Source organism: Callorhinus ursinus, unplaced genomic scaffold, assembly GCF_003265705.2.
Source record: "Callorhinus ursinus isolate GAN/ISIS: 27379988/994484 unplaced genomic scaffold, GSC_fseal_2.0 scaffold2, whole genome shotgun sequence".
Classification (NCBI taxonomy): Eukaryota; Metazoa; Chordata; class Mammalia; order Carnivora; family Otariidae; genus Callorhinus; species Callorhinus ursinus.
In genome coordinates, this window is record NW_027397064.1 from 27,927,931 (window position 1) to 27,990,355 (window position 62,425).

Here is a 62,425-nt window from a genome sequence, read left to right on the forward strand (position 1 = left end):
TTCTGCAACTTCACCATATCCAATTTAGAGGCAAAGAAGCAATTATCTATCTTTCCTTTGTAACAGACTCAACTCTAAATGTTCTAATTTTATATAATGAAACATAGTATTTTTTAACACAATGCTAAATCAATATTTAAGAAAAGCCCAACATTGAATCAATCAAAATCTCAAACCTTGACTTCACAGACATCACTCAAAAAAAGAATTGATGTGAATCTTTAAAACTTATGTTGTTAGACACAGTTTCTCAACTCCTTCTGTTAGCTTTGTGTTGAAATTTCTTAGATGGCCACAGAATATTTGCTAAGCCAGCAAGGAATTGTCATCCCCCACATTTGTGGGATCTTACCAAATGCTGGCATTATAAAAATATCTGATTCTTTGCTCATGGGCACGTCACAGTTTATATTTTAAAAACCAGGGGCGCCCGGGTGGCTCAGTTGGCTAAGCATCTGCCTTCAGCTCAGGTCATGATCCCACACTCCTGGGATCGAGTCCCGCATCAGCAGGGAGCCTGCTTCTCCCTCTCCCTCTGCCTCCTCCCCCCACTCATGCTCTGTCTCTCTCTCTCTCTCTCTCTCTCTCTCTCAAATAAATAAAATCTTTTAAAAAAATAAAAAATAAAAACCAGCTTCGGGGCTCCTGGGTGGCTCAGTCAGTTGAGCGAGCATCCGACTCTTGATCTCAGCTCAGGTCTCGATCTCAGGGTCGTGAGTTCAAGACCCTTGTGGTGCTCCACGCTGGGCATGGAGCTTACTTAAAAAACAACAACCACCAAACAAAATCAGCTTCCACCTGAAATAATCAGTGTCTCTTCAGCAAAAGCACTAGGCGATAATTATATCCCATTTGCATCTGCAGATTCATTCATTATTAACAACTTTCTGATTTTACATTATTGATCAGCATCTTTCTGGAGCCAGGAAGTTTATTTAATGACACACTAAATCAAGAGCCTAAAGATGTCTATGGGCAATTCTTGATAAGTGGTGACACATGGTGTCATGGAAACACTGAACTGAACAACCCAAAGGCCTGGTATGCTTGTCCCTCTGGGGCCCAGATCCCCGCTTCGGGACTAAGTACTCTCTGCCTCCGCTGTATGCAGGAGAGTGCCCGCAGCTAAAAGGTTATGCTTCCTCCTGCATACATTCCACATATCTCTGAAAGTCCATCCCAGCTTTACACTTTCCTGGCTAAGGCTCCCCTGTGAGTCAGATGCATCATTGTTCCACATTTCTCTGCCCTGCCTTCCTCACTCCCAAGAGCAAGCTCTAATGAATCACCCATTGGCAACAGAAATTTCAGCTCAGAGTCTGTTTCCATGGAAACCAGACCTGCATCACCTATTCTCTCAACTAGCTCTGTAACCATAGTAAAGCCACTTAACCACACCTCCCCCCCTGTAATTGAAGTCTTACTGAGCTCGGGGCCACTGAAAATCCCCCGTGCCACACAGAACAAGCTTCTTCGATGGCAGAGATCTGCCCTCAGGACTCACCTGCTGCGACCAAGTTCATACATTTTACAACCCGTCCCTTTATATTCCATCCCCTTGAGATGGCAAGGAGGAGAAAATCTGTATCACGACCAAGCACTTCTTTAAGGTTCATCAGACCCAAAGGAGGCTCTGGCCTTTATCTGGACAGAAAATGTCCTGAGATGCGGGGTAGTTTAGGGTGATCAAGCTATCGGGACTTCCCCAGGCCCAGCGCTAACAGTCCCACATCCCAGGAAACCCCTCAGTTCCAGGCAAACCTAGACAGGTGGTCACCGTAACATATGTCGTCTGCCTCGTGGGACTGCACAATTAGTCATCATCCTGGTGACTGGCTGCCTGACCTGTACTCGAGGCCGAATATAAGTCTCCATCCACAAGACCAGGGCATATCTAGTGCCATGCCTTTTCTTTTTCACGTCCCTTCTATTTTAATCTCTGTAACACTTACCATAACTGTCATTAGTTATGCAATTATTTGTCCCTCATTTTTGTCTCCTCAACTAGATTGCAAGTGCCAAATGAACTTGTTTGCCTTGCTCATGGTTGTATCCTTAGTGCTTGGCAGAGAGCCTAGCACACAAGAAATGACCAATAAATATTTGCTGACTAAATAAATGAAGCGGGAATGAGGGAGATGTGTTACACCTAAGACCCAATCAAAAGGTGAAAAACTAACAAAAGGATAAAGTGCAGTACAGTTGGAATGAAAATAAACAAATAGGGAGTGTAGGGCCATATGCATGCATTCAACCTCGTACCACGTTTCCATTTTCCCGTATCATATCATTATATTGCTGAACTATTGTTAGGCATTTGGTTAATGCCAACACTCAGCTTTGACATATATTCATAATTTTCCATCCGATTAAGTACACCAAAATACAACAGGCCCTCAATTAAAAAAATAAAAGCGTTGCCGGAATGAATGAGCTGTATCACCATTTTGAGGGTCACTATTTCAGACAAGTACCCTGACAAGGAGATTTTAAATTCTTAGGATCAGAGTCTTTTATTTAGAAGAAAGTCTAGCAATTTTTGGTCAAACCTTCCAATTTCTCTCTCAAGGCAACTGTATATCACATCTTGATTCCCTTAAGGTAGTATTATCTGTGAATATCTGGCTACTACTAGAATAAAGCATATCCTTTCATATCATTTAAAGACATACTGAAATTCTTTTTATATCTCCTCATGACCATAATAAATATCTTTATGTGAAACTGCCCACCCACATAACAGCTTTTTGATCTTGTGGATGCTTAAACTGAAACTGGCCTAAATTAAAACATATGCTTAAAAAAATACAGGAACTTCTGTGAAGTTAGTTGCCAGTAAATGTTATCCATTCTGAACAGGAATTCACCAAAACAGAACTCATTTGAAATGCCATGCTTTTAGATTCTGGTATAATGATATTATTAAATTTGGGACATCAAAATGGATTTGGCAAACATGAGATACCAAAATTGATATTGCCCCTGTTCTTTATTCTTATAAGAGACTTTTGTTTTTTAAATCAAAGCCGGTTATTTATTTATTTATTTATTTATTTATTTTTGAGAGAGAGAGAAGCACCCTCGAGCAGGGGAAGGGTGGAGGGAGAGAGAGAATCTTAAGCAGGCTGCACACTCAGGGCTGAGCGCAATGCAGGGCTCAATCTCACGACGCTGAGATCAGGACCTGCGCCAAAATCAAGAGTCAGATGCTTAACCGACTGAGCCACCCAGGCGCCCCTTTTATAAGAGACTTTATATCCTTGGACCATATGGAACCTATAGAAGCTGAAGAGCTTCACTTGCCAGGCTGAAAGATTATCTTTATCTCATCAATCTATTTCATACCAACTATGAAGTACTTATAAAAATTTTATCCACGATTTCACTGCTGTAGCTTATAATATAAACCATATGAACCACGTGATAGAAATAAATAAGCAAATGAGCCAGATGATAAATAGATAGTTGGTGGATAGTTTAGATAGTTTAAACTAAATAGATAGTTTAAACAGGTGAAAACTCCTTTGTATCTGGCCAAACTTCAGTACAAAATTGTGACGTTTATGGTCCTCTCACCTCTATTGTCAGTCTCCCCGGCTAACACGACGAGCACCTCCAGCCCCTACGAGTGGCTCAGGGAAGAAAGCTATGCTAAGGCAGCAGTAACATGACCCGTGGACCACTGGAGATCCAGGAGACCCTTTCAGGGGCTGAGGAGATAGAAAATCAATTTCACAATATTATTAAGACATTATCTGAGGATTTTGACTCACCTTGCCAACATGTCTATTGCTAGCATAAAACAGTAGCGAAGGAGACCATTGGCACCAAAGTATAGATCATGATAGTGGCACCAACCTGTGCTAGCGGCCATTATATTCTTTACCAAAATGCACTTACTGAAAAAAAATAAACACAAAAACAGTTTCACTTAAGAATGCTCTTGATGAATCAGTAAAAATTATTATTTTTTTATTTTTTTATTTTTATTAAATCTGGATAGTTGAGGGGTGCCTGGGTGGCTCAGTCGGTTAAGCATCTGCCTTCAGCTCAGCCCCTGCGTAGGGCTCCCTACTTAGCCCGGGAGCCTGCTTCTCCCTCTGCCCCTCTCCCTGCTCATGCTCTCCCCCTCTCTCTCTCTCTCTCTCTCTCTCTCTGTCAAATCAATAAATACAATCTTTAAAAAAAAAAAAAGCATGCCACTGAGATATTTTTTTAAATAAATAAATAAATCTGGATGGTTGAGAACATGTCTTTTAAATATTCTGTAAGATGAAATGAGAAGTACACATAAAGAACTATAGTATACTGAGAACAAACTGGTGGTTGCTGGAGGGTGGGGGTTGTAAATGAGCAAAGAAGTAGGTGAAGAGAATTAAGAGGTACAAAATTCCAGATATAAAATAAATAAGTCATGGGGATGAAAAGTACAACATAGGGAATATAGTCAGTAATACTGTAATAACTTTGCATGGTGACAGATGGGAACTAGAGTTGCCAACGTGAGCATTACACAATGTATAGAATTGTTGAGTCACTAGACAACATAGTGACTGAAATTAACACTGTATGTCAACTATACTTCAATAAGATTTTTTCATTATAAAAATATTTTAATAATAAAATCCACACTCTCTCAAAAAAAAAAGGACTGTATATTAAAGTAAAATAGTTGCCTCCAGGAAGAGCATTTATTAGCAGTTGATTTGCAAACTGGACTGGCTGCTTTTTTATGTGATACCATTTTATTTGAAAGAACAACTGACAGGCAAAGTATGCTTATTCAGACTTGGATATTTGGCAGACATTTTACTGAAAATAAAGTGAGCCTTTAACTTCAAGGAAAACAACTGACAATATTGTTGCCAATGATGAAATGCAAGCTTTCAAGTGAAAATTAGAATTTTAGAAATCTGTATCCAACACCATGAGCTTAACAGCTTACCAATATTTAAAGACTTTTCTGATGAAACTGGTAGTAATATAAACAAATGTGATTTTTCAATATGGTATAATGAAATGTGTCAACATTTGGGAGATCTGCATAACTCAGTGAAATGGTATTTTCCACACCAATGCATGGTGTTACAAAATCACGCATGGGTAAAAGATCTACTCAAAGTGCAAGACAGATCAATGGATTTTAATGTAACAAACCATAAAAAGATTGTTGGTATGGTTTTAGATTCCACACTGCAACTATCCTTTAAGAAACTACCTCTTGTCATGTTTTGGTATAATTTCAAAGACGAATATTCACAATTACAGGACAATGCTATTAAAATAGTCCTCTTTGTTCCAATTTATATCTCTGTGAGAACCAATTTTCTTCATAATTCAACCAAAGCCACAGATTGAATGCAGACGGAGACATGAAAATCCAAGTGTCTTCTATTAAACCAAACACTAAGAAGATTTTAAAAATCATAAAACAATGCCACTCTTGTCACTATTTTTTTGTGAGGGGAAATATAGTTATATTTCATTAAAAACGTGTTGTTTATGTTAGCATGTAGTCAAATCGTTTTGCTATTTTTAATTGAATTTATATGCAAATATTTTTAAATTCTCTTAGTTTTAATTTCTAATGCAGTAAATCTCAATAGATATAACCTATGTAAAAAAAAAAAAAAAAGCTCCTTGTGATCCTCAATAATTTTTAAGACTATAAAGAGGTCCTGAGTCCAAAAAGTTTGAAAATCACTGCTCAAGATACTACAGTCCTTTTTTTTGCTTAAGCTGGAGTCGGCTTGTTGTCACTGGCAACTGAAGTCAGAACTGATATTGAGGAAAAGGCAGTTTCAAGACGGGCACCACATCAATACAGACATGAAGCATCACCCTCAGTATTCAGAACAAAGAACAAGAATCCAGTCCATACAGGACACAGGAGCCGGAGGTGACTGAAAATGTAAGCCTTTCTCACTCCCTCTACTTAAGGATCTGTAGAAATATTGAGGATTCTCAGATCCGGAATAGGGATTTACTCAAAATATTAAGAAGGATGATTTAAACTGACAACTGGGTAACAGAAGTTTTGTGTGTGTTTTTTTTTAATTTTTTTAAAGACTTCATTTATTTAGTTGAGAGAGAGAGTGAGAAGGAGTCGGGGGGGGGGGCAGGCAGAGGGAGAGAAAAGCAGGCTCCAGATCATGACCTGAGCAGAAGACAAATACTTAGCTGACTGAGTCACCCAGGTGACCCTGGATAACATAAGTTCTAATAGAAAAAATTCTGCTATAGAAATTTTATTTCAAGAAATAGGGCGCCTGGGTGGCTCAGTTGGTTAAGCGACTGCCTTCGGCTCAGGTCGTGATCCTGGAGTCCCGGGATCGAGTCCCACATCGGGCTCCCTGTTCAGCGGGGAGTCTGCTTCTCCCTCTGATCCTCTTCCCTCTCGTGCTTTCTATCTCTCATTCTCTCTCTCTCTCTCAAATAAATAAATAAAATCTTTAAAAAAAAAAAGAAATAGTGCCCACATGTCCATCACTGATGAATAGGTAAACAAAATGTGGTACATCCAGAGAATGGAATGTTGGGGCACCTGCGTGCCTCAGTCTGTTAAGTGTCTGCCTTTGGCATAGGTCATGATCCTAGGGTACTGGGATAGAGCCCCAAGTTGAGCTCCCTGCTCAGCAGGGAGTCTGCTTCTCCTTCTCCCTCTGCCCCCCACCCCACTCATGTGCTCGCTCGCTCTCTCAAATACATAAATAAAATCTTTAAAAAAAAAGAATAGAATATTATTTATTTGGCCATAAAAAGGAATGAGGTACTGATTCATGCTATAACATGGATGAACCTTGAAAGCATTATGTTAAGTGAGAGAAGGCAGACCAAAAGGTCACATTTGTATGATTCCACTGATATGCAAGTTTAAGAAGAGGTATATCCACAGAGATATAAAGTAGATTAATGATTGTCAGGGACCAGGGGAAGGGGAAATGGGGAGTTGCTGCTAACAGGTATGGGTTCCTTTTGGGGGTGATGAAACATTCTGGAATTAGTGGTAAAGCTTGCACAACTTTGTGACTATTCTAGAAAATCAATTATACATTTTTAAAGGGAGAATTTTATGTCATGTGAATTATATCTCAATTTTAAAAAAACATTAGAATAGAATAGAAATTATAAACCTGGTGTATTAGTTTGCTATGGCTGCTATTAACAACCAAACACAAACTTGTGACTTAAAACAACAGAAATTTATTTTCTCACAGTTCTGGAGACCAAAAGTCTGAAATCAAGGTGTCAGGAGGGCTGCACTCCCTCTGGAACTTCTGGGAAAGAATCTGTTCCTCCTTTTTTCCAGATTTGGGGGTTGCTGGCATTCCTTGGCCACATTACTCCTACCTCTGCCTCTGTCTTCACACTGCTTTCCGCATGCGTGTGTGCGTGTGTGTGAGCGTGCCCGTGTGTGGTCTCCCTCTGCCTCTTTTAATAAGGACACGTATGGTGGCATTTAGGATGCACCCTGATAATCTTATCTCAAGATCCTTACCTCAATCATATCTGCAAAGACTCTTTTTTACAAATCAGGCATTTTGCAAGTTCCAGGGATTAGGAGGTAGACATATCTTTGAGAATCATTATTAACCTACCACACCTGGTTTATATGTAAATAACTGATGTGGGATGGCAGCCAAAGATGAGCACCACCTGGATCTGTCTTTGAGAAAGAACTTGCCAATCAGCATGAGGAGGGTCATTAGCTGACAGCCTCCAGCCACAGCACCTCCGGGATGGGCCATACTCTCCCTAGCAGCCCCAAGCTGAAAACTGAGTGTGGCAGGTGTACGAGGGGTTGGTAATGTGCACAACATAGAACCTCTCTACCAGCTGTCTTTACGCCGGAACTCTTCATGGAGTTGGCTGAGATTTAGCTCTTCATACTTAATTCATCTTCCTTCTTTCTCTCCTTTCCTGCCTATTCCTATTTTCTCTCCTTTTTATATTTCACAGGGTTACTCCCATGAATCTGTTGCACTGCCAACTTGGGCTTAATACCATCTTCCCAGAGGATCCAAACTCAGTTAATACTAAGAGTGGTCCAAGACAGCCCATAACGAGATGGACTTTCGCGGCTAGGATACTCACTGCCCAGTGATGACCTGGTGCCCCAGCGGCATTGATAATATAAGATGGCACAAGATGGCAGCCTATTCACTAAACTTTGACCAGTGGTAACTCAGGAAAGGGTTCTGGTGGAGACTGCTCCGGCAAGTGCCATGACACAGGAGCTTGGGAGTGAATGATGCATAAAAGGACAATGGAATTGTCGGGTTATTATGAAGGGATATGAAGAGATAATGAAAAATGGAAGGCAGTTGACATTTAAAAACTAAGCCCGAGAGCCAAAGGACCCCTCTGACAGCTTACAAAGAGACTCATCTCCTGCAGTAAGAGAACAGACACCACTGTGGAACAAATTCAGGATAGGCAAACTTCAAGGTCTATTGAATACTCAGCTAAGGCAAGTCTGTTATGCTAAGTTTGGGGCTCTGGCTAGAAAATATGGACTGCTGAAACATTGAATGGGGATGTATCCCCTAAAAGACTTGAGCTCTGTGGACTCCCCTGAAACTGCAGACTGCAGAAGCTACCTACCCCTCCCTATTGAGAGTTAATGTCTCCTCCGTGAGACCCTATTCGGAGTTGGCATTGCCCCTCGGCAGAAAGACACTGCAGAGACCTCTCCTCTGCAAGACAACTGGTCACCCCTCTTCCTCACTAGGCTGCCAGATCAATAACTAGGGCAAAATCCCAGGATAACACAATCGAGCGTATGCTGGAAGTAACAAGGGAAGAAGAGATTACACCCTTAATTAGCTGCAAGGATTAGCTAGGATGTGCTAGTAGACACCATAGGATTGGATTTTGAGTGTGCTTGACCAACTCCTGTATAAGCAAGCGCTCACTGACTTAGTGAGTCTCTCAGAACACAAGAGTTAACACTCTGGTAAGGACCCTAAGGGATGGGACAAACTCACTGGTAGGGTGGCTTTAAAATTCTGAAGAAAGCAATGGCCCGTGCTAAGTGAATTTGAAATGCATGAGTTGCCATGGCAGGCGGTGGAGAAAATAATTCAAAGGCTCGGGGAATTGGACATGCTGGGATGCATATATTATGTGGGGCCAAAAGACCACTCAGAGGATCATATTCCACAGGAGGACCGAAGGCCGTCAGAAATGCTGCGGTGAGAGGGACAGTGACATCACTAAAAATCCCATGCCGGTCCTCCTCTGCAGATAACTGCTGACTGCGGGACAGGCAGGCACAGCGAGTGGCTCCTTCATAGCAACGGTGAGAAGGAGGCCCCGAAATGGTAGAGGCCGGTCGTGGCACACAACTGCCCGGGCGAAGCCCCTTTAAGTTAGGAAATGTACACCAGGGAGGAAGCTGAAGCAGGACCAGAGCTTGTGTGAGCTGCATGAGGAGGTAGTCCAGGCTCCCATGTACCTTCCCTAGTTGCACCAATGTTGCTCCTTTGGTTTATGCCTCCTGGTGATATGGAGGGCCTCACATGAGCAGCTGAAGCAAGAGGAGGGAGCCTGCCCTTCGTTTGAAAATGGATTGGCTCTGGATGTGAGTGAAAGCTGAAAATAAATGGAGGCTGCATTACAGTCCCCTTCAGGGGTGACTTTGAAAGACAGTGGTGAGAGAAAAATCTTTACGATGGCTGGAACTTCGACGGTACACCTGATCATTGACCTTGTGCGCAAGGAGAAAGGATCCAAAGTAGGAATATAGAGAGAGAATCATGGACAGTAATGGACGGCCTGGTAGGCTGTCCAGGGGCCTAGAAGAAAAATTCTGGAAGATTGGAGCAAGGAGTTCTGGAGTAGAGGCAGGTGGATGGATATATGAGAAGGGGCACAAAGTGTAAAGATCTTTATATTGCATGTTAACACCTATCAGGAAGCATCCAGGGGCTCCTGGGTGGCTCAGTTGGTTAAGCATCTGCCTTTGGCTCAGGTCATGGTCCCAGGGTCCTGGGATGGAGCCCCACATCGGGCTCTCTGCTCAGCGGGGAGCCTGCTTCTCCCTCTGCCTCTGCCTGCCGCTCCCCCTGCTTGTGTTCTCTCTCTCTTTTTCAAATAAATAAATAAAATCTTTTAAAAAAAATAAAATAAAATGTTGTCTTTCCCAATTATACCTTTCCTGCCAAAACCATGATCTGGGGGTACCTGGGTGGCTCAGTCGGTTGAGTGTCTACCTTCGGCTCAGGTCATGATCCCAGGGCTCTGGGATTGAGCCCCACATCCGGCTCCCTGCTCAACGGGGAGCCTGATCCTCCCTCTCGCTTGTACTCTTGCTCTCTTTCAAATAAATAAATAAAATTAAAAAAAAAAAAACCACCACGATCTGAAGGCTTAGTGTGACGCACCTGCAGCCATGAAATCACACACAACTAAACATCCAAACGACTTCACAGCAAAGGAAGTACAGTAGTGGGCCCACGACCGTGAGATCAATGGTTGTATCATATACAAATCCTATCCAAAAAGCAACCAGCCTGCAACAGCAGTGAAATGGCCCACCAAGGTGCAAGCTTAAAGGCAATACTCTGTAATACACCCCAGAGAAGCAGGCCCCCCGATGTGTGTGGAGAAGTGCACCAGCATGGCTCAGGAGAGGACCATGGTAACCATGAAGCTGCATCTCTTGGATCTCCCTTAGGAAGAGCTTGCAGGTCCAAAGTCAGGACTGCAGTTAGCGGACAGCCCCTCTCTGCATCCCCTTCGGGGTCCGAATGAGCTGAGCCCATGAGTCTCCTGGCAGCCCCCTGCCAATGATTGAGCCATTGCTACACTGCGTGGAACTCCTCTCTGGGTCATTTTTATATTGGCGCTCCCTTTGGAGGCAGGGGACAGGGGCCGAGACTTTATCCCCCCGCACCACAGTCCCGGGCTCTGCCCACCCAACCCTCTTTCTTTCCCTCTCTCCTTTCGGAGGTGTCAGACATACATTGTATCTGAAGACGTTCTGTGCATAATCTTGCTTCCCTGCTCCTCCCGTTTCAGTTTCACTGGGATTTTTAACTGATAGTGATGTTTCACAGTGAGTCTCTTGCATTTGTAACTCCATCCCAGTGTTTCTTCCTGGAGGGCCTGAGCTGACACATACGATAATCACATTTTTCTTACCAGTCAGTACAATAAAATTAACTTACATTTCCTGTCTCACCAATGGCCCCCTACTTAACACCGTGCAGTTCAAGCACTTACTAATGACCTCAATTTGTGTTGTTAGCTACAGCTCCTATAAAAAGCCCTGAGTCATTAATGTAGTCATTCAACAATTATTTATTTAATACCTACTCTGTGCTAGGTACAAGCACTAGAAATATAATAAACCGGGGGGGGGGGGGGGAGAAGTCCTTCTCTTCATGGAACTTACATTCTTTTTTTAAAAGATTTTATTTATTTATTTGAGAGAGAGAGAGAGCGCGTGCGGGAGCATGAACAGGGGGGAGGGGCAGAGAAGAGGAAGAAGAAGACTCCCGGCTGAGCAAGGAGCCCGACTCAGGGCTCAGTCCCAGGATCCTAAGATCATGACCTAAGCCAAAGTCAGACACTTAACTGACTGAGCCACCCAGGTGCCCCTGGATCTTACATTCGAATGGAGCAGACAGACAATAAAAAAAGACAGATCACCAGAAAAATGCATATCTATTGTATATTGGTTTTTTTCCTCAATGAAATTGCCTTTCACATATGACAGAGCTTTTTATTATGGACCAAGATAAGAGAGAGCCATATGAAAAATCTCCGCTGCATTTTTTTTTGGTTAAAAAAAACTATAAATCCAATTTGGCCTATATTAGAAAAAGTACTTATTAAAAATGCACATAGGCTTTGTTGCAACTTCCACTTTTAAGAATTTATCCCAGGTAAATTATCATAGATATTCAAAAAGCTTTATTCATAGGAATATTAGTTGTAGGTTTCTTTATACTTGCAAAAATAAACTGAAAACAACCTAATATATGACAATCTAGAACCATTTACATAAACATTTGGCTATCCATGCAATGCAATACTGCACAGCCTTAAGAAGGATGTCATAGAAAACATGGCAAGGGAAGATGTTCACAACATATGTAGTCGGAGGGGGGGAAGCTAGTTACAAAACAATACTCCATACATGAATTAGAGGATCATCCCATAAAATGTGTACCTGGGAGAACATACACCAAAATACCAACTGTGTTATTTCTGGACTATGGGATTATGAATCATTTTAATTTTCCCAGTTTGCTTATTCATAGCTTCAAAATTTTCTACAATAAACAGATAAATTTATCTAATCTGCTACCTTAAATTTCTTACACTTGCGTTTTCATTTCTGTTTTTCGTAAAGAAAAGTCAGTCAACATCTCTGACTTGGATATCCATAAGTAAATCTTACAAATGACTTTCAGGTTGTTAGCTGATGTTCTAGAACTAAATATTTTTAATGGCCACAACCATCCCCCTCATGGTGCTCTGAGAAAGGAGTTAGAGGACATTGTACTCTCCAGTAACTAGCCTGAAGGAAAACTCGTGCCCAAACACCGATGTCCTCAGAAGCCTCTGCCCCGGATGCACGCATGCAGGAGAGGCACATCAGAAAAGCTGCTGAGGACCATAATGTTCCTTCAACATTTATTGATCGATTATAATTGGTCTTCTGTCTCTGTGTCTCAGTTTTCTCTCATTTAAGAGGTCTTTTCCTCTCCCCCACCTCTCCTAAGTTAAGAAAAAACACGCCTATGAACACACACACACACACACACACACACACACAGCATTACGCAATATCAAGTTATTAGAGAGGATTTTTTAATGAAATTCAAGGAAGGAAGGAAAAAAAACCTTCTTCTGCATAATAAGAAGTCAAAAGCTCTGTGGGAATCGAAAAGAGATTAACCCTTCCAGAATCCCAATGCTAGGTGTTTGAATTTGAATATATGTTTTATAAATAATTAAAGCTATTAATTATATATACATATGTATATAATATATACATATGTATATTTTTTTCAAGGCCAGTCATAAGAAAAAAAAAGTAGGCTGCCACTCCAAGTGTGTATGTCTCGGTAAATTTTCCCCTTTCCAGTTCTTAGCGTCTCTTTCTACTTAACTTTCAAAATTAAAAAAAAAAAAAAAGACAATGACTCAGACCCAACCCCACAAAGTCTTAAAAATTAAAAGGAATCTAGGAGAAACCACCAGAATCTGGACTTCAAAGCCTCTGGGCTAAGTTCCACAGAGGAGGGAAGGCATAGTCAGGTGAGGAAGGGGTACCCCACGGGTCTGGGTTGGGAGGACTCTCACTCTGGGATCAGGGCCCTGCAAAGCACACAGCAGCGAGGAAGACCAAGGCCAAGACCAGCGGACAGATTCAACTGGTAAAAACACACTAGCCCTTTTTAGTGGTAGGAGGTTTATAATTTAGACAGACAGCAAAAGAGCAGCCAAAACTCCAGCTCCCCGTCATCCTTGTCCCCCACAACAAAGAGGATGACCCCCAAATAATAGGAGACAGAAGCTCGCAGCAACACACCGTGGGGTGTCCCGTTGCTGCAGAGCTAATTCTAGACTGCAGCTAGGTGGTTGTAGTCTGCAGCTATATTCCAAAGGGCCATGGTAGAAAACTCCATACCTCACAGTACCCTAAGGCAATGAGCAGCTCAGGGGTGATGGCCTTGGGCCAGCTCATCACAGATCTCCTGTCCTCTGGCGTTGTGGGAGAATAATAAGGCGTTCTGCCAAGACTCCGATTAGCTGTAGCTCGGACTTTTGCAGACATAACCTATGTGGGTGTGTGTAAGGTCTCCAGAGCGCCAAGGTCTCCAGGGGAATCCTTCCCCTGCAGGCCCCACCTAAATTCTATCACTGTGAATCATATGTAAAGACTCAAATAAACATCTGGAATTCTGTGGATGCTTATTTGCAAAGGGTAGGAGGAAACCAAACACCCAACCAACCATACTCAGTAGGGAGAACCGGGGAGGTCCAGAATTTCCTGGCTTCGAGATCATCTGATTGTTAGCCTGCAAATAGTACGCCAACCAAACCAATTTTACTAATGGTCTCTACCACCTCCAAGATAAGAAAATTAATCCGGACTGTAGAGGTAATGATACCCATGCTGGAGTGATTACTGTAAAGACTAATTTGGATAATATATATAAAAAGTGAGCACAGTGCATAGTATGTAGCAGATGCTCATCAAATGATAGCTCCTTTCATTCATTAGTTTGCTTATAATTTATTTTTTAAACTTTTTTTTAAAGATTTTATTTATTTATTTGAGAGAGAGAGCACGAGCAAGGAGGAGGAACAGAGGGAGATGGAGAAGCAGGCTCCGCACTGAGCAGGGAGCCCAACGCTGGGGCTCGATCCCAGGTCCCTGGGTTCAGGACCTGAGGCAAAGGCAGACGCTTGACCGCCTGAGCCACCCAGGCTCCCCTGCTTGTAATTTATTTATTCAACATATACTTTTTAAAAACTTAACTATCAGCCAGATATTAAGTCAGATACTGGATAGATACTAGGACTAAAGTAAACAAGGTCTGATTCTCATGAAGTCTCCAAGCTGGTGGGAAGACAGGCACACAATAAATACATATTCACAAATTATGTATGCTAAATGCTAAGCAGGAAAGCCAGGTATTACACCAGACCTACTGAGAGACACAAAAATGTAATGTACATGGGGCGCCTGGGTGGCTCAGTCCTTAAGCATCTGCCTTCGGCTCAGGTCATGGTCCCAGGGTCCTGGGATCCAGCCCCCATCGGGCTCCCTGCTCCGCGGGAGGCCTGCTTCTCCCTCCCCCACTCCCCCTGCTTGTGTTCCCTCTCTCGCCGTGTCTCTCTCTGTCAAATAAATAAATAAAATCTTAAAAGTGTAATGTACACGATAAACACTACATCTTGAAGGAGCCTACATCATAAGGAGGACATGATATCTGTGTTTTTTATAGAAAAATTTTACTGAAAAGACTTTTCAACCCCAGAACTTCTGTTTTTTTTTCCCAGCTTCTCTTTATTGATACTCTCTCTTTGCTAAAGCGTTGTTCTCACACTTTAATTCTTTAGATATGGTTTCCTTTAGTTATTTACATTTATGTATGTATAATATTAATATTTATAAGTATTCATCTTTATATTTATCTTATAAATATTAAGTCCAAAATTCAGACCCCTCAGGAATAGTTTTCTAAGAGTGTTGTTTTGTTTTGTTTTTTCCTGGGCATGGGCCATGCTTTCCTGTTTTTTTGCAACTATATAAAAATTTTTTATTGAAAAGTGGACATTTTTAGGGGTGCCTGGCTGGCTCAGTGAGGGGGTTATGTGACTCTTGCTCTCGGGGTTGTGAGTTCAAGCCCCATTTGGGTGGAGAGATTACTTAAATAATTCTTTTTTTTAAAAGTAGACATTTTAGAAAAATGTGACAACTCTGAAAATCAGACTTCCCCCACCCCAGTGCCTGTTGTTGCTGTTGTTTTATTGTTGTTGGGGCTGTTGTTTGTTACACTAGTGGTCTTTCTGTAGAGACTAATTTTACTATAATTCTTTATTCTCTAGAGTGTGCAGCCACTGAATTCTCTGTTCAGTTAGCTTAGTGGCCAGCTAATGATTGGCCAGAGATTTCCTGAAATGCCTTGAACCAATAAGAATTGCAACCTTTTGTGAGAAGCTCTGTGGGTAGGTATGTTGGGGGCATGACCTCGACTCTCAGGCTGTTTATAATTCTGCCTTATCTGTCAGCTCCTTGCGCAGGGCCTCCAGCCAGCTCCAGCCAGCCAGAGGTGAGAGACTGGGGGCCCTCTCGGGTCTTTTCCAGGCATGCACACAGTCTTGCATGTTTGCAGAGCCTTTTAGAACCCCAGGAATATATCAGAGCTTTTCAAGTCCTCCTAAGGACATTTTTTAAGTTTGGGCCAGGCTCTGGTTTGCCCCAGCTGGTATCATAGCTGTGGTGGGAAACAATGGTCGCTCCTTGTTTTCGACAAGGGCCCTGAGGAAGGAGCTTTTCTGCAGATTATACTCGAATCAGGACAAAGAAAAAAAGAAAAGAAAAGAAAAGAAAACCACTCTCCTCATGGGTTTTCTTCCAGGGAGCTGCAGGATGGGCAGGTCAAATAGAGTCGGTGTTCTGGAGATAGGACTTTCTGAGAAGCTCCATACACACTCCGGCCCCTCCAGGAGCTGCAAGGCTGCGGGTTTACATGACGACAGTGGAGCTGGGGAAAGGGTAATGCGAGCAGGACAGGTTCGAATGCCACAAAGCCCACTGTTCCCTACTGAGATTCAGCAGTTTTTCCTGAATAAACATTCCTCAGAGTATTGCAAGCCTTCGATTTATTTCCCGAGTTCTGGAAAAGTTGATTTTGACATATTTTCTCAGTATTTCCCTTGTTTTTATGGAAGGGAAGGCTGTATAGAGGTCTTCATTCCATCATTCCAGAGACCCCGGCATCTTTCAGAATACATTAGGCATAAGATGAAGAAGTTCAAGACTAGGTTAGTGGCCCCAGGAGAGGAGATGGGAGAAGCTGTAAGTAAATATTGAATACAACTTTGTACTAGGAGATGGTGGCCAAGAAAGAAGTGAGGAGACAGAGATGATCCCGAGCCCACCGGGCGATTCTCCATGACCCGCCCCACAGGCTCATCGTGGTCATTCAGAGGCTGGGGTGATGCACAGGCAGAGAGAACCCTGCTTGACCACTGGGCCCTCTTTCCTTACCCGGGACGAGTGCTCAGTGCCTCTAGTTACCATCAAGCCCTTGCCTCTCAAGCAAATATTTCCTGAACCATTTCCACACGGTTTTATTGTGGTTCAGAAGGAAAAGAGAATTACCTTGACCTGCATGCTAAGCCCTAAGTACTATATAATATAAACTTTTCTGGATGTCTGAGAGAAAGGTCACATATTGAAAATGCAATCACAAGCTTTTCTGTGGGACAGGGGTTGAGGAAGAATATCAGGCTTCATTGTTATTCCTTAGAGTAATTTAACTCACTGAATCTGTACCAAAAGTACTTTAAGGACTTAGCCTGTTAAACAAAAGATCTGTTGCCACAATATACCTGCACATAACTAAAAGGAATTTTTGCCCATAGTCTCACCGATGGCAAACGAAATTAGCTGCTTCATGACTGAAACGGACGTAGAACATACCTATTCCAGAGAGTTTTAATTTACGTAACTTAAGCCACATCATTTGGAAAGAGTATAATCAACATTATCGGAGAAGAAGCTTGTCATCCTTGATTAACACCTAAAATGAAGTGGCCATTTTTCTTCAAAATAATCCTCATCAACATCTTTCATTTAACAGGAACTTCATACATTTTCTCTCTGAAAGAAATTATCTCCAAATAGAGGCATGTTTATCGGAATTAGGGTAAGTGCCCTGCAGGGACACATCCGTGGCTTCCTCTGTGTGGGCTTTGTGCTTTTGTTGAAAAGCCTTCAGAGATGGTTGCTTTGAAATACAGTTAGTTGCCCCTTATCTGCAGGGCATACATTCCAACACCGCTCACGGATGCCTGAAACCAGGGATAGTACTGGACTCTATATATACTGTTTTTTCCTATACATATACACTGATGATAAAGTTTAATTTATAAATTAGGACAGTGGGTGGCTCAGTCGGTCAAGCATCTGCCTTCAGCTCGGGTCATGACCCCAGGGTCCTGGGATCGAGCCCCGCATCGGGCTCCCCGCTCAGCAGGGAGCCTGCTTCTCCCTCTCCCTCTGCCCCTCCCCCCACTTGTGTTCTCTCTCTCTCTCCTCTGCTCTCTCTCTCAAATAAATAAATAAATAGATCTTTCTAAAAAGTGGCAAGAATACACCAAATGATTACAGCAGTTCACCCTCATCCGCAGGTTCAGTTCCCCGCGGTCAACCTTGGTCTGGAAGCCGATGACCGCCTGCTGGCAAATCACCAGAAGGTCAATTGTAGCCTAACTCAACTTCGTTAGCCTCCGCCATTCACCACACTTCATCTCGTCACATGGGTGTTTTATCATCTCACATCAGTGCAAGAAGGGTGAGAACATTAACAGTAAGATATTTTACAAGAGACCACATTCACATAACTTTTATCACAGTGTATTGTTAGAATTGTTCTATTTTATTACTAGTTACTGTTGTTAATTTTTTTCAATTTTTGTTTATTTATTAGAGAGAGAGAGCGAGCACAAGAAGGCAGAATGGCAGACAGAGGGAACAGCTGAGCCACCCAGGCACCCCTCTTGCCACTTTTCCTTAAAAACTTTCTCCCTCAGAAAGAGGAAGGCAAGAGAGGAAGGAATACGGCTAAAATTGATGATTAAAGGAAATAAAAAATTATAAAAAATTTCAATTCCTTTTTTGTAAAAAAGAAAGTGACTTGAAAGAAATATAACACTATGTTAGTAATCTAGATGAAAGCAACATGAATGTTTATTAAATATTCTTGCTTTCTCCTTTATTTTATAAATCTCTCAATATAAACAATAATATAGATGGTATACAGATGTGCCAAATTCACCCAGAAGGGACAGCTGAAGGGGGGCAACACCAAGCTAGGCCAGTTGCCAAGTAGCAGGGATGCAGAAATGAAAGGCGCATTCCTGCCCTCAAAGTGTTGTGGTGGAGCGTTAGACCGAGAAAAGATAGGTTCACGGTTCTGTGACAGAGGTGAGTCAGGAAAGGCCGCCTGGAGGAGGTGAGACCAGAGCTGCCATTAAGAATCAGAGCTGGCAAATGTCCACAATAGCCAAACTGTGGAAAGAGCCGAGATGCCCTTCAACAGACAAACGGATAAAGATGTGGCCCATATATACAATGGAGTATTACGCAGCCATCAGAAAGGATGAATGCCCAACTTTTACACCAACATGGATGGGACTGGAGATTATGCTAAGGGAAATAAGTCAAACAGAGTAAGTCAATTATCATATGGTTGCACTTATTTGTGGAACATATGGACTAACATGGAGGACATTAGGAGAAGGAAGGGAAACATGAAGGGGGGGAATCGGAGGGAGAGACGAACCATGAGAGACTATGGACTCCGAGAAACAAACTGAGGGGTTTTTTTTTTTTCATTTGTTTATTTGACAGAGAGAGACACAGCAAGAGAGGGAACACAAACAGGGGGAGTGGGAGAGGGAGAAGCAGGCTTCCCGCTGAGCAGGGAGCCCGATGTGGGGCTCGATCCCAGGACCCTGGGATCATGACCTGAGCTGAAGGCAGACGCTTAACGACTGAGCCACCCAGGCACCCCAAACTGAGGGTTCTAGAGGGGAGGAGGCTGGGGGGATGGGTTAGCCTGGTGATGGGTATCAAGGAGGGCACGTACTGCACGGAGCACTGGGTGTTACACGAAAACAATGGATCGTGGATCACTGCATCAAAAACTAATGACGTAATGTATGGTGACTAACATAACATAATAAAATAAAATTTAAAAAAAAGACAAAAACAAACAAGCAAAAAGAATCAGGGCTGGCAGGATACTGCTTTTGGCATGGAAAAAAACTGATGAGGGGATAAATTAAATGTGACCTCTCCATACAATGAAATATTACTTGGCAATGAAAAGAAATGAAGTACCAAACCATGCTACAACATTATGCAAGGTGAAAGAAGCCAGTCACAAATAGGCCACATATTATATGATCCTGTTTTTACAAAATGGCCAGAAGAGGCAAATCCATAGAGACAGAAAGTAGATTAGTGACTGCCAGGAGGTTGGGATAAAGGGAGAGGCTGAGGGAGTGGAGGGCAACTGTTAACAAGCATGGGGTTTCTTTTTGGTTTCAAATGCGATTTATTGACTGCTGGTGTGCATGGGGTTTGATGAAAATGTTCTAAAATGGATTGTGGTGGTGGCTACACAACTCTGTGAATACACTAAAAACCATTGACTTGTACTCTAAATGGGTAAATTCTATGGCATATGAATGCTATTTCAATAAAATGGTCATATAAAATACAATAAAAAGAAATTTTAAAAATGTTTTAAATGTTAAGTCATTTAGGGGCGCCTGGGTGGCTCAGTTGGTTAAGCCTCAGCCTTCCACTCAGGTCATGATCCCGGGGTCTTGGGATCCAGCCCTGCGTCAGGCTCCCTGCTCAGTGGGGGGCCTGCTTCTCCCTCTCCCTCTTCCCCTCCCCATCCCACTCGTACTCTCTAATAAATAAATAAAATTTAAAAAAATGTTAGGGACGCCTGGGTGGCTCAGTCGTTAAGCGTCTGCCTTCGGCTCAGGTCATGGTCCCAGGGTCCTGGGATCGAGCCCCGCATCGGGCTCCCTGCTCAGCGGGGAGCCTGCTTCTCCCGCTCCCACTCTCCCTGCTTGTGTTCGTCTCTCGCTGTGTCTCTGTCAAATAAATAAAATCTTTAAAAAAAATGTGAGGTCATTTAATCAGGTGATCCAAACATATTAAAAATGGCCGAGCTATCATCAATTTTTTTTTAAAGATGTATTTACTTTAGAGAGAGAGTGGTGGAGGAGAGAATCTCAAGCCGACTCCATGCTGAGCGAGGAGCCAGTCATGGGGCTCCATCTCACAACCCTGAGATCGTTACCTGAGCCGGAACCAAGAGTCAGACCCTTTACCATCTGCACCACCCAAGCGCCCACTATCATCAACTTTTAAAAGGACCACTTGGTTATAAATAATATAATAAATATAAATAAATAAATATAAATAAAATTTAGCTTTGTTTTTATTCTGCCACCTTTTTTTACCCCCCCAACACACACACACCACCCCTCCACTCTGCCACTTAAAACTATCCTTATGTTCTGCCACCTCACACGATCATTCAGCACAGTTGAAGAAAGTCCTAGCTCCAAATGCTACCTGGCAGTCGCTACTGATTATGCTGGGCAATTTGGGGTTACTGTTTGTTCTCAAAAGACTGTCACACATTGTCATGCAACTTTTCATATTGGACTTGAGATTCTCTGTAGGAAAAAAAGAACTTTGTAGTTCTGCTAGGTTATAGATATGTGAAGTGGTATACCCAGAATGAAAACCTGAAAATTATGACTTACAAGGATCAAGTGGCTTCTCTGACTCTAGAGAGCCATCAATGCCCCCCAAATATTCACTTAAATATATTCTAGATGTAAGGACACTGTGTGAAGCTATAGTAATAATGTTACGAGGCTACCACCATTTGGTACAGTGAAATAATCATGGTAGATCAAGTGGCCATTCATCTCATAAAATAACTTCAGCTCAACAGATATAATATCATGTATTCATTATCTGTGATCACTATTAACAACTCTCCAAAAAAATTAACAAACCCTGTTTTTCCAGTTCAAAAGAGCTGACAATAGCTCAACTCAAAACCTAAACAGCTGATGAATATATCGACTTGTCCTTATAAGGGAAGTCTTTTCTGTGCCCAAATAACTAAGGGAGTCTATGTAACGATTCATCTTGATGCATCAAACCAACACAGGAGAGACTATTCATAATAATGCAAACACAGGAAAGCAATCTTTCCAGATAATGATGAGCAATGCCTTGCAAATGGTCTCAGTGCAGAAAGTTGAGAAATTTTTCCATGCCAGATAGCAGTATCCTGTGTTACCTATATAGGTTTATTAGCGATCTTTTGAAAAGTGTTAAGAATTATGCTGCAGGTTCTCTAACTTACCACTACTGAAATTCTCTTCCATTCATAACCGTTAATGAAAGTGAGTAACTAGAGGCTTGTGTGCTTGATGCTTGGATCCGTGGCACCCACCAGAGGACTTAGCATAGGACCAGAGGTGCTGACGTTATGGAGAGTAGTATTTGTTAAGTGTACACATAAGCTCCTGTCTTATGTATGAGTTGGATGATAAATAACAAAATTTTCTGTCCCAACTGTCTCAAAATTCAGCTGTGAAAAAACTAACTGTTGATATCTCAACTTACCCACAACTACCCCATTTCCAATTATTAAAAGTTCTTCCACTAAGATAAAGTCAAAGACTGGATATTTTCAATCACCACTTTTATTCAAACTGACATCACATGGCTGCAGTTATGATACATTGAAAAGTCCACAGAATTTCTGCCCCCCCCCCGCAAAGCATTAACTATAAAGAAACACCAGACAAACTCAAACTGAGGGACATTCCACAAAGAAACTGGTTTGTACACTTCAAAATGTCAAGTTATTAAATACAAAGAAAGGCTGAGGAACTGCTCCAATCAGAAGGAAACTGAACAGTCATGACAGTGTGTGATCCTGGGTCAAATCCTGGACCTCTGGAGGAAATTTTAGAACAATCTGAAAAATCCAAATGAGGTCTGTGGAGTAGAGTTATACCATATCAAGGCTGATTTCTTGATTTTGATGGTGTGTACTGGAGTTATGGAGAAGCGTAATTGTAAAGAACGTTCACCATGACCAGCACCATCACCAACACTGCCTGGCTCTCCAGCCCGTGGAGAGGAGGAGAATGGCTGACTTGGATGTGATTCTCAGTTCAGCTACCTTCAAGCAATCCACTGTGAAAACATTGAGAAAACACAGGATAATGTGTTGACAGTGAAAATGAGAATTCACAAAGCACAGTGAAAAGAATGCCAAGATGGGCAGTAAAGGGAGTAAGAATCAAAGACAGAGGGAGTATAAAGCATTCAAGTATGGGATAAGGGCACTTAAAAAGGCAGATATCCAGTTGGTCTTGGAATTGGGGTAATAATCAAGGGTAACAGGTATGAGAGTCATAAAGGAACAGCTAGCCTCAAGCCTAACAGCTTTTTATCATATTTATCAGGAGACCAGCATTCTGTTACCAGCTTCATTAAAAACTAATTATAAATACTATTCAGCAATAAAGAAAAGAACAAAATACCGATAACATGCCACAACATGAATGACCCTCAAACACATTATAGTAAATGAAAGAAGCCAGACACAAACACCACATATTGTATGATGCCATTTACATGAAATGTCCAGAAAAGGCTAAACTATACAGACAGTAGATTAGTGGTGTCCTGGCACTGGGGATTGACTGTAATCCCCATCTGAATACAGTAAATAACAACTCATTTGTAATCCCAAAATTGAGGCATAGAGCTATTTAGTGACAATCACAGTACCTAACTCATAGGGCTCTTTGAAGATCAAATGAGATAATACAGGTTAAAAGCTCAGAACAATGCCCGGCACTTAGTAAGTAAGGGCTCAAGATGGACACGCACGCACACGCGCGCACACGCGCACACACACACACACACACACACACACGTCCAGCTTAAAAACTTAGAAAATAAAATGCATGTAAAAAAACAACATGCATATAATAAATTATAAATGTAAATAAAGTATAAGTTCATACTTATTTAAAGATTCAGCAACAAATTATAGTTCATCCTAGACCTATTCCTTAATCAAGGTAAACAGTTTAAACTATGTTGGGAGAACTTTTTAAATATACATATAAAGTATAAGAAGAACAAAGGAAACTTACTATATCATTTCCCTAATATTGTGGGTCTAAATAAAGTTTAAGGAAATGTTGAGACTCTTCCTCAGCCTCTCATCTTCTCAAGTTGACATTTTGATGTGTTAATTCCCTAATTACATGATTTTTCAGTATGTTCCACATTTTATTTCTATACATAAAAGTCCTTTAGTGAATATGGACATCCATCACATATTTTTACTTTAGTAATTTTTTAATCACAGAGAGTAGGCTGTTGTTACATCTCAGCAATATAATCCTGGACCAAAAAAACCCAGAAATCAATACTATTGAGGCCCAAGGCCCCAACCTCAGTGACATATGTATACTTTTCCATGTTTTCTTGTCCTTTGTAACATACACTATGATACTGGAGGCCCTGAAGTTCTCTCTTCCCAGCAGGTGTCAAATAATGATGTAGCTTCTGCCTCCTGAACTCAGTCCTGTTCACTGACTCTTTCAAATACAGGTATACAAAGTGAAAAGTTGCTAACCCGCTACTCCACCAGAGAAATAAATAGTTGTTTAATTTTAATCCTTTGAAATAAGTACTCCATGAACATACCTGTATATCTTTGGTTAAACTATTTCCTCACCAGCATCAACATTTATATTCTCTTATTTATTATCTCTAAGACCATTTATAAAATGAACTTGTTTTCATTATTCTCTGATTCCTTAAGTATTCCCAGAAAAACTTCCTAACATGAGGAGAAAGTAGAGACAAATTTCAATATTTGATAAATTTTATCTTGGCAACTTTGAAAACAAATTTACTCTTTAAACTGCATTATAAAAAATACATTAGTCTTCACATTAGCTTTACATGGAAATATATACTTGCTTGAATATTTAAATATAGTTTCTCTTTACCAAAAAGTGTCACTCAGAGCCCTAATTACACAAATAATTTAAATGCACAAATGCAAAACACACTTCACACAATATTGTCCACACACTGTATAACTTGGGACAATTATAATAAAAATTTATGCAAGATACTGAACAAGGACAAGATTAATAAAATATTCATTGTGGTTATAACTTGATTTTTCACTATTAAAAGAATTTAATGCACTCTTGAATACACAAAAAACATCCAACTGTTTCATCTAATCAGCAAATGAAGCCAAAACATATTTTGACAAAGGGGCACATCTTGTATCCTACCAAATTCTGAAAATAATTCATTTCTAATTTAATTTAAATTATAATTTTTCCAGTTTCAAGTTTTCAAGCTTGTCTAAAGTAATGACTATAGGAACTTATAAACAATTCCAAAATGTTTAAAAAAAAATAATCAGGACTGTATTACACTTTGATATTTTTAGTAATATAAATTTTAAATATAAACCTTTTTTCTCAAAAAAATGGTATTTAGAAGTCTCCAATGTGAAAAAAGTAGTAAAATTTTTTAACTGCTTTTAATCATATGACTTATAAGAACTGTCCTCTCTACGTGATGCAATCACATAGATATGACACATCATAATCATTGAGTACATTATTTCCAGATGATCTCCTGCTTTTTAACTTAAACCTAAAGCATCCAGAATGCCTACTTATAGTACTTAAGGAAATTACCGTGTCTATTTTACAGGAAAAAAAAGACACCAATATCCACAAATAGAATATTTTTACATATTAACTGTTTGTTTACTTCCTAATCAGTAGGACAGTTTTTTTTCTAAATTAAAATTGGAGGGTTATTTTAAATTAGTGCCCCATAGTACTATTTTAAGAAAGGGAATTAAAATGTTTGTATATGAGGCAAGATTGAAGTTGCTTTGCAACTAAAAATATAAACATTTGCCCATTTGTTTTTCAACAGATTATTGTTTTAAAATTAAAAGTAAAGAAATTACAACAGAACACCATCATAACATACCCACAGGTTAAAAACGGCCCCTGAAATAAAACTACATTTAGACACCAACTGTTACACTGTATTTCATTAATTCTAAAGTAACACATTTTTATCTCTGAAATCATGGTACACTGATCTAGTTTCGATAAAATGTGGTTTATACAAGATAGTTGAAATTCATGTTTCCTTTAACATTAACGACAGAAAAGGATCCAGGATCCTTGTCTTAACAGGGTAATTGGATGTGTCTGTACCAGCTCAACCACTGTCTCTGAATAAAGGATCTTTAACATATTCTGAGTATCTCAGACCCAACTGCTTACCTTAGCGTCTTTTGTTTTAACTGTTAAAATCAGTTAGCAAGTTTAAGGAAAGCCAAACGAATATACAAATATGTAGTTTTTCCCTTGCAAAACTGGCCTCCACGTAGGTTATCTGTTTTATTAGATCTTTTGAAATATTAAGCTTACAAAGAATTTGTTAATGACAATTAATGGTCTGCCCAAATTACCAAACCAATAATTTCAGTTCAATTTCAGTTCAATAATTACAGAAAATGATGTGATAGTGGCCGAAATATTTTTAAGAGGTAAGGCCATAAAGACAACCCAGATTTTCATATCAAACCACCAGCACTTCGGGTGGAGGGGAATAAAGGTGGTAGAAAACATAATTACACTGGCAAGATCATTTTCCCCTTAAGATCTAATAATGCTAAAGAAAAACCTACAGAGATCGTATATATGCATGTGTCCAAATAAGGAAAGTCAGAGACTTGCAAATCCAATTTAAATGAAGAAGAAGGAGTTTGTTTATGTATATAAAATCGCTAGGCAGTTTTTAAAAACTGGAGTAAAGATTATGGAATCTCGTTTCCTTGGATGCTTTTAAAAGAAAGATCAATTATATTTTGTGATTACTTAAATCAACCTCACTCGAAAGTGGAGATAACTTATTCTAGTTTCTTCTTTTTTTAATTATCCAGTTAGAATACGATTTTGACAATGCCACTCTGAAACGCACAGAAGTACATATTCCTTTGTTTAAGTTTTTAAAAAGGAAAAATAAGATAGCATTTAATGTTTGCCACATTCATTTTTGCAATATTATAACCTGCTGACATGAAATACAATCATGAAAAATAAGTAAGAGGGACATGATTTGAGGGAGAAAAAAGTGTATATACACTGTGCTAAATGATGGATATAAATTAAGATGAAGCTCTTCTACGGCAAATGGACGAAGGATGCGTTTAACTCTCAAAAAAAAAAAAGAAAGGACCTTAAACACTAATTTTAAATCAATTATAAAAGTTCTGAAAAATAATGTCTGTAGCAAAATAGTTGAAGGTACATTTTTTTCACCAAAGCTGGGAAAGCTATGTGCACAAATATATTTCAAGTGAAGTACTGAATCCTCAGCTAGCCTCAACACTTCTAGGTGGTCTCATTAGCCCGCGGTTTGTTTGATAGCCGAGTCCTCATCCTATCAGAGTATGGTACCTGAGAATATAAGCTTCTCAAAGCATATATCTTCACAGGTCGAGAAAGCTTTCTTCTTTTCTTCCTCGGGCGTTTTTTACCACCATTCCTCTTTCTTCCTGCAGCGGGGCAAGAACCCTGCCCAGGCTGCTTGGGAGTAGAGCCGGGGGCAGCGATTAACTGCTCCTCAGCAGCCGCCACCCGCGGACCCGGCGGACCCGGCGGACCCCGCGGACCCGGCGGACCCGGCGGCACCGAGGAACCCGGCGGACCCGAGGGAACCCGCGAAACCGACGACCTCAAAACCATGTGGGTGGGGCTCTTCGCTTTCTTTAACTTGGTGACGTCGCGGTTCTTCTTCTTCAGATGCAGTCTAATAAAGGCGCTCCTGGACTGATATTTGCGACGCAAGAAGGCCGAGTATTTTGAAAGATACTTCCGAATTATATCATTTAGTTTGGTCTGAATCCAAATTGGCCGTTTTTCTGAAGCGATTCTGGGTTGTGGGTGGAGACTAATTGGTTTATAAACCTTCTGGGGGACACCTGGCTTATTATCGTTCGTCGTCATCCTCCGCCTCTGAATTTTCTTTCTACCTTCTAAGAACTTACGGGTAACTGCTTTTGAAGAGGTCCCGGCGGCATCGCGGTCGACAAGCGTTACCTGGAAATTACTTTCCTTTGGAGCTGCACCAGCGCTCGAAGTCCCTGGTCTTGGCATTGGCTCAGGAGAAACGGGGGCCCCCGGATAGGCCAGTAATTCATCCCTTATGGTCAAAACAGCTGTTGGGTCACAGTCTTCAGCATCTTCCTCGCCCGAACTGGAGCTCAGGTCGCTAAGATGAGCCTGAAGCCAGTTAGTTCTGTCAGGGTCTGATACATCTATGCTCAGTGGAGGATTAATTACAATTTTCTTATTCAATGGGTCATAGTAATTAAAGGAGCTCCGTTTATATTTGTACTCTATGCTAACATCTCGACTTCTGGGGGTGCGGTATTTTTTAGAGAAGTTGGCAGTTTCACTGTCCTGAAATTTCATATTTGAAGAAATAACGTAGACTAAGGCATTGGGTTGCAAAGGCTTCAAAACTTTAGTACATGTTTCAGGAAATTCAAGTGTCCCAATTTTCACTTTCTTTTTTGTTTTTTTGTCCTGTAGAAGCGAACGCTTCCCCGTTGGTGAGTCGTCCTCCTGTCCACTGTCTTGTGTGTCTGACTGGTTTGTGAAATTGGTTTGAGTTCCATGGCTGACTTTTACAGCCTGACATCGAGAAGCCAGTCGCCATGATTGTTCATAATAAGGCCTCTTTACTGTAGAATGATGGCTAGATTTATCTAAGGCCACTGAAAAGTCATCAGTATCTGAAATGCCACCTGCATTATCATCACAATCTGAAAGAACTTGAATTGCTGCAGTGTCCTGACTCGGGTCAGTCCAGGTAATCTTTTTTCCTTCATTCAAATTTTTTTTTTTTATTTTCCTGGTCTCACAGTCATCATCAAAGTAACAGTGGAAACGACCCTCCTTAAACTCCTTGACAAGAGCATTAATTTTCATGTCATCTTCTCTCATTATTTGAGACCATGTTTTCCCTACAAATGAAGGAGGGACATGAGGCAAGGCTTCAAGAACAGGTTCATCCGGATTTTCTTCTATTACCTCCTTTGCCTTTTCCAGGTTCCTGACAGGATCAACCACGAAAATAGAGCTTGAATGGGAATCGCGGTTTGTTTCTTCTAGGTCCAGAGACATCTTCTTATACAGTCCCTTTTTATGAACAGCTTCTTGAGGCTGGTCATTGTCAGACTGAAGAGAGAGATCACACTGAAAACTCATTCCAGAACCACATGGTTCACAGCTCATACTTTCTGGATCTGCATGTTTTAGCTTCAGTAGTTTTCCTTTACTAGCCCTTTGATGGACTGCTGACCCAGAAGAGGCATTACAACGCACTGCAGAAACAGTAGATTCACAGTGCTTATCTTTTCGGCCAATAGTTTCGAGACCTTTCCTCTGACAAATGTTGATTCCTTTGTCTTCTTCCTGAAGCGGGTCAGCCATTGGCTGAGAATCGTCTTCCCATTTGAAATTTGTTTTAGGACTATCAGAACCACAACTCTTCTCTTCTGAGTCAATGTATTTGACCATTTCTTTATCAGACCCTTGTGATGAGAGAGTCACAGACCGATCCGGGGGATCTATTTGAAAATTTATTTCAGAACCATAAGACTCACAGCTTGACTCCTGCAGAATAATATAGTCTTTCTTCTGGTTTACTACTTTGAAAGTCTCTTTGGATTGGTGTACCAGTGATTGAGGAGAGGCTTCACAAACATATCCTATTTCAGAACCACAAGAGTCACAGCACTCACCTTCTAGATCATAACCTTCTGTATTTATACAATTGATTTCTTTGACAGTCATGTGAGGTGAGTCAATCACTGGCTGAAAAGGCATATCAGACTCAGCAATCACTTCACAATCACTATCACTGGTCACCAGGTCCACAAATAGCATCTTTCGAAGATTTGCTTCTTTAACTGACACTTGAAGTTCATTAACCACTATTTCAAGAGGGACATCAGAATCACACATTAATTCAGAATCACTAGGTTCACTGCTCTTTATTTCCATGCCAAGATGCCCTTCCTTAGGAAGATCTATTTCTTTGCACACCACTTGAGATTGGTCAACCTCTAACTGAAAATGAATACCAGAATCACATTTTATTTCAGAAACGCTGGGTCCACAACTCTTATCTTCTAGGTCATGATGACCCCTCTTTTGCAAGTTTATTTCTTTGACAGCCAGAGGAGACTGATCAGTCACGAAGTGAACAGGAACATCAGAATCATAACTTACTTCGAAGTCACCTAGTTTATAGCTCTTATCTTCCAGGTAAATATGGTCTTCCTTCCAAAGACTGACTTCTTTAACAGACTTTTGAAGCTGGTCAGCCACTGACTGAAGATGATCATCAGAAATAAAAGTTATTTCAGGACAGGCGATATTGCTCTTATCTTCCAAATTGGCATGTTCCCCTTCCAAAAGGTGTGGTTGCTCAACCACTGATTGAAGAGGGACATCTGAAACATAAATTATTTCAGAATCACTGGGTTCATAGCCCTTATCGTCCAGACAAACATGTCCTTCCCTCAGAAGATTTATTTCTGCAATAGCATCTTGAATTTCATTAGCCACAGACTGAAGAGATTCATTAGAATCAAAATTTATTTTAGGATCACTAGGTTCCACAATCTTCCCTTGCAAGTCAACATGCTCCTTCCAAAGGTTCATCCCTTTAACGACTTCTTCAGTTTGGGCAGCCACTGACTGAAAAAGGACATTAGAATCATACACCATTTCAAAACCCTTGGGTTCATCCCTCTTATCTTCCACATCAACTTCATCCTTCCAAAGGCTTATTTCTTTAACAGTTTCTCTAACCTGCTCAGCCACTGACTGAAGAGGATCCTCAGAGTCAAAACTCATTTCAGAACCACCAGATTGACTGTGCTTATCTTCTAGCTCAATATGGTCCTGATCCAAAATAGTTATTTGAGGTTGATCAATTATTGACTCAACCAAGAAATCAGAATCCAAACTCATTTCAGAGCCACTACATTGGCTGTTCTTATCTTCCACGTTCACATGACCTTCGTTCTCAAGGTTTACTCGTTTAATAGCCCCTTCGGGCTTATCAGCCACAGACTGAAGAGAAACACCAGAAGCACGTATTAATTTAGAACCTTTAGTTTGAACCATTTTATTTTTCATTACAACTTTCCCTTCCTTCCTCAGGTTTGTTTTCTTAACCACTTCCTGAAATTGTCCAGTCAATAACTGAAGAGGGTCACCAGAATCGTATCTTATTTTACAATGACTAGATTCACGCTTTTTATCTTCCAGATGAACATTCTGTTCCTTCAAGCGGGTAAGCTGAGGTTGGCCAATGACTGAATGAAGAGGGGCACCAATATCCAAATTTACTGCAAAACCTCTAGAGCCAGTACTTTTACCTTCTGGGGCAACATGGTCCTCCTTCAAAACAGCAATGTGAGGTGTTTCAGTCATTAAGTGAGGAAGGACATCAGAACCAAACATTATTCCAGAACTGTTATAGTTATCACTCTTTTTTTCTAGAACATGTGCTTCTTTCTGAACATTGATTTCTTTGACGGCTATCTGAGGTTCAGTCACTAAATAATGAGGGATGTCAGACTCTGTTTCAGAACCACTAAATTTAGCACTTTTACTTTTGAATTTAGCATGTCTTTCTTTTTGAAGCCACATTTCTTTAACAGCTGTTTCGGGCTTGTGAGTCACTGACTGATGAAGAGGGACACCAGAATCCAAACTTGTTTCATAAACACTTAGTGCATTATCCTTATCTTGTAAGTGTATGTGTTCTTTCTGATGGCTTATCTCTTTAACAGCTATGTTAGGATGATCAGTCATTAAATGATAAGAAATGTCAGGTTTCAAACTGATTTCAGAAACACTAGGCACATTACCTTTATTTCCCAAGTGTATGTGCTCTTCCTGAAGGTTCATTTCTTTAATGGGATCTTTAGAATGTCCAGTCATTGAATGAAAAATACCATAATCCAAACTTAATCTGGAACCACTAGGTTCATTATCCTTATTTTCTAAGTATATCTGCTCTTCTTTTTGAAGATTTAGCTTTTCCATAGCTACTTCAGGAGGGTCAGTCACTGAATGAGGAGGGACATAAAAATCCAAACTTATTTCAGAACCACTGGGTTCTTCATTCTTCCTCCCTACGTGTATATATTCTTCTTTCTGAATGATTATGTCTTTAACAGCCAGTTCCGGTTGATTAGTCCCCGAATGAACAGGTATATCAGAATCTAAAGTTATTTCAGCAACACAAGATTTATTAGTCTTGTTTTCCAGAGGACTGGGTTCCTCCACATAAATAGCCACTTGAGACTGGTCAACTCCTGAGCGAAGAAGAATATCAGAATCAAAAGTTATTGCAGAACTATTTGACCCAGAGTGCTCACCTTCCAAGTTAATGTGCCTTTTTCTTATTTCTTCCATGTCCATCTCAGACTGCTCAGTACCTGACATGGCAGGGGGATCAGATTCAAAAGTCAACTCAGAACTGGAGCACCCATAGCTCTTAACTTCCATGTCAACATTTAACTCTTTCAGACTTATTTCACGTTGATCACTAGCTGACTGATAAAGAGAAGCACGAGAATCAGAACTTTGATCAGAATTGCTAGATTTAACGCTCTTATCCTCCAAGTCAACAGCTACTTCTCGAGGGTTCACTTTTTTAACTATTACTCCGGATTGGCCAGCCACTAATCGAGCATCAGTGTGAAAACTCATTTCAGAACCGTGAGAATCATAGTTCATGTCCACAGGTTCATTCTTCTCCTCCAGAAGATGTATTTCTTCAACAGCCCTCTGAGATTCATCAGTCACCGTCTCAAGGGAGACTGCATAATCAAGATGGGCTTTAGCACTGCTGGGTTTAAGGTTCTTATCTTTCAGGTAGCCCTGTCTATCCTTTAGGTTTCTTTCTTTGACAACCAGGTGGGGATGCTCAACTACTGACTGAGGAGAAGCATCATTATCAATACTTGTTTCAGAACAACTTGAACCATAGTTCTTATCAACCAAGCCAATGTGAACCTTCTGAAGTTTTGCTTCTGTGGCAGCCACTGGGAGTCGGTCGCCCACTGACTGAAGAGGAAATGGAGAATCAGTACTTACTTCGGAGCTACTAGATCCATAGTTCTTATCAACCAAGTCAATGTGTTCCTCCTTAGGAAGGTTTACTTCTTTTGCAGGTTGTTGGGGGTAGTCATTGGTTGACTGAAGTAAGGCATCACATTCAAAATTAATCTCAGAATCACTAGATTCATAGCTTTCATCAACCAGGCTAATAGGCTTTGCCTTCTGAACCCTTACACCTTTAACAATTACTTGAGTTCGGTTGGTAGCCAACGGAAGAGAGCCGTCACGATCAGAACTTATTTCAGAAATGAAAGATTTATTATTCTTACACTGCAAATCAGCATATGCTTCCTTTGAAAAGTTTATTTCTTTGGCAGTCACCTTAGATTCGTCAGTCGGTGAATGAAAAGGGGAACTGCAGTCAAAACTCATCTCAGAAGCTCTTGATTCATAGTTTTTATCTTCTTGGTCAATCTGCTCCTCCTTCCAAAGGTCTTGCGCAGCCTCTTCGGGTTGATCAGACACTGACTGAAGAGAGCCACGAGCAAACTTCACTTCAGAAATCACTGAGCTCTTCTGTCCCAAAAAGGCTGACTTATTAAAAACCAAATGCTTTTCCTCTTGGGTATGATCCGTATCAGAAAAGAATTTCCCACGGTGCTTTGCAGTAGCATCTTCAAAGATTCCTTTATTAGAAGGCATGCCACTTTTATTCAGGTTGATTCCTTGGTTGACAGCTAATTTGGAAAGAGATTCAGATTTTAAGGAGCCTTCAGTGCCCATAAATTCACGGACTTTAGCGCCAGCTGACAAAGTTTTACACGGAGATTTTTCATCTTCCTGTATAATCAATTCATCTGAATTTGTACCTAATGATTTCCTATTTGGTTCTTTAGGTTTCTGATAGGAAACTGAAGAAGTTTCTAGACTGGATGACAGCACAGGATTTCTAGAGCCCCTGTCTGGCTGTTCAACATATCTGTCAACTGTGTTTGGGTCACATTTCCTGACTGAATCTGAACTGGCTGCAGCTGGTAACCTAGTAGTTTTAGTTGTAACTGGTCTATCAAAGGAACTTCCAGCTAAACAACTAGCAGGAGCACTAGAAATCACTGACGGACATATTAAGCTTGGTCTAGTATGTGTAGCTTGGCCAATACCAACTGGATTAAATTCTTTCATGCCACTCCCAATTTTCTGAACAAACCCCAAGGGCTGCTGTTGTCCCTTCTCCAGTTTTTGAATAACTGATGGTCTAACTGAAACACCCTGTATATATTCCTGAGATTTGCTGGGTCTAGAATGCAACTCTTTACTAGGTTCAAAACCCTTGGTGGAGCTCTCTCCTTTGACTCCAGCAGCATCCTCAGTCGCTCCTTCAGAAACAGAATCATCAACAGGAACCACTTCAGGAGGTGACGCAGTATTCGTAAGAAGTCTCTCATTTTGGGTTGATCTAAAAAGGAAGGGGGGAGAATCCATAAAAATACTCTAATATCTATTTAAAATGTTACAATAAAGGCACAATAATGTTATTTTCTTTCTATCCTGGGCCCTCTTGTTAGAGGACAAAGAATCAAGGCAATCACATGAGGCTGTACCCTGTACGTATTTGCAGGCAGGGAAATCAGCACAGAAGGTGGAGGCAGCTCCACCAATTGCTACTTAATAAACACAAATGGCTCCTAAACATAAAAAACTGTTAAAAAAAAAAAAAGAAGCCATATATCATTTGTCAGTTATCAGAGTGGTAAACACAGCAAAAAGTGTTATGTAAGTTACATAACCTTCTAGGCTTCAGTTTTCTCCCCAAAAAAGAATGGAATATTACTTTCCTTCATGAGATTGTTTTGAGGAGTAAATTAGTTGTTATATGTAAAGAGCATTTTTTTAAAAGCCTGGAAAATATAATCATCCACAAATGTTAGCTATTATTTAACACACTGTTGGGTTTTTTAAGTTTTTATTTAAATTCCAGTTAGTTAACATACAGTGTAACATTAGTTTCAGGTGTACAATTTAGTGATTAAACACTTCCATACAACGCCCTGTGCTCATCACAAATGATGAGCTCCTTAATCCCCATCACCTATTTCACCAATTCCCCCCACCCACCTCCCCTCTGGTAACCATCAGTTTGTTCCCTATAGTTAAGAGTCTATTTCTTGGTTAGCCTCTCTTTTTCCCTTTGCTCATTTGTTTTGTTTCTTAAATTTCACACGAGTGTAATCATATAGTATTTGTCTTTCTGACTGACTTATTTCACTTAGCGTGATACTCTAGCTCCATCCAGGTCATTACAAATGGCAAGATTTCATTCTTTTTATGGCTGAGTAATATTCCAGTGTGCATATGTGCGTGTGTGCCACATTTTCTTTATCCATTTATCAGTCAATGGACATTTGGGCTGTTTCCATAATTTGGCTATTGTAGATAATGCTGCCATACACAAAAATAAATTCAAGATGGATTAAAGACCTAAAGGTGACACATGAAACCATTAAAATCCTAGAGAACACAGTCAGTAACCTCTTTGACATCGGCCACAGCAACTTCTTCCTAGATATGTCTCTGAAAAAATAAACTACTGGGACTTCATCAAAATAAAAAGCTTCTGCACAGTGAAGAAAACAATCAACAAAACTAAAAGGCAGCCTACCAAATGGGAGAAGATATTTGCAAATGACATATCAGATAAAGGGTTAGTATCCAATTATATAAAGAACTCATAAAACGCAACACCCCCAAAACAAATAATCCAATTAAAAATGGGCAGGAGACATGAATAGACATTTTTCCAAAGAAAACATACAGATGGCCAACAGACACATGAAAAGATGCTCAACATCACTCATCATCAGGGAGTACAAATCAAAACTACAATGAGATATCACCTCACACCTCACTGTCAGGATGGCTAAAATCAGGGGCGTCTGGGTGGCTCAGTCAGTTAAGCATCTGACTCTTGATTTCAGTTCAGGTCATGATCTCACAGTCATGACAGCAAGCCCTGCATCAGATTCTGTGCTGGGCGTGGAGTCTGCTTAAGATTCTCTCTCCCCTCTCCCTTTACCCCTCCCCGCCCCAGAAAAAAATTTTAAATGCCAAGAGGAGTCTAAGGAGACAAGCTAATGGAACATGGTTATCCCAGATGGGACCCTGAAACAGAAAAAGACATTAGCTAAAAACTAAGAACAGCTGAATGAACTACAGAACTTAATGTATTAATATTGGTTCATTAATTATAACAAATGTGCCATACTAATCTAAGTTGTTAGTAACAGGGAAACTAGGTGGAGAGGGTATATAGGAACTCTTCTGTACTACTTTCTCAAGTTTTCTGTTGCTCTAAAACTGTCCTAAAATGTAGTCTATTAAAAATAAGTTTTTTGGGGTGCCTGGGTGGCTCAGTCGTTAAGCGTCTGCTTTGGGCTCAGGTCATGATCCCAGGGTCCTGCTCGGGCTCCCTGCTCGGCGGGAAGCCTGCTTCTCCCTCTCCCACTCCCCCTGCTTGTGTTCCCTCTCTTGCCGTCTCTCTCTCTGTCAAATAAATAAATAAAATCTTTAAAAATAAATGTTTTAAAATAAATAATTTTAAAATAGATTAACACCTAAAAATACCTTTATTATATATTTTTCAATTTGAGATGCTTCAATCATCTAAGAGAAACATATACATGTGTCAGCCACATGTAACTTTTTTTAAGATGTCATAAATATCATTATTTCTTTCCCATAAAAATTTATCACAATTAACACTAAAAGAACATTTTTTGGTATTTGTAAAATTAAAAAGTTAACCCAGATATCAGAATAATATGATAGGGCAAAAAAATTCCAGAAGGTTTCATACTTCTGAACTCTAATCAATAAAACTGCAGTACAATCACCACTTTACCCTAGTTTTTCAGAACCCTAAGAAGACCATCTCCATTTATTTGTCTTAAAGGCTATCACAACATTCTCAAAATTAATCTTGTATGTTTCACAAAGAAAAGGAAGTAAGGCAGGTTCATAAACCAAATTAGGCAAAATCCCAAAAAAGTTAGGAATCACCATCTAGATGCTTTGATTTGCATCTGTATTTGCATGTGGTTAAAATTAACAACGAAATCACAATCTATATTTCTACTCATTTTATTTTTTAAAGATTTTATTTATTTATTTGACAGAGAGACACAGCGAGAGTGGGAACACAAGCAGGGGGAGTGGGAGAGGGAGAAGCAGGCTTCCCGCGGAGCAGGGAGCCCGATGGGGGGCTCAATCCTAGGACCCTTAGATCATGACCTGAGCCGAAGGCAGACACTTAACAACTGAGCCACCCAGGTGCCCCAATATTTCTACTCATTTTAAACTAATTTCACAACAAAAAAGCCCTCTAAAAATCTAACCATTAAAGATTAAAAACCCTCTCTTTTATATAATTCTTGTGCTAAATTTTTGAAATCTATAAGTAAAATTTAAAAACTACATATCAAATCTATGAGATGTGATCAAAATGGAAACCTCACACTTTTAAACCTTCCACTAAAAAAAGAATTAGCAGGCACAAATTAACTAAATGAGCACTTAATTCAGGAAGAAAGATAATCAAATTCCCCCCACCGAGGAAATTTGAGGAAATTAATTAGGAAAAAGAAAAACCAATAAACAGAAAACAAAAATAAAGCAAGAGCTGACTTTCAAGAAGGCTAAAATAATACAAAAACCTACAATGTCTAGATAAGGGGGGGAAGGGAAGAAATTTTTAAAAATAAACTCTACAATTTAGAATGTTTATAAATATAAATAATGTGTTAGCAAGGGATTAAAAAACTCAAGGTAAGAAAATGGAATTCAAAATCAGATATACTGATGGGAAAATACAGATACACAAATAGAGGAATTTAGTTTATGTTACAGGTGACATTTTTTTGTTTTTAAAGTAATCTCCACAACCAACATGAGGCTCAAACCCACAGCCAGGAGATCTAGAGTTGCATGCTCTACCCACTGAGCCAGCCAGGTGCCCTTACAGGTGACATTTTATATCAGTGGAGATAATTAATATACTTTCACAAAAAAATAAGAAGTCCTACTTCACACCACATATAATAACAAATTCCAGGAAGATTAAAAATATTTAAAAGCAGAAATAAGGACATGAAGAAAAAGACATGAAAGAAGCCATAAAGGAAAATTCCCTTACATATGTTATGTCAAAATGTTTAATTTCTATATGGTAAAAGACAATACACACAGATGAAAGACATGACAGATGTTGGGAAAATAACTATAACATATTTAAAATACAAAGGACGATTATCTACAAATATTGAATACAAATCCAAAATATATAAACAATTCAATAGAAAAACAGATAACATCTAAAAACAATCCATAAAATAAATATATGGCTAATAAACATATATAAAAAGATGTTCTATTTTACTCTTAAGTAAATAAAGGCTAACGAAGGGATATGCTTTTTTGGCCTATTATGTTATGGGGGGGGAGGGAAGAAGTTGCTAATCCCAGTGTTAGCAAGAGTGACAGAAAAATGAGCGCTCTCATAGACTACTGGTGTATATGTATGTTATATAAATTGTATATAAATTGGCATAGCCTTCTAAGGAAGAGTCTCAAGAATTTTAAAGTTCCACACACAGCTTGAGCAAGAAAATAAGTAAGAGTAAAGGATTAAAACCCACAGAAGACACAGCCATGAGTTTATAATGATATAAATAGATACTCTAATAAGTGAGGGAACAAGAAAGCTCTTCTTCATGAAGACTAATTAATACACGTAATAACTGTTTCAGGGAACAATCATCAATTAATGCTTACAATAAGCGGGTGGAAATAAGATGAGAAACAGCGTATTTATTTACAGAGTCTCAAAGTACTTCTCCACAAGTCTTACTAATTATAATGGGGAAAAGAGTAACATAATAGTAGAGAAGCCCCTTAATTAAGTGATCCAAGTTAACATCACCAGCCATGAGACATGACAACAACATGGGTCTCTTTAATACACTGAGAAGGGCACAACACCAATTATAATTTATTCTTGTTCAAATGCATAACCTAAGTTTAATCATGAGAAAATGTCAGGCATACTCCAATTTGGGGACATCCTACAAAATAACTGGCCAGCAGTGTCTAAGGCTTGAAAGCAAAGACTGTGGAACCGATCCTGATTAAGGGTGTCTGAGGAGATGGGGCAACTAAATGCCATGTGTGATCCTGGACTGAATCCTGGTCCCAGAAAAAGGACATTAGTAAGACAACTGACAAAATCTGAATAAGGTCTATAAACAGTATGGCATCGATGTAATTTCATGGATTTGATCATTGTACTGTCATTATTTTAGATTTAACATTTGAAGAGGTCAGGGGAAAGTTATACAAGAATTTCTTGTGCCAGTTTTGCGACTTTTCTGTAAGCCTGAAATTATTCCAAAATGAAAGGTTAAAAGATAAAAAAGTATTTTTTAAGGCTCAGAAACTTTAGCCCATAAGTTCAAGTTCTAGGAATCTACACCACAGAAATAGCTGCATGTACAAATATGTCTGTTGAAGCACTCCTTACACAAGCTATAAACTGGAAATTTATACTGACCCCAACATAATCTGTCTTTCCAACAACTGAGAAAGAACATTTTTTAAACTTTTTCCCCATTTAAACTTTTTCTCCATTTGCTAAATTCTGGGTTGTGACTTGCAAAGCAAAGCATTCAAAAATATCCTTTTTCTACTGCTGGTGCTTATCTCAACTATTCTGCACAGATATGCTAGTAATCTGTTTTGCTTTATCTCATACAGCTGTAGCTGCAAACTTGCACATAGTTGTTAAACTAATGTTCTACCAATGTTTTTCTTTGACAAAGGACACTAACTCTTAAATATTATCAAAATATTTGTTTTTATTAAAACAACCAAAACACTGATACAAGAGAAAGCTATCGAGACACTGACAGATCATTCAAAAGCCAATTCTATTTGCTATCTCTTCGATTCAGTTAGCAAATAATTCAGTTAAGGTGGAACTGACTTAGTTTTTACTTACTCTGCTACAGTCACCAGCTGCTCTGTTCCTGATCTTTTAAAGGCTATTTTTGCCCCCACCATTACCCCTGCTTAATCTTATGACATACTTAGTAGGACATCTTAATGATGTGTAACTATTTATTGCCCTAAGACTTCTCTTTAGAAAAAAGCATGGTGTGGTGAGTGAAATTTCTTATTTAAGCTAGAAAAATTTTCAGATAGCAGCAGAGAAGTTACTAGGTAAAATTTCACTTCATATTCCTTAATGAAAAGATTCATTTTAAGAAGCACTAGAAAGTTCACACAAACATCGAGTATAACATATAATAACTCTGTACTAACAGAATTCCACTCAGCTACTTTACCTGCTTTCTTGAGAATGATATGGGTGGTGCCGGAGCACGTCCTGCAAGAAACGTTCCATCAAGCTAGTGGTGCCCATCCGCTGTCGATTCTGTGTGGTCAAGTATCTGTGCTGAGCACTGGACATATGCTATTAAAAAGAAAAAACACACTAAACAGTTTTAAACAGGTAATACTCATTAGTAGTGAGAGTTTCACAAATGGATTCATTTAGATATTCCTGGTAGAAGTATAAATTGATGAGTCTTTCTGCAAAACAATTCTAAAATGTGTATCTAAAAACCATAGAAGTATCTTTCCCTTGGATATAGTAATTACATTTCTCTAAATCTCTCCCTAAGGAAATCATCCTAAATGTGGATGCTTTATGCAAAAAATGCTGCTTATCACAGCATAACAACAAAAAACTGGAAATCTCCAAAGTGTCTAATAGGAAAATCTGTAATATGACCTAAGATGTAATACTATGAAACTATCTAAAATAATACAAAAAATTTTACATAACATGGAGAAATGTTAGATAGTAAGAGAAAAATGGGGGATGCAAAAATCACATGTATACTCTTACCTAAAACTGTGGTTTTAAAACATACAAACAAAAATAAAATAAAATGAAATGTACAGACAAATCAATGGAAGAAAATACACCAAAATCTTAAAAGCATTTACATCTGTGAGGTACATTTAAAAGTAATTTTAATTTTGGGGGGCACCTGGGTGGTTCAGATGGTTAAGCGTTTGCCTTCAGCTCAGGTCGTGATCCCGGGGTCCTGGGATCGAGTCCCGCATCGGGCTCCCTCCTCAGCGGGAAGCCTGTTTCTCCCTCTGCCTCTCTCTCTCTCTCTCTCTCTCTCTGTCTCTCATGAATAAATAAATTTTAAAAAATCTTTTAAAAAGTAATTTTAATTTTTTTATTATAAATTCTTATATTTGTACCGAGCAAATATTTTTATAATAAAAATCTGTTCAAAGAGAGAAGAGGGTTGGATCACTGTATTTGTAAAAGTTGAAGATTAATACACAAAAAGTCTATCATTTCTCTTCAGAGATTACAAATCCTCACTTAAACAGAATTCTGGAATAAATACACAGAATTCTGTTTTGTAATTCTCTCCACAGAAACAGTTTGTGTTCACAAGTATTATTTAGTGAGCTATCAAAAGGGATGGGAAAGAAGTCTAACATCTACTGAGCACCTATAACATATCAAACAGTGCTATTCCATTCACGACGCAGTAATCTCACCGAATTTTCACTGAGTATGAATCTTGTCCCCATTTTGATATAAAGAAATTAAAGCACAAAGATTTGGAGTAAATTGCCCCAAGCCGGGTATCTAGCCAGTAACAATTAAGGCAGGATTCCGATCTGCATCTACCTCTAAAGCTTATCTTCTCTCCCTATATCACACTACTGCTAATGCCATATTTGCAACATGAGTTACTGACAATTTAGTAACATGTTTTCATTTAACAATACCCGGGGAAAGTCATACTTTAAAGACCACAGTGAAGATGCCGAAAGAACTTAAACTGGGCTGCCAGCTCCTGATCACTATTACAACTCCTGGAATTCTCTCCTTCCATGCTGACTTCCGGGGTCTACTCTGATGCTGCCTTAGCCCCAGTAACAGTCTGAATCATGACAGTCTCAAGATCCTCTGGCCTCAAAGCTCCCCATTGTCCAGGACCCTAGCCCACCTGTTTCATGAAGGGAACAAAGGTACAAGGAAACAAACAATTAAAATCCAACCTCATCCTCTCTCTGCCTCAGTAAAAATTTTAAAAAGGCAACATGAATGGAGAATTTACACTGACACAAACCACAGAAAACACCACACTATATAGCCCAGAAGGTGCCAGCGTCTTTAAATTTTCTTAGTTGACATTTACATAAAGATAAGTGCACAAATCATATGTATAGCTCAATAAATTACCACACAATAAACACATCCAAAACCATCTATCCATGAAAAACTAATGAGCACTCAGAACCCTTCTAATGTCCCAGACCAATCAAATATTCCTTTCCTCTTCCCCCAAATTAACTATTACTAAATTTTAACAATATAGATTAGGTTTGAAAGTTTCTAAATTTAAGTGTAGTCATACAATGTATATGCTCTTTTACATTCATCTTCTTTCACTCCACACCTGTAATACTCATCGGTAGTCTGTTTGCTTTAATTTCTGTATAGTATCCCATCATATGACTATACCGCATATTATTTATTCATTCCATTCCTGATGTATCATTCACAGCTCATGGCTGTCATAAATTATGCTGCAAAAAACTTTCTTCTATGTGACTTTTGGCGCCCACGTGCATACATTTTTGTTGAGTGTATTACTAAGGGTGGAACTTCTGGGTCATAAGGTTTGCACATGCTCAGCTTTAGTACCCTCTTGTTGACTAGTCTTCCAAAGTTGCTGTACCAATTTGTACCCTCCCCAGCAATGTTTCATAGTTTCCATTCCTCTCTCTCCGCGTCAACACTTGCCATTGTCAGTCTCTTTAATTTTAGCTACTGAAGAGGGGGGTTCATGTTATATCACTGTTGCTTTAATTTGCAATTTTTGTGATAGCTTTTCATTTTCCTGGCCACCTGGATATCTTCTTTTAGAGCGTGTCCAAGTCTCTTCCTGTCAAGTGCATGTTTTTTTTTTAATAAACTACAGAAATTATTTATTCTGAACATGAGCTCTTCTTTCAATTTTATGTTCCAAGTATCATTCTCTGTGGCTTACCTTTTCACTTTTTTTGGGTGGGGTGTTCATAAAGTTTATTTGTGTGTGTGTGTGTGTGTGTGTGTGTTTTCCAGTAATAGTTACAAGGCACTTTTCTACTTTAATCATCTCTCACTGCTTCCTAACTTAACTGCAGTCCAATTTACCAATTTTTTTGTCGGTGCTTTCTGTTACCAATTTAGGAATCTCTCCCTACCTCAAAATCATGGAGATTTTCTACTGATTTCTAGAAGCTTGACTGTTTTACCTAAAATATTTACATCTACCATCTATCTACCTGGCACTGACTTTTGTATCCAGGATGATTTAGTAATAGAGTTTCATTTCTTTTTCTCCATATGGCTAGCCAATCGACCCAGTAGCATTTACTGAAGAACGTCCCATCCTCACCATTCTTTAGTGCCACATTTGTCACAAATCAAATATCCACATGTCTGTTTCTGAAGTTTCTGGTTTATTTCCATAATCTTTCTAATTTTGCACCATTGTCTTAAAGACTGTAGTTTAGTAATAAATTTGGATAGCTATTACTTCTGACTTTGTTCTTCTTCAAGATTATCCTGGTTCTTCTTAGCCTTTTGCATGTACATACATATTTTTAGAATAGGCTTAATTTTCATTAAACTTAATTTTTCTGGAATTCTGTTTGGAATTTCAATGAATCAATATATATGTTTGGGGAGAAATGACATGTTTATAATACTGATTTTCTCAATCCATGAACACAGTATATCACACCAATTATTTAATTTTTCTTAAATTTCTCTCGATGTTTATACTTTTCTATATAAAAACCTTATACATATTTTGTTATATTTATTCCTGAAGAGTTGATGTTCTTTGATGCTGTTGTAAGCATTTTTTTAAATCTCATTTTCTGTGTGGCACTGGAAATAAAAATACAATTTCTTTTTATGTTGGCCCAAGAAACTTTTTAAACTCACCAAAAAAAAATTAAAAAATAAAAAAACAAAAAATAAACTCACTTATCAATTCTAACAGTTTACCCAGAGATCTTTAGAATTTTCTATGTCCACAATCACACTGTGTAAAAATAATGTTTTGTTTCTTTTTATCTAATCTTTGTCGTTTTAATTTTTCTTTCCTTATTCCCCTGGCTAAATCTCCAATAAAATATTAAATATAGTTTAATTCATAGCACCAAGTCTATTTTCACTTAATATTCTACTGGTGTATTTGGATTTAATCTGTTTTTACTTTTAAATCTGTGTTTTATTGTTCTTGCCTGTCCAATATTGTCCCTATTTCTCCTCTTTTTGCCTTCTTGTGGATTGCTTTTTCTTATTCCAAGTTTCCCCTTTCTGTTAACTTGGCAGTTAGTTATAGGCTAGCCTCTTTTTCTAGTCTATTAGTGGTAACAGATTATAACAAGCAGCCCTGACCTACCAAGATCTAAAATTACTTATTACCTTTACTCTCTTCTTGAGCAAGGACTTAACTTGATTTACTCTCTTTCCAGTTTCTATGCCACTGTTGTGACTCCCTCCTACAAGATACTATTCATTTAGATTGCCTACCACCTTTCCATTGATCTTCATGCCTTCCCATCTCTCTGAGCTTCCAACTGGAATCATCTTCCTTCTATCTGAAGAACTCTTTTTAGGATTTCCTTCAGTAAGGGTCTGCTGCCAACAAATTCCTTTAATTTTTGTTTTCTGAAAATATTTCTATTTCACCTTTTTTTTCAAGGATGTATTTCTTAAGCATAGAATTATAAGTTGGTAGTTGTATTCTACCTTTTGGCTTCCATTGTTTCTGTTGAATATTCACCTAGAGCTAGGCTCTGTATTTCTCTATTGCCTTTAAAGTTCTCCAGAGCCATGAAACTTATCCATTTCTTTATTTACTGAAGCCTTTATACTTAGCACAAATTACTTTGACTGTCAACAGTCTTTTTTTAGGGGCACCTGGGTGGCTCAGTCATTAAGCATCTGCCTTCGGCTCAGGTCATGATCCCAGGATCCTGGGATCGAGCTCCGCATCAAGCTCCCTGCTCTGCGGGAAGCCTGCTTCTCCCTCTCCCACCCCCCCTGCTTGTGTTCTCTCTCTCACTGTGTCTCTCTCTGTCAAATAAATAAATAAAATCTAAAAAAAAAAGTCTTTTTTAATGTCTGTTTAATGCATGAGTATCCAAATGTCTAAAAATTATTTTAAACCTTAAGAAAAAGTTAGACTGAATGCTTACTGAATAGAGCTTGTAGTTAAAGATTTAGTATGTTTTATTAATATCAAAAGTTCAGCAAATAATCTTCCAGTCACGTGATGCTATAATTTATCAATCGTGACAGAAACACTAAAGAGAGCTTTGAGATTTATTACCTGCTGCCTCATGTTTATAACCAGCATTAGAAAGTATTTTTTTGTAAAAAGGCAGAGATGTAGAAATCACAACCATAAAAACTTTTCCTTAGTATGAATTTAAATGATGACTGCTGACAATTAAACAAATACTACTAAACAGCTGAATTTTTATGTATTACAACTTGTCTTGGATATCACTTATGATAAAACAGCTTAGCACTAACAGGACCAGAGCTTCGTTATATTACTACTTCACCTATGACACAATTCTCAGCTTAGACCCTGAAGAAAACCTTGAGACTCTTCCAAGTTAACAATCCCGGTCAGAAGACTACAGCTACTATTACCATGATTACTTATTTCAAAATGTCCATATACAATGCTTCACAAACTCTTCCAACAAAAAGGAGCACTACTCAATTCATTCTATGAAGCTCCAATACCAAAACCAAAGACATCACAAGAAAAGAAAGCTACAGACAATATCCCTTATGAATACAGATGTAAAAATCCTCCACAAAATGCTGGCAAACCAAATCCAGGAACATACAGAAGGATTAAACACTATGACCAAGTGGGATTTAGCCCAGGGATGCAAAACTGGTTTAACAACTAAAACTCAAATCAATTTAATTGCTACAGACTGAATTGTGCCCCCCCCCCAATTCATTCGTTGAAGTTCTAACTTCCAATGTGACTGTCGTGGGAGACAGGGCTTTTAGGGGGTAATTAAAATCACAATATATTAAAAAAAAAAAACTACCTGGAAATGAACCAAAGATCTAAATGTAAGAACAAAAACTATAAAATTCTTAGAGAAAAATACGAGGCATAAATCTTCATGACCTCGGATTAGGCAATCTTTTATGACACCAAAAACACAAGCAACAATATGAGGGAGAAAAAGCTACATTTAACTACAGCAAAACTTAAAAGATTTGTGTGTGAAAGCATAAACTTCCAAGTCCTTCCCTTATTCCATGATGTCTTATAGAATCTAATCCTCCGAATTCTTCACCTCTCACTTAACGCCTGCCCTCCACCTGACCAGCACCCAAGCCCGAAGCCCCGACGCCCCGCTGGCTGCTGGCTTTTGGTTGGCACGCTAACCACCCCTCCGCCTTGGGGCCTCTGTCTTTCTTCTCTCTTCCGGCTACCTAGGAATGCCTCCCCCAGAGATAAGCAAGCCTGGACCCCACACTTCGTTCAAATCTCGACTCAAATGTTACTTCCTTCACCTCGCCCGGCCACCCTATCTAAAACTGCACTCTCTTCTCTCTTTTATTTTCCTCATAACATTTATCCCAATCTGACATATCTTGTACTAAAATGTATGACTATTTATTTTCCGTCTTACCACACTACAAAGTAAGCTTCATGAAAAGAGGGACCTGGATTGGCTCATAGTCATATCCTGAGAACCTTAAAACAGTGTCTACCAACGAGAAGGTTCACAACATGATCTGTTCAGTGGATGAATAAATGAATTTAATTTATTAAATAAACGACGGCTTCTGAGATATAAGCACATTAGCAGGACCCTCTCACCTGTTCCAGGTTATTATAGCGCACGCAGCAATAACTGCAATATCCTTGTCTGTTCTGCATGGTGAATAACCAAAGTCAAGTGGCTACTGTCCTGGAATACTCAAACTGAAAAAAAAGAGAAATGGTAAAAACACAATCATTCCTTACTACCATGAGGAAAACAGCTTTGATAATATGAGAAAACAGAAATGCATCCCTGAGTCCGAACCCCTCTTCTTTCTAACAATTATGAAATTAGATAAGGCTGCCATGAGCTGCTGAATCCATCGGTGACCCCGGAGTAGATAGGAGAGCTGTGCATCTTCTTCTCTCTCTCTCTCTCTTTTTAAAGATTTCTTTATTTATTTGACAGAGAGAGAGCGCGAGCACAAGCAGTGGGAGCGGCAGAGGGAGCAGCAGACTCCAGTGTTACACCTGACGTCTAATTCTGTCATGAGAACAAAGATACCACATGTACTTTCTGCTTAATCCAAAAAGGGGCAGATTTTAAAATAAATTATCTGAAAGAGTTGCTAAAAATCAAAGTAACAACTAATTCGTGTCTAAAACACAAGACACTTCTCTTCTGACAACCACATAAACCAAATTAAATATGAGGAATTTTTTCCAATTGGTGAAATGAGATTTCTCTACAAATAAAAAAGTTTCCAAGTTCCTACCCCCTTAAAACTATAATCCTTCAACATTACATACTGCAGTGGTTCACAAGCCAGGCTGAATATCAAAATCATTCCCCAAAATTCTGATTTAGCAGGGCTGAGAAAGAGCCTAGAATTCAAATTTTTTTTAATTCCCCAAGTAACTTTGATACACAGCCAATTTATTCACTGAGACAAAGTGTTTACAATTAACAATTATTTTAAGTAATAAATCAATACAATTTCAGTTTTTTGGCTGTGTTTTGTTAAAGTACGAACAGAATTGTAAGAAATAATTTCATCAAGTTTTAATTCTAGTTATTTTAACATTCGTGTCTGTTGGAGAATATGTAACAGAATGATCCTATAATGTGTTGAGTATCTCTGATAAGATGATCCTGCAACACACAAAAAGTTTACTCATTAAAATCAACCTTTAAAATGAAATCACAGCCTTGAAATCAATGAAAACAGTAAATCAAAATGCTACCATAACATTCACTTACCTGTTACGTCTTATTATGAGAAACTCTGACTTTCTGACTTCCACACTTACGGGGAAAATAAATCAATTAAACCAGCCTCTGAAAGAGAGAATATATATTTAAAAAAAAAAGACTTCCTTAAATTCTGGTCTTTTTTCCATTATTTTACTTCATTTATTAGCCTGAAGCAACAAAATGAAACAAGCTTTAGTTGTATTATAGATATGGCAATTTTCGTGCTGAGAGAACCCTAGCACTTAAACCTGAACTTTGAAAATCATAAAATAACAAACTTCATGCTTTAATTCAAAATAGATTTAAAACAATCATTGAATGAAAGGCAAAATTGAAGTATGAGTCTAATATCACACACACAAAAAATTGAACTCCTTTATTTTTTTGATCTTCAATACTTACAGCCTTCCAATTCCCATTTTTATTTCCCATTCCCATTCCGCATTATTATCCGACATTTCTATGACATTTCTCTCATCTTGTGTCACATACATGCCCCATTATGCCAATTAGCTACAATGACTCAGAAGCACCCGATGGGCATTTTTAAAACTTTGCATGCTAGGAACCCCACCTGAAAAACCTACTGAATCAAAATCGCCTGGCGGGGAGCCAGGCACATGCATATTATGCATATTTAAAATGCTCTAAGGTGATTCTGAGCTAGGCTGAAGCAATTACATAAGTTGTCATTTTTTATGTACTAATAAAATTCTTACTTATTAAAGAGATCATTTCTTTGGGGTCTGGGATTATATTACTTTTCATGACCCAATGGGTCTTTTAATACCAATTCTTAATTCTACTGGTACCTGGTATTTTCATTCGGTAACAAATCACCTACCTTGAGCAGGAAAGGGTAGGTATTACATCAGCTGTATTAGTCTTGGCAAACATCTGTAAATTAAAGCAATTAAAAAAAAAGATAAGCCCCCTAAGTATCTACCATTGGCCAAGTAAGTAGCCCCCAGTCATAGATAAGTTTGAAAAATAACTCAGTTATGTTTCAATGGGAGAAAAAAAGATTAACTCTTGAACACAAAGGACTTTACATACTATGACTCACTGAATCCCACATGACCTTCTAAGATGCTCTGGAGCAGAGTAACCCATATAACCCAACATCATATATTTCACATCTCTGGGTCCGGGAACAAACTGCTGCAAAAGAATAAACTGGGTCTCTGGTAAGGTTAAGAACAAAGATGCTATAACCCCCATGAGAAATGTTCATGGGAAATGTTTGAAAGAAATATTTACATGAAATTAACATTGGGTCCTGGACTAACCCTCAGCTCCTATGTTAGTTTCAATGAAAAAACACTGTCAATTCTTTATCATCTCTCTATATCAAGACAATAAAGCCAAATTATCCATTTTTTTAATTCCTCCACATTGTTGTTGGCAGTGTGTTTCTGGTTAACAAAAAATTCCAACACTTAGATTCAGAAGAGCCAGTGACAGCACTGTATTATCAAATAAATATTTAGCGCCTACCCTGTGCAGAGTTCCATGCTAGAAGCTTTAGAGGATAGAAATAGACAAGCTTTCTTGCTCTCAAGAAGTTTAAAATGGCATTAGGAAATGAATGCAAAAACACCAGGTGGTATCTGAGAAATGTACAAATAGTAAGTGCCAAAATGTCACAGTGGATATGGTTTTTTAACCGGACATTGGAAAATGGGTAGGATTTGCTTAAACAAAGATCAGGAAAAAATATTCCAAGTAACAAAGAAGCAAAAGCACACAAGCAAGAAAGCGAAGGTACGTTTAGAGATAGTAAACTGACAAGTTCAGCTGGAGCTAAGATTTCATTTAAAAATTTAAGGGGCAATAAAGAAAGAAAAGCAGATTCAGTTTCAACATGATTGTATTTAAAAGAAAACTTGAGAATTTAGACTACATATTTAGGCAGTGTGGATATTTTTATGGAAAGCAGTATATGCAGAGAGCTTTAAGAAAATTCTGGAACAGAATTTAAGAAAATTCTGGGACAATGATTCTTCCCTCTTCAAAGGAGCTTTTCACAGGGTAAGTTAAAATATTCAGCACTATTTTCTAGAATACTGGAGAATGAGTTAATATCCAAACTATCCAAATTCAAAGGATCAGTAGTAGAGCAAAGACTTAGGCTCATTTATGCTTGCAAATTAGGAAAACACACGTTAATTTTTTCTTTAAAAATTACTTTTATTAATTTTTATTATGAAAAATTTTTTGATGGTACAATTATAAAAATAAAGAGCATAAAAATCAGTCATAATCCCACTACCCACCATTAATATTCATCATATATTCTTTGTTCTAAACATGTTTTTACAAAAATGGAATGGTACTATACAGTCTATTCTATAGCCTCTTCTCTCACTTAACCAAATGAGAAGAGCACCTCTACATGATGTTATATATAATTCCAAAACAGAATCTTTAATGATCGCATAGTATTTTACCCGTGTAAGACAAAAGCCCTCTTTTCTGACAAGATAAGAGCTAGCAGTCGGTGAGCTAACTATTTAAAAATTAGAGGATTTTAAAAATACATACATCTTCAATATTTTGTCTAACCTAAAATATACAAATGTATATATGTTTGATTTAAGGTCAAGTTAAGCTTTTTTGTTTCACTAGTTTTTTTGTGGATAGGACAGCTAGAGTTCCCAGTCATATTTTTTTCATATTTTCATAAACCACATCATAATTTACCATCAACGAGTTTTCACTTTGGTTCCTCTAAAATAGAACAAGAACTTAAGGACATTTCTAAAACTGAGAGCAGTATTATGATTAACATTTAAGATTTCCCCCAACCTTTTACAGTTATCACACCCAATTAAGTACTCTTAACAATGGCGTTTTTTTTTTAGTGCAAAGGATTTAATTTATTTTTTATAAAAATAATAATGCTATACTAAAAGACAATGCTTACATTCTATTTCATTGGTTTATGAAACACTTAAAACTGCATAAACCGATCAGGGGCCGTGAACAAAGACCTCTGAACTCCCTGAGGTGACTTCAACACAAATGTCTCAAAATTGCATTTGTTTTTTTCTTTTTGGACTATTTCTTGCACACCTGAGATCTGTACCCACTGCAGAGATAAACACACTACTGAAATGAGTTCAGAACTGTACTGTGTGTTTCCCAAGCTGACTGCGGTATTTTGAAGTAAGAGCTAACAAAAATCCAGAATCCCTATGGGAAATATTTTTCAACCGCCTAACAAGAGAGACACCAACTTAATATTAAATTTAAAAAGACAATAGAAAGCCTTTTGGTTTATTAAGATCATCTAAATCACCTGTCTAGCAATAGGAAAACAACTGGAGAGCAATCACAAAACAACAGCCAAATGAAATAAAAAGACCCTTTTAATTCAGGGTCCCTTTCCTTACAACATTAACTCATTTTCAACTTCCCACTTGTTTGGATTATCCATCTTATGCATCTGGTGGCAAGCATTATCCTGGACCCTCCATTCAGTCTTAATAAAATAATAATGGCTAAATTTTAGTGAATACTTAAACTGGGCTAGGCACTATGTCAACAGTTTCATACGCATTATCCCCTCTGAACAGCAAACAGCCTTATGAAATTGGTGTCCCAGGAACTCCTACCTTACAAATCAGGAAACTGAGGTTTAGAGAGAAGCAGTATCTTGTTCCAGGTCACACACCAATACACTGTGTAGCAGGGATTTGACCCTAGGTCAATCTGAGCAGTTTATGCTCTTAACCTCTTAACTTCCATAAAACGCTTCATCTCTGTATTTTCAAGAATACTAATTGATTGTTTTAATATTACATGAAAACAAATAATTAGGAATCTAATTTGCTGCAATAAACACTGTCACATATTCCAAAGAAAAGACTAAAGATAACATTTAGCTTAATTGCATCATTGCTCCCATTCTGAGATGAGTGCTGACAGTACCTTGGATTAGGGACTTTCAAACTTAATTAGCATGGCACAGAGGAAGCAATACATTTTGTATCACAACCCAGCACACACACGCAGTCACACATGCAACGCCACCCTCACACGCATGCACCCTACACACGCACCAGCCCTCCCCCCCAACACACACACAGAAACGCAGTTAAAACAAAGCTTACAAAATATCCTAGCTACATGTAATGCATTCTGGTATTTTCTATGCCGTCTTATTTGGTTAATTTCAAGTGCTAGCTATGACCCACAAAATTAATTTCACAATTCACTAATGGATGAAAACTGCAATCTGAAAAAAACACTGCCTCACATTATTCAGCAGAACAAACAATATTTACAGAAGATGGCTGTTACCCTGAATTCAGCTTTTTTTTAATCCAGTATCTTCGCCATTGCGGTGATACTTCGTCAAATCTCTAACGAGTTTTACTAAGGTTGGCCACTGGCCAAGGTGCAGGGAGAAGAAGAAAATTCTTGCCTTCGAGGCTTTGGGTCCAAATCAGTGCAAGAAGGCAGTGGAAAGACGTTTATGCACTGATACAGAAAAAAGCCACAACGCATTAAGCAAAAAAGGCAGATTACATTAGTACCCCCCTTTATGTAACACGAATATGCGTTTACGTACCCCAAATTGTTAATACTGACGCCCTTGAGGATGAAACTGCTATGGGCTTTTTCAGCTTTTTTTTTTTTTTTTTTTTCCTGATCGTATATCACTACTGTAAGACAAATTAAATACAATTCCATTCTGGGGATAAAAAACGTTTTAGTTCCTTGAGAGCCAGCATCTCGTTATGCATTTCTTCCCTGCGGGGCCAAAATCATCGCGACGGATAATGTTAGGGGCTGCAAAGGGCCTTCTCGGGAGCACGTAAAAACGACGGCGTAATCTGCCCAGATTTACACAACTGTTGCGCGACAATGGTAAAACGACCGTTAACACAAAAATCTAACGCTTCCAAAATAAATTCCAGTCGCCAGAGACTGATAAAGGCCTAGGTCTGGGGACAGCTGGACACAGCGCAGGGCATGGGGGGGAAGGGGATTTGTGGACAGGTGGCTCCGGATCTCGGCCCCACAGGTGCCCCCGCAAGTCCCCGCGGGTACAAAGCCCCAAATCCGACCTCCGCGGGCAGCCCCCTCCCCATCGCCCAGCCCAAGGCCTCGTCCGCGGGCACCTCCGACCCAGGGCCCCCGACAGAAGCACAAGGCAGCCTGCGCCCCACCTCCACCCCACGCTCCAGCCACCTCGATCCGGGCCTGGAGACGCCGGCCCCGCTCCCGCAGGAGGTGCAGAAAGGGAGTGGGGAGACGAGACGCCGAGGAGGACCTGCGAGGCGGATGCAGGAGCCGGGCGAACGGTCCGGCCGTCCCTCGGGAGGAAGAAGGCGCCCGGGGCGCGAGGCGAGCAGGCCCCACCCCCGGCCGCGCGCACGGAGCCCGCGGGCGTCGCCCCGGCTGCGCGCCGCCTCGACTCGGCTCGGCCCGCGCCCGCGTCCGCGCCCCCGCCCGCGCCCGCGCCCGCGCCCCCCGCGGTGCTCTGCGGCGCGGTTCTCACCTCCGCGGAGGCCTCCCGGATTCTTTCCGGGCCTGGGCGCCGGCCGAGGACCGGTGGGCGCGCTCCCTTCCTATTCCGGTTCCATGGCGGTGCCCGGACCCCCGGGCCGTCCAGGGCCCCGCGGCCGCCAGCTGCCTGCCGCCCGCAGCCCGCGGAGCCAGACAGTGGAGCCCCCGGCTTCTCCCGCCGGTGCGAGAGGAGAAGCGAAGTGCGAGCGTCACTCGCAAGCCCCGGGCCCCGAGTCACGACTCAGCCCACGTAGACATCCACCGGGAGCGTAGCGCTGCAGTCCTGATTGAGCTTTGACGTCAGGGAAGGTGCGAAAAACAGGGCCCCTTCTGACGCAGGAGCCGCGCACCGCCCCCTGCCCACCCCCGCCCCCGGCGCCGGAGCCCCCTTCCTCCCGCCCCCACCCTCCCCTCCGCGAGATCTTTTAAAACGAACACTTCCTCCGGGGTCAGGGCCCCACTCGGGAGCTTGCAAAAATCAAACCTGTTCTAACCAACCAAAATGACTGGGCTCACAGCGGACTCGGGACGCGAGACAGTCACCGAGGTTTTAGCATTTGAGGGCCCAGAGAGCTATTGCTTGCCAATTCGCAGCAACATAGGAACCAGAGAAAAGAAAATGCGTTTGCGAGGGCTCGGCGTTTGCGCCGTTCGCCTGTGTTTGCCGCAGTGAGCTGCCGCTAACAAAAGCTGCTGTTTAATGAGCGCTTACTTTGTGCTAGGCACTGTGTTTCAGGTTTATGTCTATGTTCTTGCACTTCATGCTCGGGGCAAGCCTTTAGAGGACCTGACTAGAAATGCTACTATTCCCTTTCGACAAAGGAGAAAACTGAGGCTTAAGGAGGTTAGGTATTGAAAGGCCTCCCCTGCACATGAAAGGGTTACGAATATTAACCAAAATCCCCTCATTCAATGGTATTCTGTACCACCCACTTCGAACATGGTGCTGTGCAAAATCAGCTGACTGTAATGGGCGACACAAACCTGAATCGATTAAAATCTGTGATAAGGCAAATAATCGTCCCTAAAATGGAGGGAGCCTCCGATGGGAGAGCCTCTGTTTTAGGTAAAAATAATCTTAGAATGAGCTACCTTGTTCTTTGGCTATTGTTGTAATTATCCTTACATTTTTTATTTTGATAAGTTTAGGGACTTTGTCCCGTTTTTAAAAATTCTCCATTGCTTTTGCAGCCATAGTTTCCATTCTTTGTGTATTACTCCGCTCTTGCCTCGCCCAGGACATCTCTCTGCGATTTTAAACCTGGGCTATTGCAACTATTTGGTTTATAACCCTATTTAGATTTTTTAACACAACAAAAAAATACTGATTTCTTCTAAGGCAAGCTCTTTCCAATCCCAGCCTTGGAAATGGTGAAGGAAAACCTATTATACATCAACCCAGCCACCATGACATAATGTATTTCACAGATACGAAGACACACATTTTTCACACTTTCACATCTCAGAAATCAGGGTGCATTTTCCAAACTGGTCTCTTAGTAGTACTGGCCAGGTGGCTGTATCAACCTAGTTGTCATCACCTCCACATGCAGAAACTTGGATGTAGCTTTTCACATTGTCCTTATTTCCACTGAGTTAAGTGCATTGTTTAATAAAACCCACAACCCTAAAAGGAGGAAATTAACAGGCATAGGAGTCTCTTAAACTTGAAGAGAGCTTTTCCTAGGAAAAAAGAACAGACTTTCCTACAAAAGAGATTTCCTTCAGCACATAAAAAAGAGATGGGACAGGCCAAAAAGAGCTTAGACTTCTGAGAGACCTGAGTTACTCACCAAGTACATTAGTTCTTAATGCATTTTGGAAACCTACATCTGAACAGTTAAATAAGCCTCGCGCGCGCACACACACACACACACACACACACATAGTGAAATGACTTAAGTATTATTTCTGATGGTATGGTTTGTCAATTACAACCCCTATAAGTTTTGGTCAAAAAAAAAAACCATGGGAGAAGGAAGGTGAGTCCTGTGTGTTACTGGGAAACCACCCATTGACCTCTTCTGGTTAGATCAGGAAATGCCAGCATTGAAACCTGAGGAATAAGATCAGCTCCTTGGGGGAAAAAATCCTAGATTCAATAGTAGAGCACTCTTTTAAGACTTGATGCATCACCAACACTTCTGGTGGCACCGAAGACAATACTGTATGGAAAACCACAGGCATCAACAACTGATTCAAAAAATGACTTAGAAAAGTTGGGTTCCAGGGGCGCCTGGGTGGCTCAGTTGGTTAAGCAGCTGCTTTCGGCTCAGATCATGGTCCCGGGGTCCTGGGATCGAGTCCCGCATCGGGCTCCCTGCTCAGCAGAGAGTCTGCTTCTCCCTTTCCCTCTGCCTCTCCCCCTGCTTGTGTTCTCTCCGTCTCTCAAATAAATAAATAAATCTTTACTAAAAAAATAAAAATAAATTTTAAAAAGTTGGGCTCTGAATGTAAAGTTTTTGAAATCCCTTAACCAGTCTTACTTGTATTTCCCTTTATATGCATGCGCAAGATTGGTACATACCAAATATTAGTCTGAAAGGGCTATTTCACTACATAGGAAATAAAAAATACTAAATTATAAAAAATCAACGTGCTTTAGTTGACAGCATTTTTTTTCAGCAGGATACTATCATATAAAATTCAAGGAAGTATCATCCTACATCAGATTAGCAGTCCTTCCAGACTAGATTTCTGATTACTGGCAATGGGCAGTTTTCTGGCAGAGCTTAATTATCTATAAGGTTAAGCTTTAAAATTGTTCAGTTCCCCACAATCTTTTATTAACCCATTATAGATCTAAACCCGATCAGCAAATACTTATTTAAAGGACACTAAGGGGGTGCTTGGGTGGCTCAGTCAGTTAAGCAGTCATGATCTCAGGGTCCTGGGATCGTGCCCGCATCGGGTTCCCTGCTGGGTGGGGAGCCTGCTTCTCCCTCTCCCTCTGCTGCTCCCCCTGCTTGTGCTCTCTCTGTCAAATAAATAAAATCTTATAAATAAATAAATAAGTAAATAATGAAGACACTAAAAATCAAGGTTGGGTTTGTATGTACCCCATTCCTTCTCCAGGGAGAAAAAGGATCCTATATACGTGCTCTTTCACATTCTTTCTTAAAAGGATGAATAAAAACTGTTATTTCATGTCAGAAATCATTCCGATAGTGCCTGTGTTTTGTAAGCTGTTTAAGCTAACATTAGGCTAATGTCTTAAGGAAAAAAGGAAAACCTAGACCTCATTCCTGATCATAAAAGAATTTAGATTCTATCAGTTTAGAGTTTGGTTTATTTTTCCCAAAATTTCTCTCAGTGCACATCTACCTATTTATAGTCAGGTGATACCATTATGAAGCTTTTACCCATCATTAGCCTGGCTTTTTTTTTTTTTTTTAAGTAGGCTCCACCCCCAACCTGGGGCTTGAGCTCACCACCCTGAGATCGAGTCTCATGCTCTCCCAACTAAGCCAGCTGGGCGCCCCTAGGCTGGAATTTTTTATAAAAAGTATATGAAGAGTATGATGTCATCTTTTATAGAAAAGGATTCAGTCATATGCCCCTTCCAAATCATAATTTTAAAATTAGTAAGAATGATCACAAAATATCTCTATTCACTTTGTCTTGTTCTTGATTCTTCCCTGTAAGATAGTCCCCATCTTTGACAAAAATTTCATTTGAAAGGTAGAAGGCAGGATGGAAGTTAGAACAAGAAGGAACAAAGAGGTTCTTGAAAAAGGAATACAAGTGAAAGTGTGTAGCTTAGATTTGCAGGGATATACGGTGAACACACGGAGCCTGGTGGTGGATCTCAGTGTGGGGAGAAGAGTGCAGGAAGAGATCGTGCAGATAGATGAGTTTAATCCTCAACCATCATACAAGAATTTAATAATGGCTGAAATCGGCAAAACACTACAGAGCAATATAAGCCTCTTTTTTTAAGATTATTTATTTGAGAGAGAGAACACAAGCAGGAGCGACAGAAAGAGAGAATCCCAAGCGAACTCTTGTGAAATCGAGCCCTGTATTGGGCTCGTGCTCCGAACTCTGTGCTGAGCATGAGCCCGACACAGGGCTGCATCTCACGACCCTGAGTTCACGACCTGAGCCGAAACCAAGCGTCAGATGCCCAACCGACTGCACCACCCAGGCATCCCGATATGTGTCTATTTTTAACTAAACATACAGATGATCCACCAGAACTAAAGACAATAAAACATTTTTTAATAGTTGCTTCTGTTTGTCAGGAGCAAAGGAGTGGCAGCAGGACAGGTGACCACAGCTCCAATATCGTCACGGATTCCCCCACATCAACTTAAAATTATGTGCAATGAGATCGAACTTCTTTGTTATACTCTTCCCATTCTATTCTTGCTTCAATCTAATCAAACCAACTCCTTCCCACTTTTACGTTCTGTGGGTACACCTGAATACATCTTTACATAAAGACATCAATAGGGCAGAGTTTGACACAGCTTTTTCTTTTTTTATTTATTTTATTATTTTTAAGGTTTTATTTATTCATTTGAGAGAGAGAGAGAGAATATGAAGCAGACTCCCTGTGGAGCACAGAGCCTGACTCAGGGGCTCCATCTCACAACCACAAGATCATGACCTGAACTGAAACCAAGAGTCAGCCGCTCAACTGATTATTATAAAAAAACATTTATTATTTATTTACTAAAAATATTATAAAAATAATTAGTATCGGTCTTTATAAGATGAGAACTATATTTTTGAGCCTTTCCCTCTATTTAAACTCCCAATTGTTGGGACACCTGGGTGGCTCAGTCAGTTGAGCATTTGCCTTTGCCCCGGGTCACGATCTCGGGGTCCTGGGATGGAGCCCCATATCGGGTTCCCTGCTCAGAAGGGAGTCTGCTTCTCCCCCTCGCTCTGCCCCTCCCTGCTTGTGTGCTCTCTCTCTCTCTCTCTCTCTCTCTCTCAAATAAAATCTTTAAAAAACCCTCCCAATTGTTTTCATTGGTCGACTTGCAACAATACAGAACTATTCCATTTAAATATAGTTGCTATAAGGACAAATGTAGGAGCTAATACGAATTCCATAGACCCTGTTTTTAAAACTTAATTGATGACACTCAGACATTATTTAGAAAGAGCTCTGGAATATATTAGGTGAAAACAGCAAAGCATAATACATTTTTGTGTAAGAAAGGGAGAACTTGGGATACAAATTTATAATTATATTTCCACAAAATAAGTCTGAAATGAAACTCAGGAAATAATCAGTTATGGCAAAAACGAGGAGGTGAGAAACGGGAGGGTGAAGGTGAAGGTGGGGAGAGTGACATTTGTCACCGTGTACTTATCATGTTATGGTTTATGAGTCTTCTGAATTTTTTCCACTTAAAATAGCAGCTAGATAAAAATTCAGACTGAGAGACATTAGACAGGGGAGAAACAAAGTTTGGATGACGGGCTCTGGAGCAGGACCCCAGCCCCAAGACACGGAGAAGAAGGTGCACGGAGGAAGTCTGTATCATCAGAAACACCATCTACACTGTTTGCAACTAAATGGACTTCAGGATCCCTTCTGGGTGACTATACAGTGAGAAGCAAACCGAAGTCAAAACTGGAGTCGTTTTTTTTCCTTCAAAATCTGAAGGGCTGCTTGCCACCTGAAACTGGGTCCGCCTAAACAATTTTACTTCAAGCCATCACAGGCCTGAGAACAGAGAGACCATCCGCCACCTGACAGCCCTGCGTGGTGGCTTCCTCGCATCAAAATAGATGAGCCAGGCTACAGAGGACTTACTGACTTCTCGGAAAGAATTTTGGCTCGCTGCTGGAGAGGACCTCACTGCAGGAGGATGGCCCCCGCCGGCACACGAGTGAGCAGCTCAAAGTGACCTCACCTCCTGCTCAAGCTCTTATTCAATAATATCCCTTGGACTCAGCCCAGTTGCCTCGCTCCACACTTATGCCATCCTCCCGGACTCCTAACCCTGAACTTCTCCCTGATTGTTTGCAACAGTATCAGCCACCGAATGTCTATTTCTGGGAGCTGGCAGTTCGCTTCACCTAGGACCCTGCTGTATCCTATCCTGCCTTCAAACTTAAAGTATACAAGCCCCGTGATTGCAAAGCGATGCTAGTAAACATGGGATCATTAAGATAAACAACGGGATCATAAACCCGTATCTTAACGATATCTCTCAAAATTCACCCTCTAATACAATGGTTAAGCGAAAACTTGAGCTCCGCCTGGAGCGATGGGTAGGATCTGTTTAGACAGAGAAGAACAAGGATGATGTTCACGGAGGGAAGCGAAACACACAAAAACCATGCACCTGGGATCATAAAAAAAATCTATCTTCGCGGCTATCACTTGAAATATACCCCGTAATACTACTACACTATGTTCAACTTTCCATTTGCAAGATTGGCCCCTTCTATGTGTAATGCTACAGATCTCCGCTGATTCTTGTTAGCTCCTCACTGCTACCAGGCATTCCTCATCACACGCCTTAACCAACTCAGCTTGCTAAAGCTACTTCATCGCAAGAATTTTCACAGCCCCCACCCACCACTCATTCTTTGCCTATTAACCTTTCGACCCACACGTTTAAAGCCAAAGGCCAAGCAACCTGTCTTCCACAAAATCATTCTGATACAAGCAATATTTACATTCAACTCTGACATGGCAGCACAGAGTTTAAAATGTCTGCAATTGTGGGGCCTGCCGTCCGTTTACCTTCCACAATCCTCCCGCTATTTGCATATCCTACCGACCGACCGACGTAGCTCTGAGTTCCCTTACTGGTGAAGGCTAACCAGCCAAGATACAGTCCAATTCACTTCAACACTCCCATTACACCAAGCTCCTGAGATTTCAAAAAACTGTACTAATTAAGGGGATCCTCTGGGTAGGATTTGTACCAACCCTCACTGCTAAACGTTATTGGCATTTTTTGCTCCATCCTAACAGGCATGATTTTGGCCTTCATACAGCTCACAAAAACCTACAAAAATTTATGCTTAGGATCCCAATTTTGCCTGAGGCCATGTACTTTGGGATTGGGCTTTTCTTATGACCCTATTAACAAAAATCAGTGTCACCTGTACCTGGTGTTGCCCTATAAAAATTGGATTCCCATTCAGTCTTGCTCACACCGGGGCTTCCCATGACTATATATCAGTCTCAAGCATCATTCCCTTCAGCTTCACTTTGGCAAAGGCATTGATTGACGTGACCCTATTGTTGTTTCCTATTATGTGGAATAGGTCATATCATTGGGAGTTGCAGGCTTTTCAACCGGGGTCACTGCCATCAACAGACAAAATCAAGTCACACAGAACTATCAACGAATATCTAAGACTATCTAATTTTGCCTAAAAATTTGAGGCATTACACCTATGAAACATGGGTCAAGATTCTTTGGCCTGCATTCTGCAAATCCCTAACTTATTTTCATGGCTGGCTAGGAACCAGCTTCCAAATTAGCTTAATTTTACTAATAGGAATGTTAGTGATCAGTTTCCTCCTTATTTGCCTCTTAAAATAATGCAATAATGCAGTTCCCTACTATTACACATATTATATTTTATTTTATTGTGGTAAGAACACTTAACATGAGATTTACCCTCTTAACAGGTAGTGTATAATATAGTATTATTGTCTCTGAACACAATGTTGCACAGCAGATCTATAGAAGATACTCATCTTGCAGATCTACTAGGGCTAACATATCTCCCATAATTCCACCAAAGCACCTTGAGATGCCCAAGTACCACAGGGCCAATAGTATTAACTATATTTTCTTATTTATGTAATCTCCACACTGTGGAATTTGGAGACTTTCGACCCCAGGGGAAACCACCCACCCAGGATTAACGAAATCCAAGAGATAACAACTTGCTTACTAGCAAAGCTTTGATATGCAAGCGAACCAATCCAGGAGTCCATACCCCCAACCTGGATCCATTCATTGGACCTCAACACCCCAGGACTCGATTCCCTGCCCTAATCACTACTGGGCAAAGTACCAGACAACTGGAGACCATCCTATAGCCAGAGTCCACAGAAACTATTCAAACTCTCCAGTTAGAGTTTGTATGCCTTGCTTACCTTCCTTAGTCTTCCTTCCCAAGAAAATCTCCATTAAGGCTCCCGCCTGCCCTCTGCCTACCCCCTCTCTCTGCTAATCAGGCAAACTCCTTCCCCAGTGGCCTTCCTAGCAGACCTGCCAACTGTTTCTAAGGGATCGTCAGTATAATGAAAATATTTTCACTCATGGCAATCACTTTCATGTCCCTGTCTCTTAGAGTTTCTCCTCAAAACAAGTCCAGTGAACATTATTAGAACAATTGGTGCAGACAGCAGCATCGTTTCACACCAGAAAGAGATGCTATCCTCCTGAACTGCTTGGGCTCACTAACTAAACTCAGCAGCCACGCTCACTGCCTAAAGGGCACCGCCGGCTGTTGACACACTTGCTGCTTGATGGCTATTGAACTGTGTTCTTTTTATCGGGTATTGCCATGATTTCCCAGCCTAAAACTGGAGAGCTCAAAGAGCTGAGTGCTCCCTGAGCTATCATGTCGAGAGTCATTTGCACAGGTGCTCACGAAGCCTCTGCCGCAGAGCATCTCCTACCGCTCCACACAGAGCACCCCTGAGAGTACCCATTAGACTAGGCTGACAGGTCTGAAATCGTATCATGTTCTTTGTTCTGACCACAGTGGTATGAACATAAAACTCATTAGCAGGAGAATTTTGGAAAATTCACAAACATGTGGAATCAAACCACAACACCAGAACAACTAATGAATGGAAGAGGAAATCAAAATGGAAACCAAAAAGTCCCTTGAAACAAACACAACAAAGTTATAAGGTAAAGCAAAAGCGGTGCTCAGAGTAATGTTTCACTGAAAAATTACACTAAGAATGCAGAAAGATCTCATATAACAATCGAACATGAACCACAGGGAACAATAGAGAGAACGACCACCGTCACCGAAAATTAACAGGTAGGTAGAAAATAGTAAAGCCAGCAGAAATCAAAGAAATACACAATGGAAAGACAAAAGAAAAGATCAGTGATAAAGGGTTCCCTTTACTAAAGATAAAGAAAATTGACAAGTTTTAATAGACTGACCAAGACAAAACGAGGGAGGACTCCAATTAGTACCATCAGGAACGAAAGAGGGACACTGCAACTCCCACCCCAGAAGGACAAAGCAGCAGAAGAGACGACTCTATCAATTCCATGCC

The 62,425-nt window shown here is 39.9% G+C and overlaps 1 protein-coding gene across 5 annotated transcripts; it reads right to left on the minus strand.

Moving 5' to 3' along the window:
* Positions 1 to 21,987: 21,987 nt before the first annotated feature.
* ZDBF2 (zinc finger DBF-type containing 2) lies at positions 21,988 to 53,467 on the minus strand. 5 transcript variants are annotated; one of them, XM_073879542.1, is made up of 6 exons: positions 53,186 to 53,467; positions 48,521 to 48,573; positions 47,683 to 47,760; positions 46,539 to 46,643; positions 39,924 to 40,051; positions 21,988 to 33,985 (listed from the first exon to the last, which is right to left on the minus strand). In XM_073879542.1, the coding sequence occupies exons 4-6, from the start codon at positions 46,596 to 46,598 to the stop codon at positions 26,773 to 26,775; spliced, it is 7,401 nt and encodes a 2,466-aa protein (XP_073735643.1). In that variant the 5' UTR covers positions 46,599 to 46,643; positions 47,683 to 47,760; positions 48,521 to 48,573; positions 53,186 to 53,467; the 3' UTR covers positions 21,988 to 26,772. The 5 variants fall into 5 exon arrangements, with proteins under 5 accessions (XP_073735643.1, XP_073735654.1, XP_073735652.1 ...); XM_073879553.1 differs by lacking the exon at positions 53,186 to 53,467 and adding an exon at positions 52,958 to 53,042; XM_073879551.1 differs by lacking the exon at positions 53,186 to 53,467 and adding an exon at positions 52,876 to 53,001.
* Positions 53,468 to 62,425: the final 8,958 nt, after the last annotated feature.

Bases quoted from the DNA above. Each gene is read 5' to 3' on its own strand.
- ZDBF2 (XM_073879542.1), bottom strand. From the start codon at position 46,598: ATGCAGAACAGACAAGGATATTGCAGTTATTGCTGCGTGCGCTATAAT. The intron at 40,052-46,538 runs GTGAGAGGGTCC...TCTTTTTAATAG, and splicing joins GCTATAATAACCTGGAACAG to CATATGTCCAGTGCTCAGCA. The intron at 33,986-39,923 runs GTAAAGTAGCTG...CTTCCTTTTTAG, and splicing joins TATCATTCTCAAGAAAGCAG to ATCAACCCAAAATGAGAGAC.